At 42.8% G+C, this 72,089-nt stretch overlaps 1 protein-coding gene across 1 annotated transcript; it reads left to right on the forward strand.

Annotated features, from left to right (window-relative positions):
* The first annotated feature begins 22,050 nt into the window (after window positions 1–22,050).
* Window positions 22,051–41,054, forward strand: LOC125539527 (protein FORGETTER 1-like). The gene is made up of 32 exons (XM_048703003.1): window positions 22,051–22,746; window positions 22,997–23,062; window positions 23,186–23,359; window positions 23,442–23,572; window positions 23,686–23,762; window positions 25,392–25,573; window positions 25,768–25,845; window positions 26,536–26,668; window positions 27,779–27,839; window positions 28,138–28,219; window positions 28,510–28,638; window positions 28,867–29,010; window positions 29,128–29,230; window positions 29,628–29,756; window positions 31,606–31,679; window positions 32,256–32,425; window positions 32,514–32,607; window positions 33,333–33,430; window positions 33,509–33,644; window positions 33,734–33,840; window positions 34,641–34,736; window positions 34,807–34,894; window positions 34,983–35,100; window positions 36,534–36,645; window positions 36,712–36,835; window positions 36,915–36,992; window positions 37,148–37,266; window positions 38,106–38,159; window positions 38,308–38,410; window positions 39,210–39,338; window positions 40,219–40,330; window positions 40,729–41,054. Exons 1-32 carry the CDS (start codon window positions 22,174–22,176, stop codon window positions 40,758–40,760), a joined length of 3,906 nt encoding a protein of 1,301 aa, XP_048558960.1. The 5' UTR covers window positions 22,051–22,173; the 3' UTR covers window positions 40,761–41,054.
* Window positions 41,055–72,089: the final 31,035 nt, after the last annotated feature.

Raw genomic sequence — 72,089 nt, forward strand, 5'->3', positions numbered from 1 at the left:
TTTCCTTCAGTCTCCCACTTGCACTAGAGTCAATAATCTAGTTCACATCGCCATGTGATTTAACACCAATAGTTCACATCACCATGTGATTAACACCCATAGTTCACATCGTCATGTGACCAACAGCCAAAGGGTTTACTAGAGTCAATAATCTAGTTCACATCGCTATGTGATTAACACCCAAAGAGTACTAAGGTGTGATCATGTTTTTCTTGTGAGAGAAGTTTAGTCAACGGGTCTGCCACATTCAGATCCGTAAGTATTTTGCAAATTTCTATGTCAACAATGCTCTGCACGGAGCTATTCTAGCTAATTGCTCCCACTTTCAATATGTATCGAGATTGAGATTTAGAGTCATCTAGACCAGTGTCAAAATTTGCATCGACATAACCCTTTACGATGAACCTTTTTGTCACCTCCATAATCGAGAAACATATCCTTATTCCACTAAGGATAATTTGACGTCTATACAGTGATCTACTCCTAGATCACTATTGTACTCCCTTGCCAAAAACAGTGTAGGGTATACAATAGATCTGGTACACAGCATGGCATATTTTATAGAACCTATGGCCAAGGCATAGGGAATGACTTTCATTCTCTCTCTATCTTCTGCCGTGGTCGGGTTTTGAGTCTTACTCAACTTCACACCTTGTAACACAGGCAAGAACTCTTTCTTTGACTGTTCCATTTTGAACTACTTCAAAATCTTGTCAAGGTATGTACTCATTGAAAAACTTATCAAGCGTCTTGATCTATCTCTATAGATCTTGATGCTCAATATGTAAGCAGCCTCACCGAGGTCTTTCTTTGAAAAACTCCTTTCAAACACTCCTTTATGCACATATCTCCGATCAACAATATGTTATTCACATATACTTATCAGAAATGCTGTAGTGCTCCCACTAACTTTCTTGTAAATACAGGCTTCACTGCAAGTCTGTATAAAACTATATGCTTTGATCAACTTATCAAAGCGTATATTCCAACTCCGAGATGCTTGCACCAGTCCAAAGATGGATCGCTGGAGCTTGCATATTTTGTTAGCACCTTTAGGATTGACAAAACTTTCTTGTTGCATCATATACAACTCTTCTTTAATAAATCTATTAAGGAATGCAGTTTTGTTTATCCACTTGCCAGATTTCATAAAATGCGGCAATTGCTAACATGATTCGGACAGACTTAAGCATAGATACGAGTGAGAAACTCTCATCGTAGTCAACACCTTGAACTTGTCGAAAACCTTTTTGCGACAATTCTAGCTTTTGTAGATAGTGACACTACTATCAGCGTCCGTCTTCCTCTTAAAGATCCATTTAATATCAATGGCTCACCGATCAATGGGCAAATCAATCAAAGTCCATACTTTGTTCTCATACATGGATCTCATCTCAGATTTCATGGCCTCAAGCCATTTCGCGGAATCTGGGCTCATCATCGCATCCTCATAGTTCGTAGGCTCTTCATGGTCAAGTAACATGACCCCTAGAACAGGATTACCGTACCACTCTGGTGCGGATCTCACTCTGGTTTACCTACGAGGTTCGGTAGTAACTTGATATGAAGTTACATGACCATCATCATTAGCTTCCTCACTAATTGGTGTAGTAATCACAGGAACAGATTTCTGTGATGAACTACTTTCCAATAAGGGAGCAGGTACAGTTACCTCATCAAGTTCTACTTTCCTCCCACTCACTTCTTTCGAGAGAAACTCCTTCTCTAGAAAGCATCCATTCTCAGCAACGAATATCTTGCCTTCGGATCTGTGATAGAAGGTGTACCCAACATTTTCTTTTGGGTATCCTATGAAGACGCACTTCTCTGATTTGGGTTTGAGCTTATCACGTTGAATTTTTTTCACATAAGCATTGCAACCTCAAACTTTAAGAAACGACAGCTTAGGTTTCTTGCCAAACCATAGTTCATACGGTGTCGTCTCAACGGATTTACGATGGTGCCCTGTTCAATGTGAATGCAGCCATCTCGAAAGCATAACCCCAAAATGATAGCGGTAAAATCAGTAAGAGACATCCTAGATCGCACCATATCTAGTAAAGTACGATTATGACGTTCGGACACACCATTACACTGTGGTGTTCCGAGTGGCGTGAGTTGCGAAACTATTCCGCATTGTTTCAAATGTAGACCAAACTCGTAACTCAAATATTCTCCTCCACGATCAAATCGTAGAAACTTTATTTTCTTGTTACGATGATTTTCCACTTCACTATGAAATTCTTCGAACTTTTCAAATGTTTCAGACTTATGTTTCATTAAGTAGATATACCCATATCTACTGAAATCATATGTGAAGGTGAGAAAATAACAATACCCGCCACGAGCCTCAATATTCATTGGACCACATACATCAGTATGTATGATTTCCAACAAATCTGTCGCTCGCTCCATTGTTCCAGAGAACGGCGTTTTAGTCATCTTGCCCATGAGGCATGGTTCGCAAGTACCAAGTGATTCATAATCAAGTGATTCCAGAAGTCCATCAGTATGGAGTTTCTTCATGCGCTTTACACCAATATGACCTAAACGGCAGTGCCACAAATAAGTTGCACTATCATTATCAACTCTGCATCTTTTGGCTTCAACATTATGAATATGTGTATTACTACTATCGAGATTTAACACAAATAGACCACTCTTCAAGGGTGCATGACCATAAAATATATTATTCATATAAATAGAACAACCATTATTCTCAGATTTAAATGAATAACCGTCTCGCATCAAACAAGATCCAGATATAATGTTCATGCTTAACGCTGGCACCAAATAACAATTATTCAGGTCTAAAATTAATCCCGAAGGTAGATGTAGATGTAGCATGCCGACGGCGATCACATCGACTTTAGAACCATTTCCCACGAGCATCGTCACCTCGTCATTAACCAATCTTCGCTCAATCTGTAGTCCCTGTTTCGAGTTGCAAATATTAGCAACAGAACTAGTATCAAATACCCAGGTGCTACTGCGAGCTCTAGTAAGATACACATCAATAACATGTATATCACATATACCTTTGTTCACTTTGCCATCCTTCTTATCTGCCAAATACTTGGGGCAGTTCCGCTTCCAGTGACCAGTCTGTTTGGTAGAAGCACTCAGTCTCAGGCTTAGGTCCAGACTTGGGTTTCTTGTCCTGAGCAGCAACTTGTTTTCCGTTCTTTTTGAAGTTCCCCTTCTTCTTCCCTTTACCCTTTTTCTTGAAACTTGGTGGTCTTGTTGACCATCAACACTTGATGCTCCTTCTTTATTTCTACTTCCACAGCCTTTAGCATTGCGAAGAGCTTGGGAATTGTCTTATCCATCCCTTGCATATTATAGTTCATCACGAAGCTCTTGTAGCTTAGTGGTAGTGATTGAAGAACTCTGTTAATGACACTATCAACAGGAAGATTAACTCCCAGTTGATTCAAGTGATTATGGTACCCAGACGTTCTGAGTATATGTTCATTAACAGAACTATTCTCCTCCATCTTGCAGCTGTAGAACTTATTGGAGACTTCATATCTCTCAATCCGGGCATTTGCTTGAAATATTAACTTCAACTCCTAGAACATCTCATATGCTCTATGACGTTCAAAACGTCGTTGATGTCCCGGTTCTAAGCTGTAAAGCATGGCACACTGAATTATCGAGTAGTCATCAGCTTTGCTCTACCAGACGTTCTAACGTCATTAGAAGCATCTGCAGCAGGCCTGGCACCCAGCAGTGCTTCCAGGACGTAATTCTTCTGTGCAGCAATGAGGATACTCCTCAAATTATGGACCCAGTCCGTGTAATTGCTACCATCATCTTTCAACTTTGCTTTCTCAAGGAACGCATTAAAATTCAATGGAACAACAGCACGGGCCATCTATCTACAACAACATAGACAATCAAAATACTATCAAGTACTAAGTTCATGATAAATTTAAGTTCAATTAATCATATTACTTAAGAACTCCCACTTAGATAGATATCTCTCTAATCATCTAAGTGATCACGTGATCCAAATCAACTAAACCATAACCGATCATCACGTGAAATGGAATAGTTTTCATTGGTGAACATCACTATGTTGATCATATCTACTATATGATTCATGCTCGACCTTTCGGTCTCAGTGTTCCGAGGCCATATTTGCATATGCTAGGCTCGTCAAGTTTAACCCGAGTATTCTGCGTGTGCAAAACTGGCTTGCACCTGTTGTATAAGAACGTTGAGCTTATCACACCCGATCATCACGTGGTGTCGGCGCGGCGATCTTTTGCAATTGTGCATACTTAGGGAGAACACTTGTACCTTGAAATTTTTAGTGAGAGATCATCTTATAATGCTACCATCAATCAAAGCAGAATAAGATGCATAAAGGATAAACATCACATGCAATCAATATAAGTGATATGATATGGCCATCATCATCTTGTGCCTTTGATCTCCATCTCCAAAGCACCGTCATGATCACCATCGTCACCGGCGCGACAGCTTGATCTCCATCGTAGCATCGTTGTCGTCTCGCCAACTATTGCTTCTACGACTATCACTACCGCTTAGTGATAAAGTAAAGCAATTACATGGCAATTGCCTTTCATACAATAAAGCGACAACCATATGGCTCCTGCCAGTTGCCAATAACTCTGTTACAAAACATGATCATCTCATACAATAAAATATAGAATCATGCCTTGACCATATCACATCACCACATGCCCTGCAAAAACAAGTTAGTCGTCCTCTACTTTGTTGTTGCAAGTTTTACGTGGCTGCTACGAGTTGAGCAAGAACCGTTCTTACCTACGCATCAAAACCACAACGATAGTTCGTCAAGTTAGTGCTGTTTTAACCTTCAACAAGGACCGGGCATAGTCACACTCGATTGAACTAAAGTTGGAGAAACTGACACCCGCCAGCCACCTATGTGCAAAGCACGTCGGTAGAACCAGTCTCGCATAAGCGTACGCGTAATGTCTGTCCAGGCCGCTTCATCCAACAATATTGCCGAACCAAAGTATGACTTGTATCTCCCACAACTCACTTGTGTTCTACTCATGCATATAACATCTATGCATAAACCTGGCTCGGATGCCACTGTTGGGGAACGTAGTAATTTCAAAAAAATTCCTACACACACGCAAGATCATGGTGATGCATAGCATCTAGAGGGGAGAGTGTTGTCCATGTACCCTCGTAGACCATTAAGAGGAAGCGTTATGACAACGTGGTTGAGGTAGTCATACGTCTTCACTATCAACCGATCCTCGGTACCGAACGTACGGCACCTCTGCGTTCAGCACAAGTTCAGCTCGGTGACGTCCTGCGAACTCACGATACAGTAGAGCTCGAGGGAGAGTTTCGTCAGCACACCGGCGTGGTGACGATGTTAATGAAGCTACCGACGCAGGGCTTCGCCTAAGCACCGCTACTATATGACCGAGGTGGATTATGGTGGAAGGGGGGCACCGCACACGGCTGGGAGAGATCAATGATCAACTTGTGTGTTCTAGGGTGCCCCCTGCCCCCGTATATAAAGGAGCAAGGGGGGAGGCCAGCAGGCCCTGTAGGGCACGCCAGGAGGAGGAGTCCTCCTAGTAGGAGTAGGACTCCCCTCTTTCCTACTCCTACTAGGAGGGGGAAAGGAAGGGGGAGAAGGAGAAGGAGAAGGAGAAGGAAAGGGGGCACTGCCCCCCTTCCTAGTCCAATCCGTACCAGAGGGGGAGGGGACGCATGGCCTGCCTTGGCCGGCCCCTCTCTCTCTCGACTAGGGCCCAACAAGGCCCATTAACCCCCAGGGGGTTCCGGTAACCCCTCCGGCACTCCGGTAAAATCTCGATTTCACCCAGAACTCTTCCGATGTCCAAATGTAGGCTTCCAATATATCAATCTTTATTTCTCGACCATTTCGAGACTCCTCGTCATGTCCGTGATCATATCCGGGACTCTGAACTACCTTCGGTACATCAAAACATATAATCTCATAATACCGATCGTCACAAAACTTTAAGCGTGCTGACCCTACGGGTTTGAGAACTATGTAGACATGACACTGGCATGTCTCTGATCAATAACCAATAGTGGAACCTGGATGCTCATATTGGCTCCTACATATTCTACGAAGATCTTCATCGGTCAAACCGCATAACACCATACGTTGTCATCGGTATGTTACTTGCCCGAGATTCGATCGTCGGTATCTCAATACCTAGTTCAATCTTGTTACCGGCAAGTCTCTTTAATCGTTACATAATGCATCATCCCGTAACTAACTCATTAGTCACATTTCTTGCAAGGCTTACAGTGATGTGCATTACCGAGAGGGCCCAGAGATACCTCTCCGACAATCGGAGTGACAAATCCTATTCTTGATCTATGCCAACTCAACGTTCACCATCGGAGACACCTGTAGAGCACCTTTATAATCACCTAGTTACGTTGTGACGTTTGGTAGCACACAAAGTGTTCTTCTGGTAATCGGGAGTTGCATAATCTCATAGTCATAGGAACATGTATAAGTCATGAAGAAAGTAATAGCAGTAAACTAAGTGATCAAGTGCTAAGCTAACGGAATGGGTCATGTCAATCACATCATTCTCCTAATGATGTGATCCCGTTGATCAAATGACAACTCATGTCTATGGCTAGGAAACTCAACCATCTTTGATCAACGAGCTAGTCAAGTAGAGGCATAGTAGTGACACTATGTTTGTCATGTATTCACACATGTATTATGTTTCCGGTTAATACAATTCTAGCATGAATAATAAACATTTATCATGATATGAGAAAATAAATAATAACTTTATTATTGCCTCTAGGGCATATTTCCTTCAGTCTCCCACTTGCACTAGAGTCAATAATCTAGATTACACAGTAATGATTCTAACATCCATGGAGTGTTGGTGCTGATCATGTTTTGCTCGTGGAAGATGATTAGTCAACGGGTCTGCAACATTCAGATCCGTATGTATCTTGCAAATCTCTATGTCTCCCACCTGGACTTAATCCCGGATGGAATTGAAGCGTCTCTTGATGTGCTTGGTTCTTTTGTGAAATCTGGATTCCTTTGCCAAGGCAATTGCACCAGTATTGTCACAAAAGATTTTCATTGGACCCGATGCACTAGGTATGACACCTAGATTGCATATGAACTACTTCATCCAGACTCCTTCATTTGCTGCTTCTGAAGCGGCTATGTACTCCGCTTCACACATAGATCCCGCCACGACGCTTTGTTTAGAATTGCTCCAACTTACAGCTCCACCGTTCAATATAAACGGTAGACATCAAGCTCTTTTCTGGCACCGTTGCCGGGGAGGTGAGTGCTTGAAGGTGTATCTTTAGATCTTGCAATTGAATCTTTTAGTTTCTTATTTTATCACTAGTTTGGTTTATAAAAAGAAAAGTACAAAAAATGGAATTGAGGTTGCATCATATTATTGATCATCTTTATAATATCTTTCTTGAAAATGATGGCTCAGAAAATTATGCTCAGTTATTAGAAGAAGAAGTCAATAAAATGTTTGGCACAAAATATTTGAATGTTGAGCATGATTGCAATGTTGTTAATATGAATTCTTTGAATATCCATGATCTAATGACATGCAAAGCTACAAGCTTGGGGATGCTATGTTTGATGAAGATGATATATTTTGTTCCACAAGTTTTGATGTGCAAATTTATTATGATGAAAGCATGCCTCCTATTTATGATGATTATATTGATGAAAGTGGGTTTGGAAGAGTGTCAACTTTAGGAAGTAATGATCCCACTATTTTGGAGGGTGTTCAATCTTATTGTGGTAATTATGAAAGTGGATTTGGAGCGGTCATGACTTTATTTAGTGATGAATCCACTATTTCGGAAGAGGTTTCAATTGATTATGACAACAAAGTTGCTACATATGATGATTATGGTGATGACATGTATGCTATAAAGAATAAGGATAACCATGAAACTTGTCATCATGATTTTAATTTTCACTCTCATGATAGTTATTTTGTTGAGTTTGCTCCCACTACTAGTGATGAGAAGAAATTTTCTTATGGGGAGAGTAATAAGTTTTCTATGCTTTCGTGTCATGAAAGGAATGCTTTATGTGATGGTTATATTGTTGAATTTCTTCATGATGCTACTGAAAATTATTATGAGGGAGGAACTTATGCTTGTAGGAATTGCAATAATATCAAGTTTCCTCTCTATGTGTTGAAAGTTTTGAAGTTATGCTTGTTTTGCCTTCCTATGCTAGTTGATTCTTGTTACCATAAGTTATTTTCTCACAAAATCCCCATGCATAGGAGATGGGTTAGACTTAAATGTGCTAGTCATATGCTTCATGATGCTCTCTTTGTGTTTCAATCTTTATCTTTTATGCGAGCATCATTGAAATCATCATGCCTAGCTTAAAAGGCATAAAAGAAAAGCGCTTGTTGGGAGACAACCCAACACTTTTACCTACTGTTTTTGTATGTTCACATGATTAGGCTACTGTAGTAATCATGTTTTATTGCTTTTGTTTCAATAAAGTGCCAAGTAAAGCCTTTAGGATCTTGTTGGGTGATAGTTGCTTTGATCTTGCTGAGAAACAGAAACTTCTACGCTCACGAAAATAATTCTAGTTTTTAACAGAAGAGTGAATTTGAGTTGAATATTTTTGCAAAAGATTAATATACAAATTTCTCAGGTGGTCCTAAATTTTCATAATTTTTGGAGTCGAAGAAGTATGGTTTGAGTGCAGATTACTACATACTGTTCTGTTTTTGACAGATTCTGTTTTCAATGCATAGTTAGCTTGTTTTCTAGTTTCTATGGCTTATATTGCTCAATATAAATTGTAGAAATTATATGCTACAGTAAGCATTGTGTGAGAACAATTATGAATCTTGTCTGTGACAGTACCAAAAGTGGAATGGTTTGCTCTTTATCATACTAACCTATCTCACAAAGTTCTGTTAAGTTTTGTGTGATTGAAGTTTTCAAGTTTTAGGTGAGATATCGATACGAGGGGAATAAGGAGTGACAAGAACCTAATCTTGGGGATGCCCAAGGCACCCCCAAGTAAATATTCAAGGAATATCCAAGCAACTAAGCTTGGGGATGCCCCGGAAGGCATCCCCTCTTTTATCTCCAACATTATCGGTAACCTCACTTGGAGCTACATTTTCATTCGTCACATGATATGTGTTTTGCTTGGAGCATCAATTTATTTTGTTAGGATTTGATTTCTGTTATTTAGAATGATGTTTTTCATCTTTTATTTCAATAAAAGTAGCAATGATAGCCTTTGCCATGCTTATTTTGCAAGTATACATGTTGCTGTTTAAAAACGGAAAGTTTACCGCTGTTGCAAAAATTCCCTAGAAAAGTCAGAATGTGATAAAATGTTGAAACTTTTTTCAAATGAGCTTTGATAAATTTTCTACAGTGTGTTAAATTTTCATAATTTTTGGAGTTAAATAAGTACTGATACTCTTGCATCCTTTATAGACTGTACTGTTTTGGCAGATTGTTGTTATGTTTGCATTGTTTGCATATGTTTGCTTATTTAATGATTCTATTTGAGGATAGGAGTATTAAATATGCAGAGGCATTTAGTATGCAATGTTAAATAATAATTTTAGTCATTTTCTATAGTAGAGAATGATAAGGTTTTTGCATTGGTTTATACTAACTTATCTCACGAGTTCTTGTTGAGTTTTGTGTGGATGAAGCTTTTGAGATTTAGGAAAACCGTGATATGAGAGGAACTAAGTAGACGCAAAATATCAAGCTTGGGGATGCCCAAGGCACCCCAAGATAATATTTCAAGAAGTCTCAAGCATCTAAGCTTGGGGATGCCCCGGTAGGCATCCCACCTTTCCTCTTCAACAATTATTGGTTAGTATCGGTTGAGCCTAAGTTTTTGCTTCTTCATATGAGTTGTGCTATTCTTAGAATGTAATTTTATTTTCATTTTGCTTGTTGTTTTAATAAAATACTTAGATTTGAAAGTTTTTAAATATAATAGAGTCCTCAGATAGTTGCCAGAGAGGCTAAGTAAGCGGCATTCACATCCCGTCAATGAAGCTCTTTTCTATGTCATTTACTCTTGTGCTTCGCTTATATCCTATGAGTAAATTGTTGAATAAATTGAATGTCATGAAGTTGGAATCATATCATGCCTAGTGGTAGCTTCACATTGGGTTTAGAAAGTGAAATCTTTTGAGGCTTGACAATCATGATATTGGTCATACAAGCAATTCACGAATAATTAGTATAAGGAAGAGAACTTTCACATATAAATACACTATCATGGAAATATTTTGTGATTGTGAGCCCCCATCAAAATATTATATACCAAAATTGTTGACATTGGACAAGGAAGACAACGTAATGGTTTATGTTTGTTCATATTCACATAGAAGTTATATTGTCATAGATCCTTCAACATGTGGTGCTTGCCCCCATCTTTGCTAGCCAAAAATTCCGCACCAAGTAGAGATACTACTTGTGCATCCAAAACCCTTAAACCCAAATCTTATTTTCAAGAGTCCACCATACCTACCTAAGGATTGAGCAAGATCCATCAAGTAAGTTGTCATCGGTGCAAAAAGGCAATAAAAATTGCTTCTAAAAGTGTGAGATCATTTAGTGTAAGAGAAAATTGAGCGTTGTGATGGCAAAGTAATAAAAGCGACGGACTGCATAATAAAGGTTGTTGTCATAAGGGGCAATATAATGTGACGTTCTTTTGCACTAAGGGGTTGAGGCATACAAACAAATAAGCTCATGGCAACCTCTGCTTCCCTCTGCGAAGGGCCTATCTTTTACTTTTATGTATTTACTTTTATGCAAAGAGTCAAAGTTCTTCTCTCTATTTCTTTTTATTTTTCTCTTTTGGCAAGCATCATGTGGTGAGGAAATATCTAGGAACATATATCTAGTTGAATATGGGTAGCATGAGTTACTATTGTTGACATCACCCTTGAGGTGAATACGTTGGGAGGCGAAATTATAAGGCTCTATCTTTCTATGTGTCCGGCTGAAACGTTTTGCTCATGTGTACAAGGTGAGTGTTAGCAATCATAGAAGACTATATGATGGTTGAGTATGTGGAGCTCTTACTTAAACTCTGTTGAATAAGTTGAATTGCAATTGATTGATGAATAAGAACATAGGTTGTTGAGTTTCAAGAGAATTCATTGTTTAAACCTTAACATGTGAATTGGTAGCCACTATAACATGAGAAGTTTCATAAGAAAGAATTGTTGTTATGATGCTAGGAAAAGTGATTGAAATTATCATTGATCAAACTTATGCACTTTGCTAGCATTCACACTTCATAAATTATTTGTTTTATCATTTACCTACTCGAGGACGAGTAGGAATTAAGCTTAGGGATGCTGATACGTCTCGAACGTATCTATAATTTATGAAGTATTCATGCTGTTATTTTATCATTCTTGGGTGTTTTACAATCATTTTTATAGCAACTTCATATCATTTTTTGGGACTAACCTATTGATCCAGTGCCCAGTGTCAGTTGTTGTTTTTGCTTGTTTTTTACATCGCAGAAAATCAATATCAAACGGAGTCCAAACACCGTGAAAATTTTTGTGGATTTTTTATGGGCCAGAGCTGCACATGGGGTGCCCCGAGGGGGGCACAACCCACCAGGGCGCGCCAGGGCCCCCTGGCGCGCCCAGGTGGGTTGTGCCCACCTCGGTGGCCTCACGTACACCCTCTTTGCACTATAAATTCCCAAATATTTAGAAACCCTTCGGGGTTAACCTAGATCAGAAGTTCCGCCGCCGCTGGGCTCCGTAGCCACTGAAAACCAATCTAGACCCGTTCAGGCATCATGCCAAAGGGGGGAATCATCTCCGATGGCCATCTTCATCATCCCGATGACTACCACGATGAGGAGGGAGTAGTCCACCCTCGGGGCTAAGGGTTTGTACCAATAGCTATGTGTTTAATCTCTCTCTCTCTCTCTCTGGTGATCTATATCATGGGCTTTGTTAATATAGTCGGATCATATGATGTTTCTCCCCTCTATACTCTTGTTGTGATGAATTGAATTTTTGCCCTTTGAAGTTTTGTCATGTCGGATTGAATGTTCAGATTTTAGAACACATGATGTATATCTTGCGGTATGAATACTTGAGGTGACAATGGGGTATCTTATTGATTCACTTGATATACGTTATGGCACTCAACTTGCGGATTCCCGCGGTGATATTGGGGTAATCTATGCATAGGGGTTGATGCACGTTTTTATTATCTTTTCTCCGATAGAAACTTTGGGGTCTCCTTGTAGTTCTTTGTGTGGATTGAGTATTATGAATATGAATATGCTTTGGTGTTACTCTAGTACGAACTCTAGGATAGATCGAACGGAAACAATAGCTTTGTGTTATTTTAGTACGAACTCTTGAATAGATCGATCGGAAAGAATAGCTTTGAGGTGGCTTCGCACCCTACAAATAATTCCTACCTTTTGTTCTCCGCTAATAGGAACTCGAGAGTGATTCTTTGTTGTACTTTGAGGGGTAATCATATGATCCAACTATGTTAGCATTGTTGAGAGATTGCACTAGCGAAAGTACGGACCCTAGGCCTTGTTTTCAAGCATTGCAATATCGTTTTTGTGCCCATTTACTATTTGCTACCTTGCTGTTTTTATTTATTTAGATTATAAAAATATATTTCTAGCATCCGATTACACTTTTATCACCATCTCTTCGCCGAACTAGTGCACCTATACAATTTGCCATCGTATTGGGTGTGTTGGGGACACAAGAGATTTCTTGTATTTGGTTGCAGGGTCGTTTGAGAGAGACCATCTTCATCCTACACCTCTCACGGATTTATAAACCTTAGGTCATCCACTTGAGGGAAAATTGCTACTGTCCTACAAAACTCTGCACTTGGAGGCCCAACACGTGTCTACAATAATAAATTTGCGTAGTAGACATCACTTATCCATTTAGTTTTATGTTATTTATTTTTATTGTTGAGTCATCACCTTCTCAATCAAGCACTAGTCCTGAGAGCACTATTGTCATTCTTATGCATTGTGTATAGTTAATACTGTGTGCATCATGACTTGGTCTTTTCTGCCATGAATTACAATGTTTAGTCGCTGCTTGAACTTTGGAGGTGCTCTGCATTTCTGTTTTGCGGTCTCAGAAAGGGTTGTTTTGACAAAGTGTTGGCATTTGAGATATGTTATTATTGCTCGCTAGTTGATTACGCCATTGATACAAATGAATATAATTTGTAAGAGCTATCATTTGCATGGTTAGTTATGATATTTGCTGAAAACCTTGGTACTATTTAAGCTTATATACTGATACAAAAACAAAAGAGTTCGTAAAAGTTTTTCTTTATCATTTTCAGTTTGTCAACTGAATTGCTAGCTTGAGGACAAGCAATGAGTTAAGCTTGGGGGAGTTGATATGTCTCCGTCGTATCTACTTTTACAAACACTTCTGCTCTTGTTTTGGACTCTAATTTGTACGATTTGAATGAAACTAACCTGGGCTGGCGCTGTTTTCAGCAGAACTACCATGGTGTTGTTTTTGTGCAGAAATAAAAGTTCTCAAAATTGGACGAAACTTTTTGGAGATTTTTATGGAATATATGGAAAATACTAGAGCCAAGATCCACAGGAGGGGACCCACCACTGGCCCACGAGCCACCCTGGGCGCGCCCTGGTGCCTCATGGGGCCCACGTGGGTCCGCTGACCCTAATTTCAAGCCTATAAATTCCTATTTTCAGAAAAAATAAGAGAAGAAGTTTCATCACGTTTTACGACATGGAGCCATCACCACCTTTCGTTCTTCATTGGGAGGCCAGATCTAGAGTTTGTTCCGGGCTCCGGAGGGGGAGATTCGTCGCCATCATCATCACCAACCCTTCTTCATCACCAATTTCATGATGCTCACCACCAGGAGTGAGTAATTTCTCTGTAGGCTTGCTGTACGGTGATGGGTTGGACGAGATTTATCATATAATCGAGTCAATTTGTTAGGGCTTGATCCCTAGTATCCACTATGTTCCGAGATTGATGTTGTTATGACTTTGCTATGCTTAATGCTTGTCACTAGGGCCCGAGTGCCATGATTTCATATCTGAACCCTTTATGTTTTCATGGATATATTTAAGTTCTTGATCCAATCTTGTAAGTTATACGCATCTATTACGTGTTATGATCCGCATACCCCAAGGTGACAATAATTGGGATTCTTTCCGGTGATTACCGTAGTTTGAGGAGTTCATGTATTCACCATGTGTTAATACTTTGTTCCGGTTCTTTATTAAAAGGAGGCCTTAATATTCCTTAGTTTCCTTATGGACCCCGCTGCCACGGGAGGGTAAGACAAAATATGTCATGCAAGTTCTTATCGCAAGCACACATGACTATATACAAATACATGCCTACATTACATTGATGAATAGAAGCTAGTTCTGTGTCGCTCTAGGTTGTGACTGTTACATGATGAATGTCATCCAACATAATTATTCATCATCGATCCTATGCCTACGACTTTCTCATATTGATCTTTACTAAGTTACTACTGTTGTTGCTGTTACAATTGCTATAAAACTACTACTGTTACCGCTACCATTACTGTTGCTATTGCTACTATCGCTATCAAACTATCATATTACTATGCTATTGATCACTTTGTTGTACATATTTAGTTCTCCAGGTGTGGTTGAATTGAGAACTCAACTGCTAATACTTGCAAATATTTTTGGCTCCCCTTATGTCGAATCAATAAATTTGGGTTGAATACTCTACCCTCAAAAACTGTTGCGATCTCCTATCACTACTAGGGAAAACCTTATACACAGAATCTTAGCAGCAGCGTGGTCTAAAAACAGACGCTACTGCTAATTAGCAGTAGCGAGCTTCAGAAAACCGCGCTACTAATAGCACGGTAGCAGTAGCGGTCTAGGTGAAACAAGCGCTACTACTATAATTGCCACGACGTTGCCCCTAGGCTAGATATAGTAGTAGCGCCCTTCCGAGGACGCGCTACTGCTAATTTACTTAGTAGCAACATTTTTCCTCAAAACACGCTACTGCTAAGTATTGCACCTAATTAAGTTTAGTCCCATACTGTTAAGCGAACAAGGTGTTTACCACCTTAAATATGTTACTTCTCAAACTATCTCGAGCACTTGGTTTCCATTGAACTATATGTGTAGGATTTGTGGCTGCAATATGAATCTTCACATGTGCCTATACAGGTATTGTGAGGATTCATGTTGACTATTTAGATTCTACACAAAAAGATCAATGATGACCAATGTATATATTTGAAGTTTTTACATGCTTAGACTTAGCAGTAGCGTTTTTTCAGGGCAAAGCACTATTGATATTATAAAACAGAAAGGAATAGCTGTAGCACGTTTCGCTTGACACGCTATAGCTAACTTAGCTATAGCGCGTTCCGGCAAAACGCACTGCTGCTAGTTTGACTTAACCCCCGACCACGCGGGCTCAAAATTTTGCTAAGTCCTTCCCCTCCACTTCCTCCTCTCCCCCAACTGCTCCATCGCCGCTGTCGCCCTGCCGCTCTCGACCTCACCGCCGCCACCCGCCGCCGCCCTCAACTTCACCACCGCCACCGCCCGCCGCACACCCTCGACGCCGCCCCGACCCCAACCTCGACGCCTCCCCCGACCCCGACATCGACGCCGCCCTTCGCCGTGCGCCCGAGCCCCGACCCCATCCTTGACGCCGCCTGCCCCTCCGTCACCGCAGTCACCGTAAGGCTCTGCCTCTCCTCTCCCCTACCCTCCTCTCTTTCTACTAGGGCAATTCATATATGTGTTGATGCTGTGTTGATGTTCATATGAACCCTAGATTTTTTTAGGGAAGTAGGCATTTTTTAGCATTTAGGAAAAATGATTAGCAAATTTTTAAGGAAATTAGCTAGGGCAATTTTTTATGAAAATGCCTAAACAGTAATTTCATTCAAAAAAACAGAATTGTTTTTCTTTCAAAAACTTGGTTAAACTAATTGTTGCTATGTAAACAAAAAACAAGATTGTTGTTATATGATATATGTCATTGATGTTCATTTGCATATTCCATTATTGAAGTGGTTCAATTGTGCCCAAGTGGCTTTGTTGTTTCCAGGGAATGAAGTCGAGTGGCCTATGTTTTGCCGGAATGTTGATTCATTTCTGTTCCGGCAAATTTCAGGTTCTTGATTTGTCCACTTTTTCGTAGAAGTCATGCCAAAATTTTCCGTGAATTTCGGCATGACTTGTGCTACAAACTAGGACATATCGAGTGCCCGGGATTTGCCGCACCGGGAAGGAGTCAACATTCCTGCAAAGCATAGGCCTTTTTTATGTCATTATTTATTTTATTAGGTATAGAATTAATTGACTAGATTTAATCGTAAGAACTAGTTGAAATAATAGAACTAGTTGAACATGTCACATTTGTTGTTATTTTTTTAGTCAAAGCAATTTTTCCCGCATCGACGTCGACAATGCCTATCCCGCATCCTCGTCGTCGAGTCGGCGGAGGACACCTGCGTCACCAGATGGGCCATGTCCGGGACTGGGCTCCGCCGGGGTGGTATTGGGAGGCGCTAACTACCGGGGGCGCAGGTTGGTGAGGAGCCAGCCTATCGTTGACCCGAACCTTCTTTGGTGGCGGTCGCGTGGGCCAATGACGGTCCAGAGGCTCGAGGACCCCGCGGAGGTGGTGCGTCACTGTGTCAGTGAGGAGGATGCGCACGTTCGTCGCTGCTTGTTTGCGTTGGAGCACAGGTTCTCCAGGGATCTCACTGGAGCTATGATTCCTGTGATGGTTCCTTCTCTTTGGGTGTCCACCACCCGCGCCGATACCCGTCGTGCGCTAGGTTTTTAGTTGTATTAGTGATGTTATATGTATGATACTATTTGGGATGTATTAGTGATAATATTCGACGATGTACGGACGCATGAGATGATTTACTTTTGCTTATTGAATGCATGCTAATTTGAATACTTATTTATTTTACGATTTGGTTTTGCTTATTGAATGCTCATGTCAATATGAGTCCTATAAGATATTTTGAGTATCCTGGTAGTTGTCTTCGATCGATTTTCAATTAATGTTTCAACTATGAACATAGGAAATGTCTGACAACAAAAAAGATTTTGGTATTTGCAAATACTGCGAAGACGAGCACGACCTGTGCGACGGAATCTTCCTAGATGATGATAGGCGCTTCAGCATCAAGCTGGACGTGAACTTCGAAGTGGATATAGTAAGTCACAACGACAAGTCTTTTTTCGTAATTAAGCATGACATCTACTTCATTTGCTTCAACTTATAAATTATTTTTTTTTACTATTTTACTAGCGTATCGCCTGCCATACAAGAGTTTTTGTCTTGGATAAGATATGTTTCAGTGGTACTATGGAGGCAAAGAAAGTTTACTTGAAGACAGAGCATGGTTGTATTTTCCACGCAAAATTATACAACGCAGACGACTACACCTATTTTGGATGCAAAACTTGGCGAGCACTATGCAAGACTTATGCATTTGAGCCTGATATGGTTATCACCTTTGATATACGTCCGGAAGATGATATTGAAGGTAATATCGACATCTGGGTCGATGTGCAAACGCCTCCAGTTATACCATTATGTCAGTTTCTCAACCATATTTATGTCTTTGATATTGTTTATTCAAAAATAGTTGACAACTAATTTCTATTGTCAGCTTATTTCCGTTCAAGCAAACATGTCCAGCGCTTGGTAGACAGGACTTACTACTATCCCGGGGCTGAACTAAACTGCGAGGAGCTAAGTCATTATATTTCATGGCTTGAGGATCTTGATACTGTCAAGACAAATTTTCTTCCTGCACTTAGAAATGTTAGTACTGAAAACATGCGACCAATAGTGTTCGTAATGAACTATAGTCACATCTATTTAGGAAAGATGGTAAATTTTTACTATGTGTCCTCAGTGCATCTTTTGCATACATTATTTTTTAAGCTAAACTTCATTTCTAAGTATGTTACTATACGATGTTCTTCAATAGAGACTCCCGATGAATGTTGTGCCTCATGGGATCGAGACTAAAGGTACCATGAGTATTGTTAACTTACGGTCAAGATATCCTACAGTGCATTTTAGTGCATTCAGGATTTCTAATAGCGAGCAATGCTTAATAGTGAAAGACTGGACCAAATTTGTGATGGAGGAGCGCAGAGAAGTACTAGGGGCAGCAATCAGAAGCGCAGCCCACGATTAGGAGACAGGTTCATCTGCATGCTCCAACTTGATGAAGGAGGAGAGCTACACATGTTTTATATTATTTTACCTGAGAGAGAGCAGCAGGAGTGATTAGCTAGCTAGAAATGAGTTTGAAGATGATGATGTGCTACACTATGACTATGATGATTAAATAGCTAGTGTTGGCGGTAATGACTATGATGATTATTATTAGCTAGTGTTGGCGGTGATTAGATAGCTACCGCATCTAGTGTTGGTGGTGATTAGCTAGCTAGAATGAGTTTGATCGAATGATGATGTGCTACACTATGACTATGATGATTAAATAAATACTGTTGGTGGTAATGACTATGATGATGATTAAATAGCTTGTGCTAGCAGATTAGATTCAAGTGGAGGCAACATGTGGTGCACATCGAAAGTACTACTAGTTCAAACTAGATCAAGTTTGGATTAGTAGTATACTTTTAACATGCACCACATATTGCCTCCACTTGAACCTAATCCACCTTCATTTGACACACTGTTATGGACATAATGATATAAACCTCATAATTGGTATTGTATCAAAATTTGTATAACGACATATAAATACACTAAAAATGAAAAATGAAAAAAGGAATACTAGTAGCGATGGATAGTAAACGCGCTGCAACTAGCTAGATTAGCAGCAGCGCGGGAGAGAACAAGCGCTGCCGCTACGTGTCTTAGCAGTACCGCGTGTCGCACGCGCTACTGCTAAGTAATAGCTGTAGCGCCTTATTAGTAGCGCGGCAGCCCGCGCTACTAGTGGGCATTAAACCCGCGCTACTACTAGGGTTTTCCCTAGTAGTGTATACTTGTTGGTTATCACACCGCAAACAGTTCGTATCATTTTTGACGGTTTTCTTACAACACCGTTTGCGATTAATGCATCGCACACAGTTTTATAGAAGGGTTTCTGATTGTAGTGTCGCGTTAGCAGCAATATGCATTAGTGTTTCCTTGTCCTACTAGAGACCATGTTCTGCATTAATTCAAACAAATCCTACCGAAATCATATCATGCATTCAATCAAATCAAGAAATATTACCAAAATCTCAACCGAATCAAAACTTTTCTTGCCTTCCACCAAAACCTCAACTAAATCAAACATGTCCTTAGCTTCCCCTAACCATGCTCAAATCAAATCTTACACAAAATATGGTGGGTGTAACATATATATGTCGGACATGATTGTTGTTGAAACACTAGAATGTGTATGCCCCGTTGCAATGCACGGGCAATTGTATATATAGTCAGGAGTTGGTACGTTCACCTCACCTCTTCCCCCGGCTCCCTATGTTGAAGTTTCCCCTCTCCACGCCCTCTTGTTTCTTGTAGATTTTTTTGTAATCTCAAGCAATGCTACATACAAAATAAAAAAAAAGTAAGTTGAAATAATCTAAACCAAATAGTACTTTACTTTCCTTGTCCTACTCATTCCCTCCCTCAATTCACTTGTTTCCAACCTGTGGTTGGATGGTTAGAGGGAAAGTGGTATCCCGAACCCACCAGGTTAAGTCTTGGTGCTCACATTATTCCTGAATTTATTTCAGTATTTTCGGCAATGCGCTTTTAGTGGGAGGAGACGTTCCCGTCGATGACGAGGCACCTACGGTGACTTCGTAAATCTCAATATGATATGCCGGTCTAGTCTTTCGAAGGTTCTTATAGGGATAGGGTGTGCGTGTGTGCATTCATAATGGTGAGTGTATGCGCGTATGTATGAGCGCTCGTGTCTGTAATGTGCTAAAAACACTTGTTGTTTTCTCACCCGTGCATATCCCGAATTCGTAGGATCTCGCAGTAATATGGAAACTAATCCTTTTTTCGTTTGGCAAATTTAAACATATACTCCTAGCTTCAGATTCCCCATGTTAAAAGGAAACAAAATATCTGACCAAGTGTCTTGCCTAATCCATCAGTGTATACCATTTGATAGTACTAAATCTTCTTACGATTGCTACCAAGTATGGGCCACTAACATATGTAGTGAGATTGGATTGCGTAGGTGGTGCCAGTGGGTAAAAGTATATATGAGACACAATTGATGTTGAACCCAAATAATTCATCCAATAATCAGTTGATGGCCAATTAATCGCTAGTCGTAGAGTGGTCGACCAGAATAGCACCTATTCGTCGCGATAACTCGTCAGGCCGATTAACTGGCCCATCACACCGATATAATCGGTTGCCATACCGATTAATCGCTACTGGCCCATTAACTGATGGGCAAAGAAAGCCCCAAATTTAGGCCTGTAACCCCTCCCAGCCCATCCCGCTCCTCAATAGTTAGGGTTCGACCCTCCTCGAGCCCCCTCCCGCTCCTCCCATCCCCTCCCGACCTGGCTGGCGGCTGGCCAAGTCCTCATCGACGCTAGCCACTGCGCTACACCGCTCCAGCAGCTCCGTTGCCAGTAGCCTGCCTGGTCCCCATCCCCTCCCGATAGCTGCTCCCGATTACATGACTCGGTGGCTACTCAGCATCCCCTCATGGCGGCTGCTTCCCATCTCTTCCTCCATGGCATCACCGGCAAGCAAGGTACTGCCATCTTCTTCCTCCCTCTCAGTGGATAATCCATCTAGAGTATGTATGTCCCGTTGCAACGCAGGACCGGTTAGCTAGTAGAGGGAGTAAAGAGGATGAACGTGCATGTGTGGGTTATAGCGGCCAGGTTTTCCCCTGGTTTTCTCGATGTGCCAAACATGAAATGGAGGCGGACGAAGGTTGAGCGAAACATTATGTCCTTTTTAGGTAGTATATATATATATATATATATATATATATATATATATATATATATATATATATATATATATATAGATGTATATAGAAGATAAATTGATTTTCCATGTATGGTAGTGAATCGTCTGGGACTGTTGGAGACAATTTTGATTGAAATTATTGGGGCCAATTTTTGATTGATGATTGATTTTGTTATTAGGCAATGGATCTGTTGGGAGACACGTAAGTGCATCATAACAAAGAAAGAAAAGAGATATGATTGAATCAGCGCTTTCCAAACTGAATGGGGTTGCGGTCAAAAAGAAAATATTACTTTAATTCAGTGGAGCCGGAAGGAGAACGAAAGATGTATGAACTTCCTTTAATAATTAATAATACAGTTTACATACCCCAAATGCCCAATCTACAAAACTATATACAGTACTCCCTCCATTCCTTTATCAAAGGTGTATATTTTTGGGCACGATGACCAAGGCAACAAATTGTAGATATGTTAGTACAAAATTACCCTTGTCAAATTTGATGATTACTGGCAAGTAAACCAGTTATGCTTTGAAAGAAAGAGATACATGCAATAAGGAGGGAGACTTTCCTTCTTTTTCTATAAAGAGAGATATAGAAAATCGGGAGAGAGATACTCCCCGCGTTTCTAAATATTTGTCTTTGTAGACATTTCAAATGAATTACCACATACGGATGTATGTAGACATATTTTAGGTATAGATTCACTCATTTTGCTTCGTATATAGTCATTTGTTAAAATAACTAGGAAGACAAATATTTAGGAATGAAGGGGGTACTTTTCTTTTTTCTACAGGGATAAAAAAAGATTACGAGGAATTAGAATAAATGCATCTTATATTGTGAAATTTTATCAAAAAACTAATAGACCTTATATAAAAAGGAACGGAGAGAGTAGTAGCAAATGCAAAGCACTTCCCGAGCAAATACCAAAAACAAAAATTCAAACCTCGAGCCCTCGAATGTTCGTTTTACTATAGGCCTGTAGCCTGTTGGCTAGGCGCAGACGGACCAACCAACCCACTCCGCTGCCGCTTCGGTTTCGCCCCCTCCCCCTCCCCGTTGCCCCTTCCTCTTCCCGAGAGCGAGGACCGAATTCCACCAGGCACAACCCCGTTCCCCCCTGTCCCCTCCAAACCCTCGCCGCCGATGGCCGGCGGCTCCTCCTCCCCCTCGCCGGCCTCCGCGCTCATCCAGGTGCGCTGCGCGGGCTGCCGCGGCGTCCTCGCCGTCGCCCCCGGCATGACGGAGTTCATCTGCCCCAAGTGCCAGATGGCGCAGCGGCTGCCCCCGCAGCTCATGCCCAATCCCTCCTCCTCCACGCCCTCCCCGCCCAAATCCTCCGCCGCCCCCGCCCTCCCCGCTCCGCCGCAGCCCCGGAAGCGGGCGTCGCAGGCGTCACAGACGTCGCAGGCGCACGGGGTGGACCCCACGAAGATCCAGCTCCCCTGCGTCCGCTGCCAGGCCGTCCTCAACGTGCCCCACGGCCTAGCCAACTTCCGCTGCCCGCAGTGCGGGGTCGACCTCGCCGTGGACCTCTCCAAGCTCCAGAACTTCCTCACCGCCGCCAGCAACGGCGCGCCCCCAGCGTCAGTCCCTGTGCCCCCGACGTTCCTCCCGGTGTTGCCGCCAGGCACGCCGCAGCTGCCACAGCTGGTTGCTGTCACGACAACAGTCCCTATTGGGCTGCCCACCACAGAGCCACCCGAGGAGATCAATGAGGTATATTGATTGGTGGGTGGTATGGCATGACATCATGCGTCGAGCAGTTTAGCATCACACAATTTATTGATTCATGTCGCATTCTCCATTTGTTCAACATGTGCGCCTGCTAAATAGTGTTCGCGAAATGTCCGTGGCATTTCTCATAAACATTCAGTTGCTCTGGTGGTGTATCCAATGTCTCCATGTCTGCCTCATTGGTGTATAATCGGGCCCGCAAACTTAAACTTACTGGGATTTTTTCAAACAGGTTGCAATTGATGTTGAGCGCGATGAAGATGAAGGTGGTACCGTCGGCGAAACTTTCACTGACTATGTAAGAGTTCCATTTACTTTCATGGCTCAGTCTGCACTTTGTGGAAATGCTTTGCAGTACTTGCAGTTATTACTATTTTTATACCCAATTCCTTTATAATTTCCCGTATTTCCACTTTTCCAGAGGCCTCCCAAACTATCTCTTGGTCTGCCTCATCCGGATCCGGTAGTAGAGACTTCTTCGCTGTCAGCTGTACAGCCTCCTGAACCGACTTATGAGTTGAACATCATGGATGAGTTGGATCAAACTAAGACATTATCTTGCTTACAAATCGAGACAATAGTATATGCTTGTCAGGTTTGTTCACATTCTATGATTTGGCTATTATTTTATTTGTACCATCACACCTCTTGTAAATCCTTGTGTTGTTGTATGACAGCGGCACCTTCATCATCTCCCTACTGGTGATAGAGCAGGTTTTTTTGTTGGTGATGGTGCTGGTGTTGGTAAGGGCCGGACAATTGCTGGATTAATCTGGGAAAATTGGCAACAGGGAAGGCATAAGGCAGTGTAAGATTTTTGGCAATAATTCCCATCCAGTCGATGCTCTGCTGAACTGTTAAGAATTTCTGCCATTATGTCTTCACCACACCTTTAGCTGAATTTCTAGTTGCGATTTCCAGGTGGGTATCGGTTGGTTCTGACTTGAAGTATGATGCTCGAAGAGATTTAGATGATGTTGGTGCAAAATGCGTGCAAGGTATGAAACCTATTAAATTGAATGACATTTCACCTTGAGTCAATGCCATCTGCATTGCACCAACTGTGTGTGACCCCTGCGGATCTACATGATAGCATCTTGAACCGTATGTGGATTGACATGTGGATTTAACAACACAACATTTATCTAGAAAATGCTAGCAGGGAGTGATTAAGTGCGACTGTTATTTTAGGTAGAATTTAATAAACGGTATATGTTTCAATCTAGCAATAGATGCATCATAACGGACCATATATTTACCATACCGCACTCCAAATAATCCATAAAGTTAATGCAAAAATGATATATAGTAAATATACATACCCCATTGCAAATAGTTGGCAGGAACTGGGAACCTGTTCCTGAGCCTGTCATCGAAACTGAAACTCTTCTGAGTCTTCTTACTCCCTGTAGCAGTAGCCGTAGCACCGTAGCCCAGTCACCTGTTTCATATCTGCTGCCTGGTCATGACTAATTGAAGTTGCCAATTCGGTCCTATGGCGACTTGACTTGACAATTTGCCACATGGAAATTACTGTGTATCTTCTCAAGAAAATGCAAAAGCTACGCGTCTCTATGCTTTGAAAAAACCGAAGAGCTTAATTACAAGCCTAGGACCAGGGTACCAGGCCATACGTGCATAAGCAATACACACATGGATTGACTACCATTCTTGGAAAATTAAAGTTGGATTGTCGCATCAGGCCGCGTCCACAATCTTGCCTCTGTTGACTGCGTATATGGGCGCTGGCCAAGGCATTTCGTGCCTTCCAGATGCACCAAGTGGCATGCTGGAAGAGCAACACCATTCCTTTCCAGTGGCTGTGTGGGGGTGATTTTGCATATTTTTAAATTGTCTATATGTGATTGGATGTGGTATGTATGTACATCCCTGTTAAGTATGCATGAATTCATTATGTTCTAAATTTGAAATATTAAGTTCTAAATTTAAAATACTGCACACAGTATGAATGGGTATCTGTGGCACATTGAAATACTACAAGCGAAATTTAAGCAATAAATCCTAGCATCTCGATGATAGAAGTGCATGTATTTGGTATATGTTTTCCTGCTCGGAAATATAAACTACATGAAGCATATAAATTACCCAAACATAATATTTTGTTTGCAAACGATTGGCAGGATCGCAGAAGGATCACGATCATAAGGATCTTATGATCAGGATTAGGAAAACTTATGATCCTAAAAATGACATGTCTCAGAAAGGTCCAGTATAGGGATAATGAGAACCTTGGATAAAAGAGAATATATAACCTTTAGTGCTTTACAATGACTTCTGCCTGAATATTGGCGCTATCCTGTTTAGGTAATTAAGTGTTTTTTGAATACCAAGGATCTCGACAGGCACTGTCCATACATGACTTTTTGTAGGAAGTTGTGAGGAGAATCATGTATTGATAACATTTGATCATACTACTCCTGGCATTTGCGATTTGCATCCTTGAGAGAAATTCTCCACAAAAAGTAGTTTTTGACTTTTTTCTTCCAACTGCTAGGCAGATTGTATTGTGTACTCAGTTTGCGCTTCATATTCTTTGCCAAAAAAAAGTTTGCATTTCATATTTATGGCTGATAATTACAATTGATATTGCTATATTTGTTATGCAGTGCATCCTTTAAATAAGCTACCATATTCTAAGCTAGACTCGAAGGCCATTGGGATAAAGAATGGCGTAATTTTTGTAACTTACAGCAGCTTGATAGCATCATCCGAGAGAGGCCGTTCTCGTTTGCAGCAACTAGTCCAATGGTGTGGACATGAGTTTGATGGTCTCATAGTGTTCGATGAGGTAATTTTCTTGTACATAGGAAATGAGAGTTTTTTTTCTTTTTACTACAGATTTGCTCTAGATATTTATATTTGCAGTAAAAAGAAAGAACTAGCAGAGCCGAATTTTATCTTTTTTTTTTCTGCTGCGTTTGTTTTGTAGCCATATCTGTATAGCTGAGTGTATTTTGTGCTCAATTTATCTTTTCCTTGCAGTGCCACAAGGCCAAAAATCTGATTCCTGATGCAGGGAGCCAGCCCACCCGCACTGGTAAAGCAGTTCTTGAGATCCAGGTTTGTTTATGGCCGGAATCATAATCTAGCTGGAAATTAAGTCTTCACTGTTCTCTATGTTTCCAACTTTGTGAATGTTAGAAATATCCTTAATACTAACATTTTTTAATCTAATCTGAACATTAGGGTATTCTTTTGTAATATTTTTAGAAAAATAAGGGCCTTCTGATGGGCTGATTGCCATGATATGATGGATTTCATCAAGTTCTAGGGGTTCATTCAATATAAGAGTATGCAATCTAGCTTAATCTGTTACTGCATACTAAGTATTATTGTTTTCACAGTATGAAAAGAAATACAATTGTTAAGTGTGCATGCGTAACACATCAGAGTTCAGTCAATATAAGAGTATGCAATCTACCTTAATATGTCGCTGCATGCCGTGTTTTTGATTTTCACAGTATGAACAATTTTTTTGATGCGTTTGTGTTAAGTTTTCACCCGCAATTTATATCATGCTAAACGTTTAATGTCTTTCAGAAGTAGCTGACAACATTTACCGTGGGTTATCCTCGTCTTATTTTAATAACTTAAATTTTGCGTAATAAACAAATAGTGAAGGCACGTAATACTGATGGCGTTAATTGAATTTTGCTGCCATCTGATATTGGTACGTCATGTTTTAAAGAATATATATTTGATATACGCATGTTGAATTAATACTATGACATCATCTATATGACATAACAGGAAAAGTTACCTGAGGCCCGTGTTGCTTACTGCTCAGCAACTGGTGCATCAGAACCACGGAATTTGGGCTATATGGTTCGACTCGGACTCTGGGGGGACGGAACATCATTTCAGGATTTTCCGCAATTTTTAGGTTAACTGATTTATCCTTTTACTTGAATCTTTCATGTAACAATTAGTTGAAAGCATATGCTTAAGTTGACAGCACAATAAGTAATTGTTTTCCTAACTAACTAGATTGGGCAGTGCAGCACAAGCTGCATAACACAACATAGCAACTGCAAGCTTTGAGTTTATTGCTGTGCAAAGTAATATAGTTGAGATCACACAGTAGGATCATCTGACTTCACTGTGCAAAGAATGACTTGGTTGGCCAGAAGTTTTAGAAATAGACTGCTAATATAGTTGTTGGGTAGTATCCAGTGTTCAAGAAAGCGTTTTTAAGTGACGCTTAAGCGCGATTAAGCGCTGAGCGATGGCAAAGCGCTTCGCTTTTGCCCTAAGCGGTAGATTAAGCGTTTTTTATTTAAATTTGACCAAAATTTGGCAATTTTTGTACTTCTTCTGCTGGTCTGCTTGCGCAATAATGGCAATATGCTATTTATCTTATTGCTAGGCTATGTTCAAGAACTATTTCCTTCATATTTTGGCAAAATTCTGTCCACATGATATCTGTTAGGTTATGTCTATTTGAACTGAACTGCATTTTAGTTGTTATTTTGCTTGCTATGCTAACCTGATATGTATTTGCTATTGTGTGAACTGTATTTCAGATGCTACTTCAATTACCCATGTGCCATGCTTCCTATTTTCATGCGTATATCATTCAAAATCTGTCAAATTCTAGCCAATTTCAAAAAACGCTTAAGTGCGATTAAGCTGCGCTTAAGCGCTCATTGCTCTAAGCTGTGGCCTTCCGCTTCGCTTACGCTTTCCGCTTTCTTGAACATTGGTAGTATCTTTGGTTTATTGCTGCTTTGAGTAATTCAAGCTCCACCTTTAATTAATCTAAATCATCATTTCTGGAGTGCACTCTGTGGTTTTCAGTTTTCTTTGCAAGACAGTGAGTGAGTATTTGGGTTTTGCGTTGGATTATGTTAGGCAGTTACTTTGTGTTCCCTTTGGATTCTTCGAGTCATTTTAATGAAGCATTGCATGCCTTATGCTTAGAAGGAACTGCTGTAAAACCCAGTAGAATTTATCAAATGTTGTAGTTCTAAATACTTTATGCAAACATATGCAGGTGCTCTTGAAAAAGGTGGTGTGGGTGCTCTTGAACTTGTTGCCATGGACATGAAAGCTAGGTTAGTGGTCTTTCCAGATCTCATGCACCATGACATGAAGAGCCCATATGAATGGGTACCAATTACCATGTGTCAATTGTGCTGTGTATAAATGGGAAATCAACTACTCCCTCCGTTCCAAAATAGATGACCCAACTTTATACTAACTTTGTACTAAAGTTAGTATAAAGTTGGGTCATCTATTTTGGAACGGAGGGAGTAGAATTCATCTGCTATAATCTGTTTGAACTATTAGCTGATGCATGTTCTTTTAATCAGAATGATATATTGAGTACTCCTTTCATTAAATGTCTTGCAGGGGTATGTATGTTTGTCGTACACTAAGTTATAAGGGGGCAGATTTTGATACTGTGGAGGCTCCTCTTGAGGAAAGAATGACGGTAAAAACCATAAAATATTAGCCTATATTTATTTGTCTTATAGCTTTATTTTGGTGGTATGGTTGCTTTGCACTTTCATGTCTTCTTCCCGTCAATTTTTGCTTATCCATAAAGTAAAACTCTATAATTTGTATTCCAACTTGTTGTTTGTTTGTGTTTGAGAAAATGTTTATTTGTAATGATATTCATGTGTTACAACAAGTAATTGATTTTTAGGCTCTCTGTCCACTTTTTAACATAAAAGACTATTAGCTTACAATAAAGTTGCTTTATTTTTATCTACAATGCAGAATATGTACGGAAAGGCAGCTGAATTCTGGGCGGACTTGCGCCTTGAGCTCCTGTCAGCAGGTGAAATCTCTGGAGAAGAGAAAGGTGTTTCAAATCAAATATGGCGGCTATATTGGTCCAGTCATCAGGTGTTGCATCCTTACATTTTTTGGAAACTAACTTCATTGAATTTTATTACCTTTGCAATTCTGCATCTTTTACAGTTCCATGACTGCATGGTTTTCTAAAGTCATTTTTTGCTCTTCTATTTTTGTAAAGCTTACAGTATAGCATAAGGAATATCCTAGATAATTGCCTCTCATGCTAAAAAGTACTTACACTGTTACTCATATAAAATGGATGGCTACTTTTTGCAGCGTTTCTTCAGGCATATGTGCATGTCTGCAAAGGTCCCTGCTGTTGTGAAGTTGGCTAAGGAGGCTTTGGCTGAGAACAAATGTGTGGTGATTGGTCTTCAGAGTACTGGAGAGGCTCGAACAGAGGAAGCTGTCACAAAATATGTGCGTTCATGTTTCCTGCTGAACATCTCAAATCTCTCTCTCTCTCTCTCTCTCTCTCTCTCTAGCGTTTGTAGCAACTTACAAAGTGACTGCTTGATTATTTCAAATTTGAAACAGGGTGTTGAAATGGAAGACTTTGTTTCTGGTCCCCGGGAGCTTCTTCTGAAGCTGGTTGAAGAAAATTACCCTTTACCTCCAAAACCTGATACTTTTCAGCAAGGTTTGTGCTAGTTGTTTTAGCATGTTAACCCTAGCCAGGTTTTACCGAGTTCCACATCTTTAGTCCTTGTTGCATGCAAAGTACTGTGTGTGATGCATGAAATATTGTTACCTAGAAGGCGAGAAGTTAGTGCTCACTCTAGTGATATTTCCTTTTACTGGTCAACTATACATTTTCAGTTATATCCATTATCACTCACATAGTCGCATAAACAGAGTAATGGGTTAGAATGTGACCCTTTCATCTAGGGAACTGGAGCATCCTGTTTAGGGGTATTTCATTATTTCATTTTGCGTCCTCCCTGAATCATTTTCATTTGGTCATATCTTGTTTCAGGTCTTTTGGTTATTCTAGTTGTCTGCTTCTTTACTATTTAATTAAATATAAGCTATTGTAGGTGAAGAAAAAGTCACAGAGATCCAGCGTAAGCGGCATTCTGCACAAGATGTATCTTTTAAAGGGCGAGTTAGGAAAGTAGCAAAGATGGAAGATGTGAGCGATGATGATAGTGGTGACTATTCTCCATGTAAGTTTTTTTGGGGATCACTTGATTATAGTCTCAGCTGCCAGCCATGTAGCAAACCTTTTATTGCTTATTAGTCAGTAGTGCAGTTCCAGGTTGTGTCACTTTCTGTTATAGCATAGCTGCATTGAAACATTAATTTAAATGCCAGCACAAATATGATTTTGACCAGCCTTTCAATGTAAACTGTTTGTGTAACATGTATTCTTGTACTGGATACAGCTGTCAATATACTTGCTGGGAACATCGTGGCAACTTTTGGAAATTAGCAATTCAAGTTTTGTTCATGTGAAAGTACTTTCATTTATGACATCGGACACAGCTGTTAATGTACTCATTGGGAACAACATAATTACTGAAATCACCAAAAATACTTGTATAATCTATATTCTCAAAGACAACGAGGAAATGATTTTTTTATAGCATAGAAAAAAACTCACTTATATCTGTAAAAATTGTGGGACTCTGACTTGATTATACTTTCTCTAGACAGAAGAAAGAAACTGACCGACTTAAAATATCTTGGTGGATAGTGGGTTAGACACTCTGGGCAGCAGCCTATTATTCTCATTGCTCAAAGCTATTACACAAAGTTAGGTTGTGTCTATGATGTCGCCTCGCCCTCAATGCTATCACACAAGGGTCTGCAAAGGCTATGTAAAAGTTATAGGTGCAGCTGTTGCTAACTATTTGAAGATCAGAAATCAAGGTCTACAGGGTAGTGTATGATGGTGCTTAGTGTGTGTAATATGCTCAGGAATGTTTACAGAAATTAAATTTAGTAACTTGAAATAAACATTTGAAAAAGGAAGTAATGAACGGAAAAACTAAAACGTGTGAGGCAGTATGAGTATAACAGTGGAATATATATCCCTATATAGTGTGGGAATAACTTCAAACATGAGCCAGTGGTGGAGAGTTGGCAAATCCTTACGCTACTAACCTTTGGATTGCTCCTCTGTTGCACTAGACTGTGCCACATGGAGTTCAGCCTCCCATAGCCTAGACATTTTTCATTCCTCCTAAAGCCTTCTATTTCCCTCCTTAGTCCTAAGTCCTAACCCCCTAAATGAATCTCCCGGGCCTATCTGAAGTCAAGAACTATCTAAAAGATGCTAAACGGAAGAAGAAAAAAGTGAGAATAACAGCAGGTGCAAGCAATATAAATGATGCATGATACTGACAGCATTACATTTGGTCATTTACTAATCTGTTTCCTCTACGCATCGCCTTTTGGAGGCTAGATAGATGCAAATGTTTTGACATGCGAAGCATGTGCCTTTTACTAGTAATGGATGAAAAGATGAATAATGAGGTGTAAAAGTGCTCGCATAGAACTTGCCCTCTGCCTTTGTGCTGTTTCTCTTTAATCTTGATCACTGATCAGGTAGACCATAAACCAATTGTTGCTTTACAGGCACACACTGAACAATCAAGATGAGTAGATGGGAATGAGCCCCCCCCCCCCAAAAAAAAACAACTGGATGGGGAAGCCCCTGATACGAAAAGGAAATAACTATAAAATGGTCCTTGTAGTATTTAGCAATAAGATGCATAATAAATGTGCAAGAAGGTTCCCTTTGAAAATTCAAATATGCAACAATTGATTACTCAAGAAAGCAGAAACATCTCTTTAATGCTCATTACATGCTATCGATTACGTGTCCGCTATGGCTGTGTAGGTTGCAACTATACTTGCTGAGACAGCTGCTTTTAGCAGCCACAACAATGCTTTATTATAGTGTGATATTTTGAGACAGAGCTATTGCTACTTGAGTACTTCTGATTAGATATGCTGAACTTTTTAATTTATATTCTTTTGATAATTGTTATTCTACTTATAATGTTTCAGCTGAGTCATCAGACCATGAATCATCAGAATCGGATGAGGAGTTCCACATGTGTCAAATCTGCAACTCAGAGGAGGTGACTTTTATTGTTTATTATTTGGTTCTTTTGTGTTAAATAGGATCATACAGATCTATATTGTTGAATACAAATTCAGATCTGTCAGATTCTTTGACATCATCGCTCTTAAGTTACACGGAGTGCCATTCTTTTTGCAAGTTAACCTCATGACCGTGGCTGCTTTCGTACTTCTTTCTTCCATATTTGTCAGTACCATTTGCTGTTTAATATTGTATTTAGTGATAACTGATAACCATGCCAAAACCACTGTAGAATGTTGGCAGGAGAATATGATGTCTGTGGAAGTGAAAATTCATTTGAGTTTTTTCTTGTAAAGTTCTTCTGTACTCCCTCCGTTTTTATTTACTCTGCTTATCAGCTTTGTCTTAAGTAGACTTTGATCAGTTTGTACAAAAAAAGTTAACATCCACAATACCAAATCAATACCATTAGATAACATTGAATATATTTTTGGATCATATATATTTGTTATTGTGAAAGTTCATATTATTTTATATAAACTTCATCAAACCTTATAAAGTTTACTTTGGTGTAAATAAAAACGGAGTGATATAATAATATCTTTATTTTCAGGAGAAGAGTCTATTGCTCAATTGCTCTGGTTGTTCTCTACGTGTTCATCCTAGCTGTCTGACACCACCTTGGACTGGTATGTTGACTGATGATTGGTCATGCTACTCATGTAAGAAGATAGAAGGCCAGGAAATGGAGCATGATGCTAATGTAGCTGATTTTTCAAAGAGGTATTTCGTGTATTTGATGAACCACAATCCTCATCAGCTTATGATCATCTGCACGATTTATAAATGCTTTGTTGTGTCTTATTGTCAGGTATGACTCCGCAGTAGAGAGAAAGTTGAAGATTTTGGATGTCATACGTTCCTTGGATCTCCCTAATAATCCTCTGGATGATATCATTGATCAGGTAATTTTAGCTTACTTCTCGTAGTAATGTTGATTATCATAATCCTGGTTGTTCTCTCTAATTTCTGAGCTTGTATTGGACTTTTCTGTATATTGAAGTTCAGAATCAACTAATGTTTGCAAAGATTGTCATTCCCAACCCAATTAGTGGTGGCCAATGTGGCCCTAATAAAGTAACGATTCAATTCATACCACAATATATAATGCCTTTGGATCCTAACATAGTATTTCCGGACTCACTCTTTGGGGTGAAGTGAGGCCCAATATCCTGAGTCCTAACGAGTTCCCATGCAGGGGACTGGCCTTTTTTTTAGAGATTTCAGACCTTGGAGCATTACAAATATTCTCATACACCTACCTAGGTTTCTTCTAGTATGAACTGTTAGGATTGTGTGATGATTCTCTATTTCGTTTCTTGCTTTCTGGATATTTTGGTATATAACTATTATAAATGGTGAGTGCTAGGGTAATGGATGGTATTACAATATTGCATTTCAGAGCAGAAGAAAGGGATGTTCGAGATGTAAAACCGTTTGTGTACTGCTTGAGTAAGCATTGCTGGAAGAGCTTCCTTGTTGGCATCTGTTTTTGCCTGAAGATGAAATCTTATATCTAGAACTCGAAATTTATGTGTAAAGGGATATGTTGTGTAGATTTTAATTAAACCCATTCTCTGCTTTAGGCTATAACATATTAAGAACATTCCATTTTATTTGAATTTTGTAGCTAGGGGGGCCTGACAAGGTCGCAGAAATAACTGGACGACGTGGTATGCTAATAAGAGCTTCAGATGGAAAAGGCGTTATTTATCAGGCGCGGAACGCGTGAGATAGCTTACTTATGTTATTTGTTTTACATTTTTCTTGTCAGCTATCCCATACGTGTATATTTGTCTCTTGTAGGAAAGAAGTCTCAATGGAGATGATCAATATGCATGAAAAGCAGCAGTTCATGGATGACAAAAAACTAATTGCAATTATATCTGAAGCAGGATCAGCTGGTGTTTCCCTACATGCTGACAGAAGGGCAAAAAACCAGGTTTTTGTATCTCCATTTTTCCCATCGGTTGCAACTACACCAATCATCTATTTGTAATGATGCTAAAAATGCTTAAACAAAATTTGCAGAGAAGGAGAGTACATGTAACACTAGAACTCCCCTGGAGTGCAGACCGTGCAATACAGCAGTTTGGGAGAACACATCGCTCTAATCAAACATCTGCACCGCAATATAGGTCTGCTGTTTATTCATATGTCCAGGCTTTCTTGTAGATCTAATTTGTAAATTTGCACCTTTGTTTCTGAAGTTATAATCCTCTATTCCAGTACGAAGTTTTAAACTATGAATAGAATCAAGATTGTATGGTATTGTCTGCTTCTGCATGAAAAGTTAGATCTAGATTGGATTTTTTTCCACTTAGCGATAGAAGCAACTAACAAGGATAGGTAGAACAATTATTAACTTGTCGATGTATTATATGTAACTGCAGATGTTTATCACCTGGAATCTGGAACGATTGATGATTTGCTAATGCATATGTTTAGAAACAGTATTAATGTATATATTTTCCAAATCTGCATAACAATGAGTATGCACTTGTTTTCTATGCAATATGTTGCCTTCTAAAAGGCTTATGCAGGCTACAGATAATTTCTTGTAATAGTTCAAGTTAGGAGGTTATAGGTTCTGCATGACAGGCTATATTTCCTGTCTACCATCTATTATGTCTTGTAATGGTTTCAATGTGATTCCAGAATCCTTATAGAGAAATCTAGTCAACAACAATTTCACTGGACTTGTTGGTCTCACAGGGTTAGTAATTGCTATGCACGCAACATAAATCACACAGTACTCAAATGCTGAGATAATCAAGCAGAAGTTATTGTTCAGTGTGTGAGGGTTTCCCTCTACTAATTATATTGGTCGTCCTGGCACAGTTCATGTTGAATTTATATCTTTTTTACACTATTTTTGTGATCTAGACAGTAGAATGAGTTACATATCCTAATAACAGATCTGGAAACCCAAATGTAGGCTTCTTTTTACAAATCTTGGTGGTGAAAAGCGATTTGCATCAATTGTGGCAAAAAGACTCGAGTCTCTTGGAGCTTTAACACAAGGCGATCGCAGGTTTTTGCTGGTCTCAACCAACTTTGTAATAAGCATCGACATTTCTGACCCTAGATTTCAACATCTGCAGGGCTGGACCTTCTCTAAGTGCTTTCAACTACGATAGCACTTATGGGAAAAGGGCGCTAACCATGGTGTATAGGGGAATAATGGAGCAGGTTTGTATACTTACAGTTATTTTTCAGCAATTTCCCCTCTTTTTCATGCCTTATACACCATTCTAAGAGTCGGTTTCAAGGTGACCAGGATTCCTTTCCAGTTGTTCCTCCGAGGTGTTCTGACAACCAGGCCAGCATCGAAGAATTCATTACTGAGGCAAAGGTTGCTCTAGTATCAGTTGGAATTATAAGGGATGCCACAGTATGTAAGTTTATCTAAAGACCCGGTTCCTTTCTGTTTTTATGCTTTCATATGTATGTTTATCTAAAGACCCGGTTCCTTTCTGTTTTTATGCTTTCATTGCTAAATGAATATTGTGTATGTATGCATTTTTAAAGCTTAATGTGCTTACATTTCCGCCTATTTTTGTCACCTGTTTGCTACTCCCTCCATCCCATATTAATTGACGCCCAAATGGATGTATCTAGCACTGGATACATCCATTTCAGCATCAATTAATATGGGACGGAGGGAGTATCTTTCATCTGTTTTTTTCCTGGCATAAGTTGTTAATACTCCCTCTGGTCCTTTTTTGTTTGCATCGAAGAAAATCCCGTTTTTCCCGCAATGCTCTGCGCCATAGCATATTTGTGCTGCTCTTTCCAATAGTACCCCTCTGATCCCTTCCGTTTCGAACGCACGCGAAGCCGCAATAATTCCCATCTCTCTCTCTCTCCCATATCCCTCGTCCATTGCTGCTCATAGAACATGCAACAGGGTGAGAGATTGGTGCGGATGCAGAGAAGATTTTTCATAGAGAGCCGTGTGCAGAGAGATGGAGGGGAGAGAGAGTGAGGACTGTTAAGGAGTATTAGTATTGGTCTAGGATTCCTTATTAGTCTATGTTTAGTTTCCTTGCACCTGAAGTCATGTGTAATATATATATATATATATGCCTCTTGGGCCGTCAATAAAGATAAGTTGCTTTCCTAACATGTTAAGCTTCATGCACTAGCCAACGCAACCAAAAGTCTGAACTGATGGAAAGGGCTAGACAATCCACATATACTGTAACACCCCCTCTCATGTGTGACGGGGAAGACAAGTCAACACGTGCAACCGGAAGAGAGCGACGGCGCGTGAAACTCACGTATGACTCAAGAGGCCTATACGTGGACACAAAGGGGGGCAGCAGCAATTTTTTAGATAAATTGCGAAAGCCAGGACTTGAACACAAAGGGGGGCAGCTTCATGCACTAGCCAACGCAACCAAAAGTCCGAACTGATGGAAACGGCTAGACAATCCACATATACTGTAACAAGGACTACATGGGTGCGAGAATTGGAGGCTGCAGGCTGAGCTAATCGTTCGCATGCGCAGAGTAACTACCCAGCGTTTCCTCCGTAGCAATCCAGGGGCAAAATAGTCCTTTTTTGCTGAACGCTCCTCTCCTTGGTATGCGGGCTGGAAGTTAAACGCAAACAAAAAAAAGACCGGAGGGAGAACAAGGTTTGATCTTTTGTCCTTGGTAATCTTGCATAATTATTTGAGTCTGATGTTAAATGTCAGTCTTTAGATTGATCATAAACTCTTCAGATGATCATAAACTGAAGTTGCAAGTCAGGATGATTTACTATTTGTATGTCCTATTCTATCTCTTGTCATTAGAAAAAGGTCTCACTAAATGATTTCTTCAGGCAATGGTAAAGTTGCAGGGAAGCTTTCTGGTCGTATTGTTGATGCAGATATGCATGACGTTGCTCGCTTCCTTAACCGCCTTCTGGGATTGGCTCCTGACATCCAGAATAGGTGAGTTTTCATGCATGACTTCTGAATAATTGGTTGGCCATGCATGCTAACACTTTATACGAGCAGGTTGTTTGATCTTTTTATAAGCATACTTGATGTTGTCCTTCACAATGCACGAAGAGAAGGGCAGCTGGATTCTGGAATTGTTGATATTAAGGGTAAGAATATTGAATTGAAAGAGCCGCCAAAGGTAATGCTTCTTTTTTATCCTTTTCTTAGGAGCTTTTACTTCTGTTAACCATAAAGTCACAATGCGAGTTTTGCTGCAGACCGTTCATGTTGATAGCTTGTCTGGTGCTTCAACAATACTGTTTACTTTCACCATTGATAGGGGAGTTACCTGGGAGGTAAGAAGAAACATTTGGCTCAATCATTTGTTCTTTCATTGATAACATTGTGGGCATGATTGCTAGTTATATTTAAGTGCAAGAAACACCTGTTCTATACTGTGATATTTATCATTTGTGCATGAATTCTTTCATGAACATGTTAACGTGTGAAGTCGGCAAAGGCAATGCTTGATGGAAGAGAGAATGATGGTGCTGGTTCTTCTAATGATGGGTTTTATGAGTCCAAAAGGGAATGGATGGGGAGAAGACACTTCACTCTAGCTCTTGAAGGGTATGTTGTGTTGAATGATGAAGATATATATTTTTCTTCTTCGAGAAAACGCAAAGACTTTGAATTGTTTGGCTATTTTAATGAGCTATATATTTGCATTGTTTAAGAAGTATAAATCCCCCTTCCATTGATGGCGGGAGGGAATGAGAAAAGTTGGAATCTTCGCAAGAGGTATAAATTTGAAAATAACATCTTTGGTGAGAATTACTTGTAGGACCTAGGGGCCACACATATTTTGAGAAATTATAAGAGAACTACGCTGGTGTAGCCTTGTATCTATTACCTTAAGTGTCACAATGTGTGTCCACTACATAGGGACATGTTACTTCCTTACCTGTTTTGCCTTGCTGGATTGAAATGCCATGACGGGAGACAAATGATTACCAGTGCTTGCATGATCTCATTTGACAAGCTGCCTTGGTGGTATCACATGGCTCCTTCTCTTGATGCTTCAACCAGCATGTCATCCGGCGATCCTGTCCTGTCGATTGGCTAGCTCGCTGGCAGCCCAGTCCACGCCACAACTGCGTCAGGTTATCGTTGTCTGGTGGGGCTAAATTTGCCAGTTCTATAGCACCCTCAAAAGTACCATTTTTTTGCAAGTTCTTACTGTGATCCGTTGATACTTCCACAAGGAAGCTAAGCTTTGAGAACATACTCTTTGAGAAAAGAAATGTGATTAGAAGGTCAATTTCATTATTGGCAACAATGTGAGATTGGAATGCGGTTTGGTGTATGAGTGATTCATGTAAATATATATGCGGTGTTTACTTGTTCTCCTTTCATGTGAAATCTGTTTGATCTGATTGATGACTCGAGTTTATATTGTTCACGCACAGCTCAACTGAAGGAATATACAAGATAATTCGACCTGCTATTGGTGAAGCATTAAGGTATTTTCTGTTCATCATAACTTTTTTTCTCGCGCATTTTTTATGTGATTTTTTTGAGAAGCATACTGCTTCACGATCACTATCTATAGCCACCATGTAGCAACCTAGAAAGACAAAATTCATATTTATTATTGCTGCTCCATTGCAGGGAGATGCCTTTGAGTGAACTGAAGGGCAAGTACAGGAAGGTGTCATCAATAGACAAAGTTAGCAAAGGTTGGCAGGATGAATATGATGTTTCATCGAAACAGGTAAGATGATTTTTTTTGTGATTTATAAACAGTTTAACATGATGACATTTTCCTAAAAACTCTGGTGTGGACGAGGATTAAACCTATGACCTCAGTCATGGAGCTTTGCACTTGATTCACCTGCCATTCATCCGGTGTAATATTATGTAACCATTCCACTCAGGTAGGGAAATAATGACTTAGAGACGTCGGAGAGAAGTGCAAGTTGGCATGGGTCTTGATATATATTACTCCCTCTGTTCCATGATTCTTGTCGTGTTTTTAGTTCAAATTACTAAAACCACGACAAGAATTATGGAATAGAGGAAGTATTTGACTTACAAATCAGTATACAATTGTGCTTTGAATAATTATGGATCAGAGGGAGTATTCACAAATATAAGATGTTCTAACTTTTTCCTGAATAGGATGTACAGACACATTTGAGTGTGTTCACTCATTTCAGTCCGTATGTAGTCCGTATTGGAATATCCAAAACATCTTATATTTGTGAACGGAGGGCATGCTTTTTTTTTCTTGTCATTTATTTGAGCAAAACCCTCCAAAGGATATTCAAGCTCCATGACTGACTCAGCACTTGAATCTCTGGGGGTGCTGTGTATAGTGAATAATATTGTGTGACTTTGTGTCTATGGATTCATTGTGTTGTATTTATTTTCTTAGTTCTGGGTTAAGTTTGTTTTCCACATTCCACTTATGGCTTGTTCAATTGAAGGATGAGCATATATTGCAGACGCTTGTGTACATTTACCCTCTTCTATGCATATTACTTACCAAGCACCTTTTTACCTCATTTCAGTGTATGCATGGATCCAAATGCAAAGTTGGGAGCTACTGTACAGTAGGAAGAAGGCTGCAGGAGTTTAACATTTTGGGTGGTCTGATACTTCCAGTGTGGGGCACAATTGAGAAGGCCCTAGCTAAACAGGTTTACTCTGTCACTTATTCACATGCATTTTGTCTTGCTACTTATTCCTCAGCGCTGAGTGGTAGGGCTCCTCTATAATTCAGTGCGCTTGTATGATCGTGGGTCTTGGGATCTTGCCTCCGATGCTTTTCTGATTGACCTAGACAATATTTGTAGAACTGCACCCTTTAGGTTAAGGTATATAACTCAGTGAAGCCATACAGAAGAAAGAAAATGATGGCGTTGAAGGAACAAAGCTAAGTAGAAACTTGGCTTACAAGCAGCCAACAATATAAGTGCATTTATGATGACAAGAACTATAGCAGTGGGCTACTTGAAGCATTTTAGACGAAGTTGCGGTTAACCTGGCTAAGGTGGCAAGTTTCATGTTAACTAGTAGTATATCCACTCAGTACCAGGAACATTATTTAGAGCAGAGATGACACATAAAGATACCTTTCTTAGTATTGACAGGTATCTGGGTGATAAACATCATTAGAGAACATATAGTGAACCATTGGATATCTGTCTGAAAAGACAAACGTTTATGGATGGACGTCAATCATCGGCCCTCAAGAATTCAGCTAAATCTTGTCAAAGTGTAATGGTAGAAGCCCAGTTTGCCACACCAAGTAACTGGGTGATAAACAACATTAGGGAACCATATAGGGAATCATTCGATATCTTCATCCGAAAAGACAGCTTTTATGGATGAACGTCAATCGTCGGCCGTCCAGAATTCAACTAGATCTTGTCTAAGGGTAATAGTAGAAGCTCAGTAAGTCACAACAAAATGAAGTTGCAGATTGATTTTCTGTCTGCATTTTATGCTTGAACTGGATAGCTGTGCCATTGAAGTGGTTGCTTAATGCACTTGTGCTTTGTTTCTGAAATTGAACAGGTTTATCAAAATCACAAAAGAATACGTGTTGTCCGTTTAGTGACAACGAATGACAATCAGCGGATTGTTGGACTATTCATTCCGAATGCAGCAGTGGAGTCAGTACTAACAGGTTTGTTTTTCATTTCACGGAATTTTTGTCGTGTAGTTCAATGGGGATAATCATTTGTTATAAGTGTAATTAAAAGCAAAGTAACTAAACTGTAGAAATTGTTCTAAAGCCCACAGAAATTTCACTGGGTAGTTCTGAATCTCTGCTATAAAGTTTTAAAAAAGGAACATGACATGGTGGTGGACAGTCAATGGGACAGACTCAACCTTTTAGCAATTTTTTCTTAAAATACTAGGAATTCGATTGTTTTTCTGTAGTACGACAGCTCCACTTTATTTTTATTAGATGCTGAAAGTTTGATATGTACTCTTAGTCAATTCCATTCTTCCTTTTGCGACGTAGAGTAGCTCTCTCAAGTCAAAATCAGTTATATATGATTCTTATACTGTCTTTTGCAGGCTTGCAATGGGTCCAAGATATTAATGATTGACATGGAAATACTTTTATTTCTGACATTCATATTGGTGGTGTTGATCACATGGCTGATGTTAAGAAGCAGCAGGTTTCAGAGGCTTGGCACATTTAATTTTGTTTCTAGGGAGCTGCCTAGCCAATCTGTTTAATTTATGGGAGTTCTTAGCTTAGTAATTAGGCGAGTAAATACTAGCAACATCTGTGTGTAACATATGCAGTGTACCATCAGTGTGGTCTCTTGTTTGCACTTGGTTTATATCTTGTATATTGCTATGTAAAGCAACCAAAAGCTCAGGTAATCTCAAAAGAGCTGCCTAGCCAATCTGTTTATATCTTGTATATGCACTTGGTTTATATCTTTTATATCTTGAAACTTCATGAAAGCCTTCCGGTCTGTTCATGAAAGCCTTCCTGCCAAGGGAGTGAGAAACGGAGAAAGGAATGATCTAGGCTAGGTAAAAAAGAACAGAAACTGACATGTAGATGTACAATTCAGGGCTTCTTTGATTAAAAGATTTTTAGAGCGTGTTCGGACTTTCCACTCAACTCTGCTCCGAGAGCCAGCCGTGTGCCGCCGAATGCTCGAACTAGTTGCAAATCTGGAGCGGAGCGGCAATTTGCGGGATCTCAAATTGGGAAATTATGGAGTTGGTAAGATTTAGAGAAGTGCCACCGCCAAGTGAAAACGATTCGAGTGGGCATGGCTGGGTCGCTCGTTTATAAGGAGCAGCTTTTTGGGAGAAGGAGCCGAAGCTGAGGATTCGGAGGAGCTGAACCACTTCCGAACAGCCTCTTAATATACATTTTGGGGAATTAGAATCCTTAGATCTTTTTCCTGATACAGCTCATTTGATTCGTAGGATTGGATTGCATTCTTTTGTACATTACATTATTTGGCCAAAGAGAATTACTACACACTATGATATTACTAGTCTGCCGCTGGTGGCCCCAGCGTCCACTGTTTGACGCCCCCGGGCTTCCCTTCCTGGCCTCATGGCCTCCTCTTCTCCCTTTGCGTGTTTACCTGACGCGTTGTGTTGGTTGGTGAAGCGATCTGACTTTAAACGGTCAAATATCTACACATAAGTGTCATCCCTGAATCGGTAATGCTGACACACACAGTACTTAAAGGATTTATAACAAAGTTGCAATCACGCATTTATTATATCGAATATCTCAAAAGAGAGTACTTATTACAATAATATGGCTGAAGGCTATCTAAGGCGAAAGGCTTCGAAGGTAAAGTGAGTCCATCAATTCCAACGACATAGCTGAGTGCAAAACAACGACCTAGCACACCTTACTTTTCGTTTGAAAAGTCTACAACATAATACGTTGCAGCCCGAAACGGCTCAGCACATGGAATATATTGGCAAAATAACACTGTAGAGCAATGAACATGTAGCAGCTATAACTATATGCATATTTGGCTGATGGAGGCTCTATGTTTATTTTTACAGAAAGCTAATTTTTTTCCTACAACAAAGGAATAAATTTTATTTACTACAAAGTTTGTTGAAAACATTGAGAAGTTCTCCAACTCAATCCCAAATTAATAAGCATCAACCCAACGAATTAATTAATAGAATGATGAGATCAAATCAATAATTCAAGTACCAGATACTCAAGATGTCCATAATCGGGGACACGGCTAACCATGATTAGTTTATACACTCTGCAGAGGTTTGCGCACTTTTCCTCACAAGACTCGATCTCCTCCGTTAAATTTCTCGCACTACATGGTGTTTGAGAAACGGATGACCAAGACATAGTCTTTCAGAAGCATTAACTCTTTACTCTGGGTAGACAGTACCACTGTGACGTCTCCGGTTTAATCGTACACTAATCATACACGCAAACATGTACGATCAAGATCAGGGACTCACGGGAAGATATCACAACACAACTCTACAAATAAAATAAGTCATACAAGCATTATATTACAAGGCAGGGGCCTCGAGGGCTCGATTACAAGAGCTCGATCATAGACGAGTTGGCGGAAGCAACAATATCTGAGTACAGACATAAGGTAAACAAGTTTGCCTTAAGAAGGCTAGCACAAACTAGGATACAGATCGAAAGAGGCGCAGGCCTCCTGCCTGGGATCCTCCTAAACTACTCGTGGTCGTCGTCAGCGGGCTGCACGTAGTAGTAGGCACCTCCCAAGTAGTAGTAGTCGTTGCCAACGGTGGCGTCTGGCTCCTGGGCTCCAACGTCTGGTCGCAGCAATCGGGTATAGGAAGGGGAAAAAGGGGGAGTAAAGCAACCGTGAGTACTCATCCGAAGTACTCGCAAGCAAGGAGCTACACTACATATGTATGCATTGGTATCAAATGAAAAAGGGGTATCTTATGTGGACTAAACTGCAGAATGCCGGAATAAGAGGGGGATAGCTAGTCATGTCGAAGACTACGCTTCTGGCAGCCTCCGTCTTGCAGCATGTAGAAGAGAGTAGGTTGAAGTCCTCCAAGTAGCATCGCATAGCATAATCCTACCCAGCGATCCTCTCCTCGTTGCCCTGTTAGAGAGCGATCATCGGTTGTATCTGGCACTTGGAAGGGTGTGTTTTATTAAGTATCCGGTTCTAGTTGTCATAAGGTCAAGGTACAACTCCAAGTCGTCCTGTTACCGAAGATCACGGCTATTCGAATAGATTAACTTCCCTGCAGGGGTGCACCACATAACCCAACACGCTCGATCCCAATTGGCCGGACACACTTTCCTGGGTCATGCCCGGCCTCGGAAGATCAACACGTCGCAGCCCTACCTAGGCACAACAGAGAGGTCAGCACACCGGTCTAAATCCTATGGCGCAGGGGTCTGGGCCCATCGCCATTGCACACCTGCATGTTGCGAGGGCGGCCGGAAGCAGACCTAGCCTAGCAGGCGTTCTAGTCCAATCCGGCGCGCGCCGCTCAGTCGCTGACGTCACGAAGGCTTCGGCTGATACCACGACGTCGAGTGCCCATAACTGTCCCCGCGTAGATGGTTAGTGCGTATAGGCCAGTGGCCAGACTCAGATCAAATACCAAGATCTCGTTAAACGTGTTAAGTATCCGCGAACGCCGACCAGGGCCAGGCCCACCTCGCTCCTAGGTGGTCTCAACCTGCCCTATCGCTCCGCCACAAAGTAACAGTCGAGGGCCGCCGGGAACCCAGGCCCACCTCTACCGGGATGGAGCCACCTGTCCCTTCAGCCCCCAACTCCGAACAGTACCACAGGTAATGTAACAGTGCAAAGTATATGGTATATACCCGTGATCACCTCCCGAAGTGATCACGGCCCAGTAGTATAGCATGGCAGATGGACAAGAGTGTAGGGCCACTGATGATAATCTAGCATCCTATACTAAGCATTAGGATTGCAGGTAAAGGTAACAACAGTAGTAGCAAGGACAGGCTATGCATCAGGATAGGATTAACGGAAAGCAGTAACATGCTACACTACTCTAATGCAAGCAGTATAGAGAAGAGTAGGCGATATCTGGTGATCAGGGGGGGCTTGCCTGGTTGCTCTGGCAAGAGAGAGGGGTCGTCAACGATGTAGTCGATCACAGGGGTATCGGCAACGGTCTCGGAGCCTACCGGAAAGAAGTAACGGAGGGGGAACACAATAAATAACAGAGCAATCAATTGTAACACAAAGCAAGACGCGTCAATACGTTGTGGTAGAGGTGACCTAACGCAGTACTAGGCGATACTGGCGAAGGGGGAAAACATCCGGGAAAGTACCCCCGGTGTTTCGCGTTTTCGGACAGATGAACCGGAGGGGGAAAGTTACGTGTTTGCTATGTTTGGGATGTGTGGCGGACGAACGGGTTACATATCCAGATTCGTCTTGTCGTTCTGAGCAACTTTCATGTAGAAAACATTTTCATCCGAGTCACGGATTATTTTTTATGATTTTTCAAAGTTTTAATAATATTCTGCTATTTTTACTAATTCGAAATTAAATAATAAATCGCTATGGGTACCCAGCTCTGTGTACACAGAAGTGTACACAGAGGATGACAAGTGGGCCAGAGGGCCCAGTTGACCAGTCAACATTTGACTGGTCAACAGGGGGTGGGGCCCTTTGTCATATTCTCATTAGCTAATTAACCATTAATTAGGGTAGTTAACTAAGTTGATTATGTTAATTAATTGACTTCCTAATTAATTAAATATATTATTTATTATTTATTTTATTTATAAAACTTTTCTCTTTTTTTTATAAGGGGAGGGGCCCCAGCTGCCAGTGGCACAGAAGGCCACTGGAGCGGGCGTACGAGATGCGGGCGGTTACGGGCGCTGCCCCGGGTCGGAGGCCGAACCCACCCGGTTGCGGGACGAGGCCACCGGCGACGGGGAGGCCCGCCGGGCGGGGCAGTGGGGGGGGGGGGGGGGGGGGGGGGGGGGCGGCGGCGCGTGTGGGAGGCCACGCGGTCGAGCGGCGCGAGCGGAAGCGGGGCGCTGGCTGCGGGAGGCGCGGGGTGAGGCGTGGCCATGGCGCGGCGGGACGCGGGCGCAGGCCGGAGCAGAGCAAAGAGAGGGAGGAGGCGAGGCATGGCGCGGTGGCGGTGGCCGGCTGCAGTGGCGCTCGCAGGCGAGCGGCGCGGCATCCGCACGGGCTGCTCAGAGCGGCGGAGCGAGCAGCAGGGCAAGCAGCAGTAGAAGCAGCAATCGAGAGCAGCAGCAACAAGCGTCAGGGTAGCGGGGCGCCGTCCGGGCGGACGCGCGGGCGACGGCCGACGCGGGCGTAAGGGCACAGCTGCGGGAGAGGCAGAGCACGCGTGGGAGTGCCAACGACCTTCGGAACGGCAGCGACGCGCTGGAATCGTCGTGCAGGCGACCATTTGGTCCGCCGCCTGGTCCTATCGAACGGCCGCAGTGCCGCGCGTCTATAGGTACCAGTGGGGAAAGCTGGGGTGGCCGGCATCGGTGGCAACGGCGACGGTCAGCAGCGTGGACGGGACCGGAGCTCGTTGGGCACGGCGGCTGGGGCATCTAACGGGCGCAGGCAAGGAAGCAACGGGAGAGAGGAGGAGCGGGGGCTCACAGCGTCCTGTAGGGGTGCAAAGGCAGGCTCGGGGGAGGCTCGCTGACGCCGAAGATGACGGCGAAAACGACGGTGACTCAGGATCGAAGACGTCCTTGCCCCGCTCGAAGGAGAGGCGCCCGGCTCGAGCCCGATTGCGCGGGCGGTGTAGGGGAGCAGGACGAAGCTGATGGGCACTGCGGAGCAACGAGGGATGGCTGTTGAGCGCGGGATCGAAGCGGGCACGGCGGTGACCGCGTCGGCCTCCTCTCGAGATCGATGGAGAGGGAGAGGTGGAGAGAGCGAGGGGAGTGGTGAGCGAGTGGGGGAATGGGATCGAGGGGTCGGGGCGTGGCGCCCTTATCCCCTCCCGACGCTGCCGGTGAGAGGGTGCGACGGCGACCACGGGTACGTTTGGGTGCGCTCGAGGAACAGGGAAGGGAGCACCTGGTGCGTGGGAGCTGGGCCGGCTTGGCCCAGGGGAAAGGCAGGGGCCTTATGTTTTTTTAGTAGTTTTTCCTTTTTTATTTATTTCTCTTTTCTGTTTTATTTAGTTTCCTTTTATTTTAGGTTTATAAAAATTATCACTAGTACCTAAGTTAATACCTTTAAATATACTACTGTCACATTAATTCTCAACCCGAATTAAAATAGTTTAATATTTTATAAAATTCAAAAGTCATTTATTTTAATGTTTAAACCTCTGTTTTAATTATTTTGAACACTTAAACCTTTTATTAAATTTAGGTTTCTTCACCATTATTACTTATGCATTATTTGACACAACCCGAACAATTTAGTTTTGATGTTCGAAAACTTTTGTGGTTTGCCATATTTTGAATTTGAATTTTGAATCCGTTTTAAACTAGTGTGAGGTTATCAACAGTAACCGTGGTGACGTGGCATCATTAGCAGGGAATTACTATAGCTTAATTATCCGGGCGTCAGAACCACATACATCCCTACATCTGCTAGCCTACCACTGAAAGAGGTCACACAACATAGTCAACTATGCCAGAGCCCATAATGGCTTGTGGCTGCACACGAAAGTTTCCAGCATAAATAATCTTATGATCCCTTTGAGTCTGGGTGGCAAACTGTAGGATGATCACATGGGTACTCCGGAATATCCCAGGACAACACTGGATTGCTCCAGGTGCCCAAACAACCACTGGGTGCTCCAGGGTGCCTCAACCAATCCACCCAGATGTGTATTAAAGTAGCCACCTTAAGTTTAACCATCAATTAAAACTCTCACATCTGTCATGGATCACTCAAACCAAACCACGTCTACGAGCATAGCATTGCAAATATAAGCATAACGTAGAAGTAACTCCCAGAGTTTGAAAATAAAGGCAATAGGTACTACCTCATCACTACTTCCCGGTACCCACAAGTATTAAAGTCCTAACCATGCAGTGTTTGAGGATTGAGACTAATGGATAAAAACTGGGTATGAAAAGTATGATCAAAGTGTTACTTGTCTTGCCGATAATCTGAAAATCCTAGAGACTCGTAGTAGCACGCTTCGCACTTCGGAAACTCTATCGCAAACAAACAATAGCATACATAAGCACTCAAGCATAAATGCAAAGGTAAAACTCAGATGAGAAAGTCCAAACTGAAAGTTCAACTGAAGAGCTTCAATTTGCAAACAGAATCAATCAAATCGGAGCTACGAAACTCAAACTATGATCAAAAGAAGTTCAAATTCAAATATGCTTGCAACCAAATTTTAAATTGTCAAAATCATGTTCAAGTTGGTTAAATGGAAAGAGGGGTTCAAGACAAAGATTTTGGCGTTGGTTTCACTGGATTTGGACGAACGGTTAAAAAGTTGTGAGTGTTTGAAGATCAGGGGCTAATCTACGATAAAAATAATCGTGGATAGGTCCCTGGCCGAAAATAAAATAAAAAGAAAAAGATTACCGAACGAACGTTCGTTGTCAGAGACAAACGAACGAACGTGTTCGCGAACAGAGGCGTTCGGGCGAACGTTCGCTAATTAGCAAAACCGAAGAAAACCGAGAAAAGACCCTAACCCTAAAATAAAACCAATCTAAAACAAAACCAAAAAAACCGGGGTGGTTTTTACCGGTGAACCGGGGAAAGTCGCCGGTGGCAACGACGGCGGGATCCGGCGAGACGGGGCGGCCTGCGGCGGCGGCGATGCGGGCGGCGGTGGCTGCGGCTGCGACGGCGTGCGGTAGGCGCGGTGGCGGGGTGCTGCGGTTGCTGCGGCTTGGGGCGGCGGCGGCGGCTTGGGGTGAAGAGGGGGCCGGGGCGAAGGTATTTAAAGAGGGGGGGGTCGGCCGGCTTGGGGAGGGGGCAAGGCGGCGGGGAGGCGGAGTCCGCCTCGGACTAGGCCGACGGCGGCGGGACTCCTCCGCTCGGGAGGAAGGCGGCGACGCGGACTGGGCCGGCTGGGCCTTCGGCCCAGTCGGTCCGAAACGTTTTTTTAATAAATTTCGCCGAAAACAAAAATTCTAATAAAAGATAAAAAAAAATAAAAATGCCAAAAACAATTTTCACCGTCTAAATAAAATATTTAGAACAAAGTGAACATTTTCTGGCCTAAAATGCAATTTTGAAAAATGCATAATTTTCTAATTCAAATAAAATAGCAATAAAATCCCAAATAAAATATTTATTATTTTAAATATATTTTTTCCTCCAATATTCCCCTCTGATTTTGGAGAAGTCATTTTATCTCCTCTCATTTATTTTTAATATTGGAAATATTTCAAAGAGAAAAATTATTAATATCAAAATGATCCCTTTTTCAAATTTGAGAAAATTCAAATATGAAAATATGAAAAATCCCCAACTCTCTCCTTGGGTCCTTGAGTTGCTTTGTATTTCTAGGATCACAACCCAAAATGCAAATAAAATATGGTATGCATATGATGACCTATGTATAACATCCAAATTGAAAAATTGGGATGTTACAGCTGGAGTCGCGCCCATCCTCTGCGTGCTCTGAAATACATAGCTGCTTCGGAAGCAGAAAATAAAGGAGTCTGGATGAAGTAGTTCATATCCGATCTAGTGTAATACCTAGTGCATCGGGTCCAATGAAAATCTTTAGTGGCAATATTGGTGCAATTTCCTTGGCAAAGGAATCCAGATTTCACAAGAGAACCAAGCACATCAAGAGACGCTTCAATTCCATCCGCGATCAAGTCAAGTAGGGAGACATAGAGATTTACAAGATACATACGGATCTGAATGTTGCAGACCCGTTGACTAAGCCTATCTCACGAGCAAAACATGATCAGCGCCAAGACTTCATGGGTGTTAGAATCATTACTATGTAATCTAGATTATTGACTCTAGTGCAAGTGGGAGAATGAAAGAAATATGCCCTAGAGGCAATAATAAAGTTAATATTTATATTTCCTTATATCATGATAAATGTTTATTATTCATGCTAGAATTGTATTAACCGGAAACTTAGTACATGTGTGAATATATAGACAAATAGAGTGTCCCTAGTATGCCTCTACTTGACTAGCTCGCTAATCAAAGATGGTTAAGTTTCCTAGCCATAGACAAGTGTTGTCATTTGATGAACGGGATCACATCATTAGAGAATGATGTGATGGACAAGACCCATCCGTTAGCTTAGCACTATGATCATTTAGTTTATTGCTATTGTTTTCTTCATGACTTATACATGTTCCTATGACTATGAGATTATGCAACTCCTGAATACCGGAGGAACACCTTGTGTGCTATCAAACGTCACAACGTAACTGGGTGATTATAAAGATGCTCTACAGGTGTCTTCGATGGTGTTTGTTGAGTTGACATAGATCGAGATTAGGATTTTTCACTCCGTGTTTCGGAGAGGTATCTCTGGGCCCTCTCGGTAATGCTCATCACTATAAGCCTTGTGAGCAAAGTGACTAATGAGTTATTTGCGGGATGATGCATTACGGAACGAGTAAAGAGACTTGCCGGTAACAAGATTGAACTAGGTATGATGATACCGACGATCGAATCTCGGGCAAGTAACATACCGATGACAAAGGGAACAATGTATATTGTTATGCGGTTTTACCGATAAAGATCTTCGTAGATGTGACGCCCGGATAATTAAGATACATTGAACCTATGTTAATGATGCCACGTCACCTCGGTTACTGATGATAATCTCGCGTTAGTTCAAAACGATTCAAATTCAAATATGAATTAAAGTCAAATGATGAAAGTTTTCAAACATTAAAACTAAAATGTTCGGGTTGTGCCAAATAATACATAGGTAATTATGGTGAAGAAACCACACTTCTGTAAGTTATTCAAATGCACTAAAATAAATAAAACAGCAGCTAAACCTATTGTAAATGCTCTTTTGAAATTTATAAAAATGCGAACTAAATGTTTTAAATACCAAAATATATTGTGGCAGTGGGCTAATTTGCAACCTCCATTTAGGTACTGGCCTTATAATTTTACAAAACTAAAAGCTATTCAAACAATAATTGAAAATAGAAAAGTAAAAATAAGATACAAAACAGAACAAAATTAAAATTAAAATAAAAGAGAGAGAGAGAGACCCCCCCTCGGGGGCCAACCGGCCCAGTTGGCCACTCCTGTCGGCCCGCTCAAACCGGCCCACCCCGACCTACACATACCCCCCTGACCGAACCCTATAGCTCGTTGCCCCACTTCCCCTCTCGTTCCCCCACTCCCCCACGTTCTGGATCGGGCAAACCTCCCCGACCGCATCACCGCTGGCGCCGCCGCCCGTTGCCCCGCCTCTACCTCGCCGGCGCCGCCTCCCCACCGGACCGCCCCGTCATCATCTCCTCCCCGCCGGTCCTCACCGACCCTCGCCGCCCGTCGTCCCGGCACCGCACGTGAGCACGCGCCCCTTCCCTATCCTCGTCCCTCCCGGTCACCATGCACCTGCACGCACTCACCGCGTCGGACGCGCGCCCCGCCGTCCGCCTATGCTCGCTACTACCCTCTGCTCCCCCCGCTAGCCCCGCCTCCGCGCGATGCCCTGCACCGCTCCAGCCTGGCCGGTGTGTCTGACTGCACCTCGCACGCCTGCATCAGCCTGGCCCACCCTACTACAGCCTCCTACGCCACGGACCTCGCCGTCGTCGCTGCCGGACATCTCCGGCCACGCCACCGCCACCGCTGGACGTGCCGCGATGCGGACGTTCTAGAGAGCCCCCCATGCGTCCTGGGGTCGCCTGTACCGGGTCCCCGACGCAGCTCTGCCACCACCGCCACTCGGTAGTCGCCGAAGTTGTCTCTCCGTCCACCCCTACACCTACTGACCCCTCTCCTCGACTCGCGTCGTCGCCCTCTTCCTGTAACCGCTCTCGGCTGACCAAATGGTCGCCGGAGCCGCGAGTCCGGCGAGCCCCCGTCGCCTCTGTATGCTACCACCAGTGCGAGCTGGTTAAAACCAATGGGTGGGCCCGACCCTGTTAATTAGGCACTAACCTAACCCCCTACCTAATATCCCACTGATTAGCGGGCCCCTTTTGATAAACTGACTAATTAAAACTCTTGTTAATAAACATCCTATGACACCTGGGTCCCACTGAAGGAAATATGCCCTAGAGGCAATAATAAAGTTATTATTTATTTCCTTATATCATGATAAATGTTTATTATTCATGCTAGAATTGTATTAACCGGAAACATAATACATGTGTGAATACATAGACAAACAGAGTGTCACTAGTATGCCTCTACTTGACTAGCTCGTTGATCAAAGATGGTTATGTTTCATAACCATAGACATGAGTTTCATTTGATTAACGGGATCACATCATTAGGAGAATGATGTGATTGACTTGACCCATTCCGTTAGCATAGCACTTGATCATTTAGTTTATTGCTATTGCTTTCTTCATGACTTATACATGTTCCTATGACTATGAGATTATGCAACTCCCGTTTACCGGAGGAACACTTTGTGTGCTACCAAACGTCACAACGTAACTGGGTGATTATAAAGGTGCTCTATAGGTGTCTCCAAAGGTACTTGTTGGGTTGGCATATTTCGAGATTAGGATTTGTCACTCCAATTGTCGGAGAGGTATCTCTGGGCCCACTCGGTAATGCACATCACTATAAGCCTTGCAAGCATTGCAACTAATGAGTTAGTTGTGGGATGATGTATTACGGAACGAGTAAAGAGACTTGCCGGTAATGAGATTGAACTAGGTATTGAGATACCGACGATCGAATCTCGGGCAAGTAACATACCAATGACAAAGGGAACAACGTATGTTGTTATGCGGTTTGACCAATAAAGATCTTCGTAGAATATGTAGGAGCCAATATGAGCATCCAGGTTCCGCTATTGGTTATTGACCGGAGACGTGTCTCAGTCATGTCTACATAGTTCTCGAACCCGTAGGGTCCGCACGCTTAAAGTTCGATGACAGTTATATTATGAGTTTATGTGTTTTGATGTACCGAAGGAGTTCGGAGTCCCGGATGAGATCGGGGACATGACGAGGAGTCTCGAAATGGTCGAGACGTAAAGATCGATATATTGGACGACTATATTCGGACATTGGAAAGGTTCCGAGTGATTCGGGTATTTTCGGGAGTACCGGGGAGTTACGGGAATTCGTATTGGGCCTTAATGGGCCATATAAGAAAGGAGAGAAAGGCCTCAAAGGGTGGCCGCACCCCTCCCCATGGGCTGGTCCAAATTGGACTAGGGAGGGGGGCCGTCCCCTTCCTTCCTTCTCCTTTTCCCTTCCCTTTCCTTCCCTCCTACTCCTACTACTTGGAAGGGCTCCTAGTTCTACTAGGAAAGGGGGAATCCTACTCCCGGTGGGAGTAGGACTCCCCTAGGGCGCGCCATAGAGAGGGCCGGCCCTCCCCCTCCTCCACTCCTTTATATACGGGGGCAGGGGGCACCCCAAAGACACAACAATTGATCTCTTGATCTCTTAGCCGTGTGCGGTGCCCCCCTCCACCATAATCCACCTCGGTCATATCGTAGCGGTGCTTAGGCGAAGCCCTGCGTTGGTAGAACATCATCATCGTCACCACTCCGTCATGCTGACGAAACTCTCCCTCAACACTCGGCTGGATCGGAGTTCGAGGAATGTCATCGAGTTGAAGTGTGCAGAACTCGGAGGTGTCGTGCATTCGGTACTTGATCGGTCGGATCGTGAAGACGTACGACTACATCAACCGCGTTGTGCTAATGCTTCCGCTTTCGGTCTACGAGGGTACGTAGACAACACTCTCCCCTATCGTTGCTATGCATCACCATGATCTTGAGTGTGCGTAGGAAATTTTTGAAATTACTACGTTCTCCAACAGTGGCATCCGAGCCTCGGTTTTATGCGTAGATGTCATATGCACGAGTAGAACACAAGTGAGTTGTGGGCAATATAAGTCATACTGCTTACCAGCATGTCACATTTTGGTTCGGCGGTATTGTTGGATGAAGCGTCCCGGACCGACATTACGCGTACGCTTACGCGAGACTGGTTTTACCGCCGTGCTATGCACACAGGTGACTAGCGGGTGTCAGTTTCTCCAACTTTAGTTGAACCGAGTGTGGCTACGCCCGGTCCTTGAGAAGGTTAAAACAACACTAACTTGACAAACTATCATTGTGGTTTTTGATGCGTAGGTAAGAACGTTCTTGCTAAGCCCGTAGCAGCCACGTAAAATTTGCAACAACAAAGTAGAGGACGTCTAACTTATTTTTGCAGGGCATGTTGTGATGTGATATGGTCAAGACGTGATGAGATATAAGTTGTTGTATAAGATGATCATGTTTTGTTGAAGTTATCGGCAACTGGCAGAAGCCTTGTGGTTGTCTCTTTATTGCATAAGATGCAAGCGCCAAATAATTGCTTTACTTTATCGCTATGCGATAGCAATAGTTGCATGAGCAGTAGTTGGCGAGACGACCATGTGACGACACATTGATATAGATCAAGATGATGGAGATCATGGTGTCATGCCGGTGATGATGGAGATCATGACGATGCTTTAGAGATGGAGATCAAAGGCACAAGATGATGATGGCCATATCATGTCACATATTTTGATTGCATGTGATGTTTATCTTTTATACATCTTATTTTGCTTAGTTCGACGGTAGCTTTATAAGATGATCTCTCACTAATTATCAAGGTACAAGTATTCTCCCTGAGTATGCACAGTTGCGAAAGTTCTTCGTGCTGAGACACCACGTGATGATCGGGTGTGATAGGCTCTACGTTCAAATACAACGGGTGCAAAACAGTTGCACACGCGGAATACTCAGGTTAAACTTGACGAGCCTAGCATATAACAGATATGGCCTCGGAACACGGAGACCGAAAGGTCGAGCGTGAATCATACAGTAGATATGATCAACATAGTGATGTTCACCATTGAAACTACTCCATCTCACGTGATGATCGGACATGGTTTAGTTGATATGGACCACGTGATCACTTAGAAGATTAGAGGGATGTCTGTCTAAGTGGGAGTTCTTAAGTAATATGATTAATTGAACTTTAATTTATCATGAACTTAGTCCTGGTAGTATTAGCATATCTATGTTGTAGATCAATAGCTCGTGTTTAGCTCCCCTATTTTATTTTTGATATGTTCCTAGAGAAAATTAAGTTGAAAGATGTTAGTAGCAATGATGCGGATTGGATCCGTGATCTGAGGATTATCCTCATTGTTGCATAGAAGAATTATGTCCTTAATGCACCGCTAGATGACAGAGCTATTGCAGGAGCAGATGCAGACGGTATGAACGTTTGGCTAGCTCACTATGATGACTACTTGATAGTTTAGTGCACCATGCTTAAACGGCTTAGAATCGGGACTTCAAAGACGTTTTGAACGTCATGGACCATATGAGATGTTCCAGGAGTTGAAGTTACTATTTCAAGCAAATACCCGAATTGAGAGATATGAAGTCTCCAACAAGTTCTATAGCTAAAATATGGAGGAGAATAGCTCAAGCAGTGAGCATGTGCTCAGATTGTCTGGGTACTACAATCGCTTGAATCAAGTGGGAGTTAATCTTCTAGATAAGATAGTGATTGACAGAATTCTCTAGTCACCATCACCAAGTTAGTAGAACTTCGTGATGAACTATGATATGCAAGGAATAATAGAAACGATTCCCATGCTCTTTGTAATGCTGAAATCAACGAAGGTAGAAATCAAGAAAAATATCAAGTGTTGATGGTAGACAAGACCACTAGTTTCAAGAAAAGGGCAAAGGGAAGAAGGGGAACTTCAAGAAGAACGGCAAGCAAGTTGTTACTCAAGTGAAGAAGCCCAAGTCTGGTCCTAAGCCTGAGACTAAGTGCTTCTACTGCAAAGGAACTGGTCACTAGAAGCAGAACTGCCCCAAGTATTTGGCGGATAAGAAGGATGGCAAAGTGAACAAAGGTATATTTGATATACGGATTATTGATGTGTATTTTACTAGTGTTCGTAGCAACCCCCGGTATTTGATACTGGTTCAGTTGCTAAGAGTAGTAACTCGAAACGGGAGTTGCAGAATGAACAGAGACTAGTTAAGGGTGAAGTGATGATGTGTGTTGGAAGTGGTTCCAAGATTGATATGATCATCATCGCACACTCCCTATACTTTCGCGATTAGTGTTGAACCTAAATAAGTGTTATTTGGTGTTTGCATTGAGCATGAATATGATTTGATCATGGTTATTGCAATACGGTTATTCATTTAAGTAAGAGAATAAATTGTTATTCTGTTTACATATATGGTTACACACCCAATGAAAATGGTTCGTTGGATCTCGATCGTAGTGATACACATATTCATAATATTGAAACCAAAAGATGCAAAGTTAATAATGATAGTGCAACTTATTTGTGGCACTGCCGTTTAGGTCATATTGGTGTAAAGTGCATGAAGAAACTCCATGCTGATGGACTTTTGGAATCACTTGATTATGAATCAGTTGATGCTTGCGAACCATGCCTCATGGGCAAGATGACTAAGACTCCGTTCTCCGGAACAATGTAGCAAGCAGCAGATTTGTTGGAAATCATGCATACTGATGTATGTGGTCTGATGAATATTGAAGCTCGCGGCAGGTATCATTATTTTCTGATCTTCACAGATGATTTGAGCAGATATGAGTATATCTACTTGATGAAACACAAGTCTGAAACATTTGAAAAGTTCAAAGAATTTCAGAGTGAAGTGGAGAATCATCGTAACAAAATAAAAGTTTCTACGATATGATCGCAGAAGTAAAATATTTGAGTTACGAGTTTGGCCTTCAGTTAAAACAATGTGAAATAGTTTCACTACTCATGCCACCTAGAACACCACAGTGTAATGGTGTGTCCGAACGTCATAACCGTGCTTTATTAGATATGGTGCGATCTATGACGTCTCTTACTGATTTACCGCTATCATTTTGGGGTTATGCATTAGAGATAGCTACATTCACATTAAATAGGGCACCACTGTAACTCCCTCCATGCGGCTATAGGTCCCACGTGTCGAGGCATGACTTAGAGGCATGACCGCATTGAAAGCAATGTCGCAAGTTAGGCAATCTTCACAACATCCCATGTAATATAGATAATAAAAGGGGAGATACATAATTGCAAACAAAGACATGGATGGATAGAGCACTACAAGATTAACAAAACATCCTTACTTATCATCCTCAAAAGAGGCACGGATCACTAGGAAACAACATGAACATATGGCATATTGAGATAAACAGGTCAAGGACTTAGTGGAAATGCTAAGTCCCTGAAATCAGCATTAACGAATGCTCCACTTTGCAAGCTTGTGCTAGTCACCACACACATCACAAAAATACATGGGTTGCACCTCTGGAGAGATGGCAAAACATATAACAAAACTCATGAAGAGCTCAGGGGCATATCATGCACACAATAATCATGGCAAAAATGACAAATAGCTAAATGGAGCAGCAGATCTGACAATTAACTCAAATAGCATTCTTCTAACAGCATTTCGGGCATCAAGATGAACTCAAATGAAAATGATGCAATGAGATGAAATGATGTTCTCTCTGAGACGAACATTTTGATATGCTATATGCCCAAAACGGAGCTACGGATGCGGAGTTACGATGCGATGAACATAGCAAAAATATTAGGGTTTCGGGCAAAAAAGTCAACCGAGGCAAGATCCGGATCCAGATCTGGCCGGGTGCGGTTTACGAGGTTGGCCGGCAACTGTTCACCGGCGACGGGGCACGGTGGCTGGAGCGCCTAGCGGCCGGAGGAGCTCGCCGGGGCCGGATCCAGGCGAGGTCGAGGCGGCGGCGGGTCGGCGAGGCCTCGGGGAGGTGGCGGCCGACGTCGTCGGGGAGCTGCAGGGCGGCGGTGTCGGCCGAAGCGGCGAGGCCGGCAATGGCGCGTGGCGGCGCCGGGCACCGGGCGCGGGGACGGAGGAGGGCGCGGGGCGGCGCGGTCGATGGGCCCGGGAGGGCCTCCCGCGGGCCTGGCGGGCCTTGAGCGGCGGCGGCGATGTGGGGCTCGCCCGGCCACGTGGCGATTGCGGGTTGGCGGCGGCAGGATGTCCGGTGCGGCCCGGACGTTGTCCGGCCGTGCGGATGGAGCGGGGGTTTGGAAGAGGGGATCCAGGATTTTCGAGGAGGGGTCTTTATATAGAGGTAGAGGGAGGTAGGAGAGTCCAAATGAGGTGCGGTTTTCGGCCACGCGATCGTGATCGAACGCTCTAGATGATGGAGAGGGTTTTGGTGGGTTTTGGGCCAACTTGGAGGGGTGTTGGGCTGCAACACACACGAGGCCTTTTCGGTCCCTCGGTTAACCGTTGGAGTATCAAACGAAGTCCAAATGGTACGAAACTTGACAGGCGGTCTACCGGTAGTAAACCAAGGCCGCTTGGCAAGTCTCAGTCCAATACGGAAATTTTTAATCCCCACACACAAAAGAAAGGTAGAAACGACCACCGGAGGAGAACGGAGCGCCGGAATGCAAAACGGACAACGGGGAAAATGCTCGAATGTATGAGATGAACACGTATGCAAATGCAATGCACATGATGAAATGATATGAGATGCACGACAATGACAACAACACACGGAGACAAAAACCCGAACTCGAGAAAATAAAATAACTTAAGGCCGGAAACGGCAAGAGTTGGAGTACATATTGGGTAAATCATATCCGGGGTGTTACAACACTCCACCACTACGAAAGGATCTCGTCCTGAGATCTAGGACTGAAAGAACACCGGGTACTCAGAACGGAGGTGATCCTCGCGTTCCCAGGTAGCTTCACGGTCGGAATGGTGTGACCACTTGACTTTGAGGAATTTGATTGACTTGTTGCGAGTCTTGCGTTCGGTCTCTTCAAGAATAGAAACGGGGTGCTCACGATAAGAGAGATCTTCTTGGAGCTCAATGTCTTCGAAGTTGACGGTGCGGTCAGGAGTCTTGAAGCACTTCCAAAGCTGAGAGACATGGAACACGTCATTAACATTTGCAAAGTTTGAAGGAAGCTCGAGTTGATAGGCGAGATCGCCTCTCTTGCTAACAATCTTGAAAGGTCCCACGTATCTAGGGGCAAGCTTCCCTTTGATACTGAAGCGACGAGTACCTTTCATTGGGGAGACGCGGAGGTAAATCATAGTAGCTCTTCTGGAGGGATTGGGCTGCTTTGAGGTTATCTCAAATGACTTTGCACATCTCCTCTGCCTCTGTGATTAAGTCATTTACCAAAAGCTGACGTTCACCGGTTTCGGACCAGTTGAGAGGGGTACGACACTTCCTGCCATACAGAATTTCAAATGGGGCCTTGCACGAACTTGCTTGAAAACTGTTGTTGTAGGAGAATTCAGCATATGGAAGACAATCCTCCCACTTCATGCCGAAAGAGATCACACAAGCCCTGAGCATATCTTCAAGAATCTGGTTGACACGCTTGACTTGACCGCTAGTTTGAGGATGGAAAGCTGTACTGAAGCGGATGTTAGTGCCCATGGCCTTCTGAAAAGAATCCCAAAACTTGGAGGTAAAGATGCTGCCACGGTCTGAAGAGATCACCTGTGGAATACCGTGCAGAGAGACAATTCGAGAGGTATAGAGCTCCGCCAATTGAGCTGCAGTGATTGACTCTTTGATAGGCAGAAAGTGAGCCACTTCATTGAGTTTGTCGATGACAACGAATATAGCATCATTGCCACGTTTGTACTTTGGAAACCCAGTCACGAAGTCCATTTCAATGTGGTCAAACTTCCATTCTGGAATGGCAAGAGGTTGGAGGAGACCCGCTGGCCTTTGGTGTTCTGCCTTCACTCTTCTGCAGACATCACATTCATTCACGAACTGAGCAATCTCGCGCTTCATTCGAGTCCACCAATAAGCCTGCTTGAGGTCCTGATACATCTTCGTGCTCCTAGGGTGGATGGAGAGGAGAGAATTGTGAGCCTCGTTCATGATCACTTTATGAAGGTCACCTTTGGGCACAACAATACGATCCTCGAAGAAGAGAGTATCCTTGTCATCAAGGCGGTAGCACTTGTACTTGGGTTGACTCTTGGCAATCCCAATCTTCACCTTCTTCACCATAGCATCAAGAAGTTGGGCTTGGCGAATCTGGTCTTCCAAGGTAGGAGATACTTGAAGGTTGGCGAGGAAACCTTGAGGAACAACTTGCAGATTAAGTTTGCGGAAAGCTTCACAAAGCTCGGGTTGATAAGGCTTGAGAATCAGGCTATTGCAATAAGCCTTCCTGCTCAATGCGTCAGCAATCACATTGGCCTTGCCTGGAGTATACTCGATACTCGGATTATACTCTTGAATCATTTCGACCCATCGAGTTTGCCTGAGGTTGAGATTAGGCTGAGTGAAGATGTACTTGAGACTCTTGTGGTCAGTGAAGATGTCCACTTTTCTTCCCAATAAGAGATGTCTCCAAGTCAAAAGAGCATGCACAACTGCCGCCAACTCGAGATCATGAGTGGGGTAGTTCTTCTCGTTGGGCTTTAACTGGCGAGAGGTATAAGCCACAACTTTCTTCTCTTGCATCAACACTGCGCCAAGACCTTGGAGAGAAGCATCGCAAAAGACCTCGTATGGCTTGGATTCATCAGGAGGAGTCAGAACTGGAGCAGTGACCAATTTCTCTTTCAAAGTGTTGAAAGCAATGTCACACTCCGGAGACCAAACGTACTTGACGTGCTTCTGGAGAAGATTTGAGAGAGGCTTCGCGATCTTAGAAAAGTTTTCAACGAATCTTCGACAGTAGCTTGCGAGACCGAGGAAGCTACGGAGTTGCTTCACGTTCTGAGGTGGTTCCCAATTCACAATTGCAGACACCTTCTCAGGATTCACCGCAATGCCCTTGGCAGAGATGATATGACCAAGATAAAGAACCTCATCGAGCCAAAATTCGCACTTGGAGAACTTGGCGTAGAACTGGTGTTCCCTGAGCTTATCGAGCACCAAACGCAAGTGCTTGGCATGATCTTCCTTGTTCTTCGAAAAGACCAGAATGTCGTCGAGATAGACCAAAACGAAGTCATTGGTGTAGGCGTTGAAGATGAAGTTCATCATGCGAGAGAACGTCAGAGGAGCGTTGACGAGGCCAAAAGACATGACAGTGTATTCATATGAACCAAAGCTTGTCCTGAAAGCCGTCTTGGGAATATCTTGCTCACGGATTCGGATCTGATGATAACCCATACGAAGATCAATCTTTGAGAATACTTGGGCACCTTTTAGTTGTTCGAACAGCTCGTTGATGTTGGGAAGTGGGTATTTGTTCTTGATAGTCTTCTTGTTCAATGGACGGTAATCAACATAGAGTCGGTCCGTTCCATCCTTCTTCTTCACAAAAAGAACACCACAACCCCACGGAGAAGAACTAGGTCGGATGAGGCCCATTCTCTCTTGAACATCGAGTTGCTTCTTCAGCTCCTTCAACTCTTCAGGTCCGAGCTTGTAAGGACGCTTGCACACAGGTTCCGTGCCGGGCTCAAGATCAATGACGAATTCAACTGGCCGGTGCGGAGGCATTCCTGGAAGCTCTTCTGGAAAGACGTCTTGATACTCGCAAACGACTGGAATTTGCGAGATAGCATCCAGTTCACCCTTGTCATTGAGAGAAAACAGACGGATAGTATTATCCCGAGCGGCAAAGACAATTACATCCTCAGACGAATGAGTCAATTGAATCTGCCTGGCTGCACAATCAAGCTGAGCCTTGTGCTTAGAAAGCCAATCCATCCTGAGAATAAGATCAATATCTGAGTTACCAAGAACCATTGGAGAAGCCAGAAACTTGAAGTCACCCAACATGATAGAAATATCCGGGATCTCATGGTTAGCGAGCAAACATCTACCCAGAGAGACAACTACTAACGGTGTATGCATAACTTGGGAAATCAACTCATGCTTAGATGCAAAAGGTTTTGAGATGAAACAATGTGATGCACCAGTGTCAAAAAGAACTTTTGCAGGAACATCGTTAATAGGAAGGTTACCCATGATGACATCTGACGAGTCCTCTGCCTGAGCTGCGTTCATCAAGTTGACCTTGGCGTGCTTGGGGTTATGCTTGACCACAACTGTACTTGCCGATCTCATAGGAGGAGGAGGAGGGAGACGCCTCTGATTGAAGCATTTGTTGGCATAGTGACCCTTCTGTTGGCACTTGTTGCACGTGACCTCTAAAAGCGGACGGTGATATGGAGTACTCGATCTTGGAGCTTGAGACAAAGTCTTGTTCTGAAAGCCAGGGTTGGGTGGGTGGGAAGATCCACTGCCACCTTTGCTCTTCTGCTGATACGGCTGACGGAACGGAGGAGGAGGAAGCCAATATTTCTGCTGCTTGGCCACTTGAGAGTAGAGGAAGAAGGAGTAGTGTCTCTGACTCGCTTCTTGGAAGCATCACACCTCAGTTGAGCGGCCTCTTGCTTCAATGCCATGTTGTAGAACTCATCGTATCTCAAGGGCTCAAAGAGAACAAGAGCTAGCTGGATTTCTTCTCTGAGACCACCCCTGAACTGGTATATCATGCTCTTCTCATCAGGGACGTCCTGCTTAGCAAAGCGGGCGAGCTTCTGAAACAACTTGTTGTAGTCATAGACAGACAAAGAGCCTTGCTTCAGGTTGCAGAATTCCTCACGCTTGCTTTCAACCACGCTCTGAGGAATATGATGAGCTTTGAAGTCTTGACGGAATTCATCCCAGGTAATCACACGGCCTCCTTTGGAATCCTTGTACTGCTGGAACCATTCTGCAGCTTGATCTTTGAGTTGGAAGGATGCGAACTTGACAAAGTCCTCAGGCCTGACGTTACTGCACTCGAAATGCTTGCACAGATCCATGAGCCAATCGTCAACATCAGTTGCCTCAACACAATTGCTGAAAGTCTTTGGCCCGTTAGCAAGGAACTGGTTGAGTGTAGCAAAGTGATTCTGATTGTTGCCTTGGTTCGCTTGATTGCGCTCTTGAAGAATTTGCATGATCAACTGTGTGTTTGCATTGGTTGCGGCCATCACAGCTTGCCATGCCTCCGGAGGAGGTGGAGGTGGTGGCGGATCTTGATTCTGATTCTGATTGGTGCTCTTAGCGGGAGCCATCCTGAAGAGGGTGACAACCGTTAGCACATTGATAGACAAAATGAAGCTGAATCAAATGGGATGAAATTGCAACATATAGTCTTCACATCCGAACATAAGAACGAATGCATTACACTTGAAATGGTCACATATCCATAAATTGAGAAGCCACTTAGAATTTAGGTAGAGGAATAAATCAACAAGGTACAAATCAAGAACGAATACTCGGTAAGAAATCCCAATCTCAAACCAAATATCCGTGGAAGAAGAGCTAGAGCTACAAGAATTCCCACCTATGAAACTCCTGAACCTTTCCGGTTATGCAATCAGGTGTTGGGGATACAGGGGAAGCATAATATCTCACCCAAATCTAGCAATTCCTACATCCAGCTGTATCCATCCTTCAACACATAACCGAGAAAACTTCAGAAACCATCTACCTCAACCTTCGAAAAGCATCCGTTATACAAGTTATGGCGATACTCCCGAACTCCCGCCCCAGTACTGGGTGGCGTCGAGGTTATCTCACCAACAAACTGCATAAAAGAGATTTTCGATGTCGGCATACTAAACTCAGGTATTCCAGAACTGCAACGATAAAATTGTGACGACAACACCTCGAAGCTCAACTCCCCGGGACACTGCCACAACCCCTAAAGACAGGAGGCACCAAGAACAATGTTCTCGTCACAAAACCATCGGAACGATTCCAAGATACCCGCGTGATCCTGATTTTTTTTGTGAAATTTGAGAAGAGTCAAAACTCTACGTCAGGATGCCTTACCAGAGCGATGAGGAGACTGGGGAGTAAAAAGAATTCCTAAACTCTCCGATATATAATTCCTAAATGACTCAAAACATTTTTCTAGACTCAACTCGGCCGCTAAAAACGATCAAGCAATGGGGGCTCCTAAGGTCGGGGAAGGCTCTGATTACCAACTTGTAACGCCCTCGATGTGGCTATAGCTCCCACGTGTCGAGGCACGACTTAGAGGCATAACCGCATTGAAAGCAATGTCGCAAGTTAGTCAATCTTCACAACATCCCATGTAATATAGATAATAAAAGGGGAGATACATAGTTGGCTTACACTCGCCACGTCAATCAAAGTACATAAATAGCATTACAACATTCAAACACTCATGGCCCGAGTACGGTGCCAAAATAAAAGATAAACCCAACATGCGACACGGTCCCGATCACCCCAACTGGGCACCACTACTGATCATCAGGGAAAGACACGTAGTAACGGCGTGAGTCCTCATCGAACTCCCACTTGAGCTCAAGCGCGCCATCTGGAACGGAATCATCAGGCCCTGCATCTGGTTTGGAAGTAATCTGTGAGCCACAGGGACTCAGCAATCTCGCACCCTCGCGATCAAGACTATTTGAGCTTATAGGTAAGGCAAGGTAAATATGTGGAGCTGCAGCAAGTGACTAGCATATATGGTGGCTAACCTGTTCGCAAAAGAGAGCGAGAAGAGGAGGCAAAGCGCGAACGAGTAACTAGAGGGCAACCTGCGGCAAGCATTACTCCAACACCGTATTCACTTCCTGGCCTCCGCCGAGAAGAGACCATCACGGCAACTCACACAGTTGATTCATTTTAATTAAGTTAAGGTTCAAGTTATCTACAACCGGACATTAACAAATTCCCATCTGCCCATAACCATGGGCACGGCTTTCGAAAGTTCAAATCCCTGCAGGGGAGTCCCAACTTAGCCCATGACAAGCTCTCATGGTCAACGAAGGAATAGACCTTCTCCCGAGACATTCCGATCAGACTCGGTATCTCGGTTCTACAAGACACTTCGACAAGTTAAAACAAATCCAGCAACACCGCCCGAATGTGCCGACAAATCCCGATAGGAGCTGCACATATCTCGTTCTCAGGGCACACTCAGATTGTCCAAACTTCCGGTAGGCCAGCCCAGAGTTGCCCCTGGTGGCCATCGGCGGCTGACGAGGTGGACCAACACTCGGAGGAGCACTGGCCCGGGGGGGGGGGGTTAAAATAAGATGACCCTCGGGCTCCGGAAACCCAAGGGAAAAAGGGGCTAGGTGGCAAATGGTAAAACCAAGGTTGGGCATTGCTGGAAAAGCTTTAATCAAGGCGAACTATCAAGGGGTTCCCATTATCACCCAACCGCGTGAGGAACGCAAAAATCCGGGAACATAACACCGATATGACGGAAACTAGGGCGGCAAGAGTGGAACAAAACACTAGGCGAGGGGCCGAGCCTTCCACCCTTTACCAAGTATATAGATGCATTAAGATAACAAGATAATATAATGATAACCCAACAAGTAAATAATGTTCCAACAAGGAACGGTCTCCAATCTTCGCCTGCAACTAGCAATGCTATAAGAGGGGCTGAGCAAAGCGGTAACATAGCCAATCAACGATTTGCTAGGACATGGTGGGTTAGAGGTTTGACATGGCAATTTAGGAGGCATGATAAGCAAGTGGTAGGCATCGTAGCATAGGCATAGCAAAAGAGCAAGCATCTAGCAAAGCAAAGATAGTAGTGATTTCGAGGGTATGATCATCTTGCCTGCAAAGTTGTCAGAGTTGACTGGATCCTCGAAAGCAAACTCAACAGGCTCCTCGTTAGCGAACTCGTCTCCCGGCCCTACCCAAACAAGACAAACAAGCAACAAGGGCACAATCAACCACGTGCAAACTCAAACAACATGATGCAAAGATGGTATGCTATGCGGGATGCGATATGGGATGCATATGCAAGATTTGACAAGGAATGCATGAACCTGGCCTCAACTTGGAAATCCAAGTGTGCAACTGGAAAGGTGAGGTGAAACCGCTTGAAAACGATATAAAGAGCGCCGGAATCGGAGTTACGGTTTGGAAATGGCAAGCAATTCAAATATGACCACGGTCTGCGATATACAGCACGTAGCCATCTAAATGCAACAAGATGAACATGTTATAGCACCCAAACATGGCATCAAAATACATGGAAGAGATCCATTCATGATGCTTAACAAAAGAGGAACACTGAGCTACGGCCAAATCATCCATTAACAGGCTCAAACAAGCATGGCAAAAATGCATTTGGTGAACAGATTTCAGACTTAGTGAAATTAACACTTGTCTGGAATTTCAGATCAGGTAGCACACTTTGGAGCTTGAAAACTATATGCTAAAGGTGCTGAACATGACAAAGTAAAGCATGGCATGGAGCTACTCAAAGAGATTAACAAAAGTCCCTTAGTGACCTTGAGCCAAAAGGGATCAGAAAATACATTTTCAAGCATGTGAACATGGCAAAAACATAATCAATTCTCAGACTTAGTGAAAACTGAAGCATGCTGAAACAGATATCAAGTAGGCATGTTTACGAGCTCGATGCACTCACCGCAGAGCAAGTCATGACAATCTAAGCATGCACCCGTCAAGAATACACATTATACAAGCTAGACATGGCAAGAACAATAGCATAGCATGCACGGATCAACTACAACATCCTCGGCAAAATCGCTAACCAGTAGACAATCTGCCCAGATTCACGAAATGACAAAAGTAGAGGTCGATTGACTCAGCTAGGGTGCTCCATAATTTCAAACAAAGACATGGATGGATAGAGAACTACAAGATTAACAAAACATCCTTACTTATCATCCTCAAAAGAGGCACGGATCACTAGGAAACAACATGAACATATGGCATATTGAGATAAACAGGTCAAGGACTTAGTGGAAATGCTAAGTCCCTGAAATCAGCATTAATGAATGCTCCACTTTGCAAGCTTGTGCTAGTCACCACACACATCAAAAAAATACATGGGTTGCACCTCTGGAGAGATGGCAAAACATATAACAAAACTCATGAAGAGCTCAGGGGCATATCATGCACACAATAATCATGCCAAAAATGACAAATAGCTAATTGGAGCAGCAGATCTGACAATTAACTCAAATAGCATTCTTCTAACAGCATTTCGGGCATCAAGATGAACTCAAATGAAAATGATGCAATGAGATGAAATGATGTTCTCTCTGAGACGAACATTTCGATATGCTATATGCCCAAAACGGAGCTACGGATGCGGAGTTATGATGCGATGAACATAGCAAAAATATTAGGGTTTCGGGCAAAAAAGTCAACCGAGGCAAGATCCGGATCCAGAACTGGCCGGGCGCGGTTTACGAGGTTGGCCGGCAACTGTTCACCGGCGATGGGGCGCGGTGGCCGGAGCGCCTAGCGGCCGGAGGAGCTCGCCGGAGCCGGATCCAGGCGAGGTCGAGGCGGCGGCGGGTCGGCGAGGCCTCGGGGAGGCGGCGGCGGGCGTCGTCGGGGAGCTGCAGGGCGGCGGTGTCGGCCGAAGCGGCGAGGCCGGCAATGGCGCGCGGCGACGCCGGGCACCGGGCGCGGGGACGGAGGAGGGCGCGGGGCGGCGCGGTCGATGGGCCCGGGAGGGCCTCCCGCGGGCCTGGCGGGCCTCGAGCGGCGACGGCGATGTGGGGCTCGCCTGGCCACGTGGCGATCGCGGGTTGGCGGCGGCGGGATGTCCGGTGCGGCCCGGACGTTGTCCGGCCGTGCGGATGGAGCGGGGCTAGGGTTTGGAAGAGGGGATCCGGGATTTTCGAGGAGGGGTCTTTATATAGAGGTAGAGGGAGCTAGGAGAGTCCAAATGAGGTGCGGTTTTCGGCCACGCGATCGTGATCAAACGCTCTAGATGATGGAGAGGGTTTTGGTGGGTTTTGGGCCAACTTGGAGGGGTGTTGGGCTGCAACACACACGAGGCCTTTTCGGTCCCTCGGTTAACCGTTGGAGTATCAAACAAAGTCCAAATGGTACGAAACTTGACAGGCGGTCTACCGGTAGTAAACCAAGGCCGCTTGGCAAGTCTCGGTCCAATCCGGAAATTTTTAATCCCCACACACGAAAGAAAGGTAGAAACAACCACCGGAGGAGAACGGAGCGCCGGAATGCAAAACGGACAACGGGGAAAATGCTCGAAAGTATGAGATGAACACGTATGCAAATGCAATGCACGTGATGAAATGATATGAGATGCATGACAATGACAACAACACACAGAGACAAAAACCCGAACCCAAGAAAATAAAATAACTTAAGGCCAGAAACGGCAAGAGTTGGAGTACATATTGGGTAAATCATATCCGGGGTGTTACAACCACTAAATCCGTTGAGACGACACCGTATGAACTATGGTTTGGCAAGAAACCTAAGCTGTCGTTTCTTAAAGTTTGAGGTTGCAATGCTTATGTGAAAAAAATTCAACGTGATAAGCTCAAACCCAAATCAGAGAAGTGCGTCTTCATAGGATACCCAAAAGAAAATGTTGGGTACACCTTCTATCACAGATCCGAAGGCAAGATATTCGTTGCTGAGAATGGATGCTTTCTAGAGAAGGAGTTTCTCTCGAAAGAAGTGAGTGGGAGGAAAGTAGAACTTGATGAGGTAACTGTACCTGCTCCCTTATTGGAAAGTAGTTCATCACAGAAATCTGTTCCTGTGATTACTACACCAATTAGTGAGGAAGCTAATGATGATGGTCATGTAACTTCATATCAAGTTACTACCGAACCTCGTAGGTAAACCAGAGTGAGATCCGCACCAGAGTGGTACGGTAATCCTGTTCTAGGGGTCATGTTACTTGACCATGAAGAGCCTACGAACTATGAGGATGCGATGATGAGCCCAGATTCCGCGAAATGGCTTGAGGCCATGAAATCTGAGATGAGATCCATGTATGAGAACAAAGTATGGACTTTGATTGATTTGCCCATTGATCGGTGAGCCATTGATATTAAATGGATCTTTAAGAGGAAGACGGACGCTGATAGTAGTGTCACTATCTACAAAAGCTAGAATTGTCGCAAAAAGGTTTTCGACAAGTTCAAGGTGTTGACTACGATGAGAGTTTCTCACTCGTATCTATGCTTAAGTCTGTCCGAATCATGTTAGCAATTGCCGCATTTTATGAAATCTGGCAAGTGGATAAACAAAACTGCATTCCTTAATAGATTTATTAAAGAAGAGTTGTATATGATGCAACAAGAAAGTTTTGTCAATCCTAAAGGTGCTAACAAAATATGCAAGCTCCAGCGATCCATCTTTGGACTGGTGCAAGCATCTCGGAGTTGGAATATACGCTTTGATAAGTTGATCAAAGCATATAGTTTTATACAGACTTGCAGTGAAGCCTGTATTTACAAGAAAGTTAGTGGGAGCACTACAGCATTTCTGATAAGTATATGTGAATAACATATTGTTGATCGGAGATATGTGCATAAAGGAGTGTTTGAAAGGAGTTTTTCAAAGAAAGACCTCGGTGAGGCTGCTTACATATTGAGCATCAAGATCTATAGAGATAGATCAAGACGCTTGATGAGTTTTTCAATGAGTACATACCTTGACAAGATTTTGAAGTAGTTCAAAATGGAACAGTCAAAGAAAGAGTTCTTGCCTGTGTTACAAGGTGTGAAGTTGAGTAAGACTCAAAACCCGACCACGGCAGAAGATAGAGAGAGAATGAAAGTCATTCCCTATGCCTTGGCCATAGGTTCTATAAAATATGCCATGCTGTGTACCAGATCTATTGTATACCCTACACTGTTTTTGGCAAGGGAGTACAATAGTGATCTAGGAGTAGATCACTGTATAGACGTCAAATTATCCTTAGTGGAATAAGGATATGTTTCTCGATTATGGAGGTGACAAAAAGGTTCATCGTAAAGGGTTATGTCGATGCAAATTTTGACACTGGTCTAGATGACTCTAAATCTCAATCTCGATACATATTGAAAGTGGGAGCAATTAGCTAGAATAGCTCCGTGCAGAGCATTGTTGACATAGAAATTTGCAAAATACTTACGGATCTGAATGTGGCAGACCCGTTGACTAAACTTCTCTCACAAGAAAAACATGATCACACCTTAGTACTCTTTGGGTGTTAATCACATAGCGATGTGAACTAGATTATTGACTCTAGTAAACCCTTTGGCTGTTGGTCACATGACGATGTGAACTATGGGTGTTAATCACATGGTGATGTGAACTATTGGTGTTAAATCACATGGCGATGTGAACTAGATTATTGACTCTAGTGCAAGTGGGAGACTGAAGGAAATATGCCCTAGAGGCAATAATAAAGTTATTATTTATTTCCTTATATCATGATAAATGTTTATTATTCATGCTAGAATTGTATTAACCGGAAACATAATACATGTGTGAATACATAGACAAACAGAGTGTCACTAGTATGCCTCTACTTGACTAGCTCGTTGATCAAAGATGGTTATGTTTCATAACCATAGACATGAGTTGTCATTTGATTAACGGGATCACATCATTAGGAGAATGATGTGATTGACTTGACCCATTCCGTTAGCATAGCACTTGATCGTTTAGTTTATTGCTATTGCTTTCTTCATGACTTATACATGTTCCTATGCCTATGAGATTATGCAACTCCCGTTCACCGGAGGAACACTTTATGTGCTACCAAACGTCACAACATAACTGGGTGATTATAAAGGTGCTCTACAGGTGTCTCCAAAGGTACTTGTTGGGTTGGCATATTTCGAGATTAGGATTTGTCACTCCGATTGTCGGAGAGGTATCTCTGGGCCCACTCGGTAATGCACATCACTATAAGCCTTGCAAGCATTGCAACTAATGAGTTAGTTGTGGGATGATGTATTACAAAACGAGTAAAGAGATTTGCCGGTAACGAGATCGAACTAGGTATTCAGATACCGACGATCGAATGTCGGGCAAGTAACATACTGATGACAAAGGGAACAACGTATGTTGTTATGTGGTTTACCAATAAAGATCTTCGTAGAATATGTAGGAGCCGATATGAGCATCCAGGTTCCGCTATTGGTTATTGACCGGAGACGTGTCTCGGTCATGTCTACATAGTTCTCGAACCCGTAGGGTCCGCACGCTTAAATTTCGATGACGGTTATATTATGAGTTTATGTGTTTTGATGTACCGAAGGAGTTCGGAGTCCCGGATGAGATCCGGGACATGACGAGGAGTCTCGAAATGGTCGAGATGTAAAGATCGATATATTGGACGACTATATTCGGACATCGTAAATGTTCCGAGTGATTCGGGTATTTTAGGGAGTACCGGGGAGTTATGGGAATTCGTATTGGGCCTTAATGGGCCATACAGGAAAGGAGAGAAAGGCTTCAAAGGGTGGCCGCACCCCTCCCCATGGGCTGGTCCAAATTGGACTAGGGAGGGGGGCCGTCCCCTTCCTTCCTTCTCCTTTTCCCTTCCCTTTCCTTCCCTCCTACTCCTACTACTTGGAAGGGCTCCTAGTTCTACTAGGAAAGGGGGAATCCTACTCCCGGTGGGAGTAGGACTCCCCTAGGGCGCGCCATAGAGAGGGCCGGCCCTCCCTCTCCTCCACTCCTTTATATACGGGGGCAGGGGCACCCCAAAGACACAACAATTGATCTCTTGATCTCTTAGCCGTGTGCGGTGCCCCCTCCACCATAATCCACCTCGGTCATATCGTAGCGGTGCTTAGGCGAAGCCCTGCGTTGGTAGAACATCATCATCGTCACCACGCCATCGTGCTGACGAAACTCTCCCTCATCACTCGGCTAGATCGGAGTTCGAGGGACGTTATCGAGTTGAACGTGTGCAGAACTCGGAGGTGCCGTGCGTTCGGTACTTGATCGGTCGGATCATGAAGACGTACGACTACATCAACCGCGTTGTGCTAACGCTTCCGCTTTCGGTCTACGAGGGTACGTAGACAACACTCTCCCCTCTCGTTGCTATGCATCACCATGATCTTGAGTGTGCGTAGGAAAATTTTGAAATTACTACGTTCTCCAACACCCACCCCTTGTTTGACTGGTCAACATTGACCTTTGACTTGATGACTGTGCATGCTAACTCAGCCTCTGGACCCCACCTGTCATACTCAGTAGCTAGCTGCTGCTAGGTATAAAAGAATATTCCACTATTTTAATTTTGAATTAATAATAATTTCATAAAATGAATAAAACTTTAAAAATCAATAGAAAATAAACCGTATCTCAGATCAAAATACTTTATATATGAAAGTTGCTTAGAACGATGAGACAAATCCGAATACGCAACCCGTTGTCCGCCACACATCCCTAGCATAGCGAACACGAAACTTTCCCCCTCCGGTTCGTCTGTCCGAAAAAGCGAAACACCGGGGATATTTTCCCGGTTGTTTTCCCCCTTCGCCGGTATCACCTCCTATCGCGTTAGGGCATACCTAGCACCGTTACTTGTCATGGCATGCATCGTTATGCATCTGTTTGCATTGTATTCATTGTTTCTTCCCCCTCTTCTCTCCGGTAGACTACGAGACTGACGCCACTGCTGATGCCCCGATCGACTACATTGTTGACGACCCCTCCTTGCTAGAGCAACTAGGCAAGCCCGCCCCCCCTTGATCACTATATATCGCCTATTATTCTCTCTACTACTTACATTAGAGTAGTGTACCATGTTACCGCTTTTCGTTAATCCTATTCTGATGCATAGCCTGTCCTTGCTACTACTGTTGTTACCTTAGCTGCAATTCTAAATGCTTAGTGTAGGATACTAGTATTCCATCAGTGGCCCTACATTCTTGTCTGTCTGCCATGCTATACTATCGAGCCGTGATCACTTGGGAGGTGATCATGGGTATATAATTATATACATAATATATGATACTTGTGGTGACTAAAGTCGGGTCAGCTCATAGAGTACCCGCGAGTTATTCACGGATTGGGTCCGAAAGGA

The sequence above is a fragment of the Triticum urartu genome, chromosome 2 (assembly GCF_003073215.2).
Source record: "Triticum urartu cultivar G1812 chromosome 2, Tu2.1, whole genome shotgun sequence".
NCBI classification, from domain to species: domain Eukaryota; kingdom Viridiplantae; phylum Streptophyta; class Magnoliopsida; order Poales; family Poaceae; genus Triticum; species Triticum urartu.

Excerpts from the sequence above, each read along its gene's own strand:
- LOC125539527 (XM_048703003.1), top strand. The coding sequence starts at position 22,174 with ATGGCCGGCGGCTCCTCCTCCCCCTCGCCGGCCTCCGCGCTCATCCAG. Across the intron at positions 36,993-37,147 it reads ATAGGGGAGTTACCTGGGAG|TCGGCAAAGGCAATGCTTGA; the intron begins GTAAGAAGAAAC and ends TAACGTGTGAAG. Across the intron at positions 38,160-38,307 it reads GCTATTGGTGAAGCATTAAG|GGAGATGCCTTTGAGTGAAC; the intron begins GTATTTTCTGTT and ends GCTCCATTGCAG.